The sequence below is a fragment of the Gymnodraco acuticeps genome, unplaced genomic scaffold, assembly GCF_902827175.1.
Source record: "Gymnodraco acuticeps unplaced genomic scaffold, fGymAcu1.1, whole genome shotgun sequence".
NCBI lineage: Eukaryota > Metazoa > Chordata > Actinopteri > Perciformes > Bathydraconidae > Gymnodraco > Gymnodraco acuticeps.
In genome coordinates, this window is record NW_022990792.1 from 133,896 (window position 1) to 192,811 (window position 58,916).

A 58,916-nucleotide genomic window follows, 5' to 3' on the forward strand; every position below is an offset into this window, starting at 1 on the left:
TTCACTCTTACACACATATATTCTCCTTTAACATACATACATTTTCACTCTCACACACATATATTCTCCTTTTACATACATACATTTTCACTCACACACACATATATTCTCCTTTTACATACATACATTTTCACTCTTACACACATATATTCTCCTTTTACATACATACATTTTCACTCTCACACACATATATTCTCCTTTTACATACATACATTTTCACTCTTACACACATATATTCTCCTTTAACATACATACATTTTCACTCTCACACACATATATTCTCCTTTTACATACATACATTTTCACTCTCACACACATATATTCTCCTTTTACATACATACATTTTCACTCACACACGTATATATACTCACCAGGGGCGGATCTACCGGGGTGGCATGGGGTGGCAACTGCCACCCTAAACAATAGCCTTGCCACCCCAGCTGCCACCCCAGTTGGCATCTTTGTTTTGAAAGAAAAGTTGTTGCTCATCGGACATTTATGAGAGAAAGTCTCTAATGTCCGAGTGCAAGTGAATGCAGCACAAGATGCACGTCATGTAACCCCTCCCCCGGTCCTGGCGCGAGAGTGGAAATATGATTGGTGGCGAATTCATTTGAACGGGACGACGCAAAACGAGAAGCCTTTCGGACCCAAGCACTGAAGGAATGAGGTAGTTGCGGTCTACAATGACAGAGAAGAGACTGTCAGTTTGGCTGTACTCAGCATTGAATCAAAACGCACTACAGCTGTTGATCTTAATCAGTTTGTGAGGCGTTTTGCTGAACAAAATAGTAATCGCCGCATTCAGCTGTAATAGACATGCCAACTTGATGCTCTGCTCACGGATGACTCGATGAGAATAACAAACTGTTAAGATGATGACCTTGTATGCGTGTATATATTTTTTTCTTTGAGGGGGTCTGCCCCCAAAAAACAATTGTAAGTTCTGAAAAAGTAAAATAAGACGGTGTGTAAAACTACACTGCCCAGCCAACAGAAAGTAACCACTTTGATTTAACTAGGCCAGTAGGTAAGGACCTTCCTGGATAATAACTGCAGCGATGTTTGAGCTGAATACACGTTTTTTAACCCTAACTGATGCAGTTAGTCACTTCTTTAATGTTTGTTCTTTCTGATGTAAAGTCAAGGTTGTAACTGTATATCAATAATGATATAATTACTTGTTTTTCAAATTTGAAGGAGGGTGAGCAAGCATCTTGATGAACATTCATCATTAACTCCTCCAAAAAATAAATATAGTTTATTCAATAATAAATGAATATGTGAATCATAACAGTTCTTCACTATATCTGTAAAGCGTCTTTGAGCACCTGTAAAAGCGCTAACAAATTAAATCTATTATTATTATTATTATTTATTAACAGTGATTGACAGCTGATAGGAATAATATGATTGTTAATAGTATCATATTCATTCAGACAAACATCGATGAGACAGTTAATTAATGTACTTATTGCAGCAGTCTGCATTCGTTTGGAACCCCTGCTGGTCTAAGAGTGAGACAAACTCATTCAGTTATTGTTCAGTTAAAATTCATTAAATTACGTCTGCCACCTTATATGTAAGGCTTTACTGATGTGCCACAATAGTATCACCTATGTGATTGAGTTAAAATATTAATATTGTGGCTTTCCAAGTTAACATTGATTGTAGGGGTGTAACGGTTCACAAACATTTCGGTTCGGTACGTACCTCGGTTTTTAGGTCACGGTTCGGTTCGGTACGTTTTCGGTACAGCAGAAAAAATTATCACAAAACATTAAAAACATTTTTTTAATTATTATTAAACTGTGACTAATGTATTCAAATAAATACAAAATATAGTCAAATAAACATTAAGGTGCAGCATTTCGATGAACTGAAATAATCTGTATTTGAACTGTACTGTACCTAAGCAGCCAGCTTGACATTAGGACTTGCTTGTCATTGTATTTTCATGTTGTTTAAAGAAAGATTAACTTGTCCACATTGCTTGCTGAAATGGCAGATCTGCTGGCACTAACAATGTCTCCTGCTGTGGAGAACACCCTCTCTAGGGACAGAGGTAGCACAGCCAGGTAGCGCTTTGCTAACATGGCAACATAAGGATACTTGGCGTTTGTAATAGCTTTGCCTCAGTCTGAACTTTCTGCGAGTGGTGGAGGCTTAAATGCTAGTGGGAGTTGGGTTTGCACTTCAGTCTTTTTTCTTTTGGTACCGGCGATATTCACATTCGGGTGATGCCTTTTCAAATGAGTGTGATGTATTGCCTTCCGTGTAACCAATGTTAGTTGAACAATACCGACAAACAGCTTTGGTTCGGTCCACCTGTCTTTGTCCGTCATCCTTGTACGTAACTACGAAACCAAAATGTTCCCAAACCGGAGACTTCAATGATGCTGGAGGATTTTCAGCTCAACTTTATCTGCGTTCGCCATTTCGACAGTTCCTCAAATTACTGACTACATTTGAACGCATCCCTGTGACCAGCTCTCATAGTATGCCTCTCGTCCAATGAAATTACTTGGTCGCTCTATGATATATACCTGAGATTACTTCCAGAAAGTTGTTCATGTTCTCAATTTGTTTACGTTTAACGCTATATTCGTTCGGTACACACGTGTACCGAACCGAAGGGCCCGTACTGAATAATTTCAGTACGGGTACGTGTACCGTTACACCCCTAATTGATTGATATGATTGCGATTTAAATCAGCATATACTTCTGTCAGGGGATGCCACCCCTCAAAATCTCTTGCCACCCCATGAATATTTGTCTAGATCCGCCCCTGATACTCACACATTCATACATTTTGCTCTCATATTATCATATTTCAATGCACACATTCATATATTGTTACTCACACATTCATGCATTTTGTTCTCATATTCATATAATGTAATGCTCATATTTATACATTTTGATCTCATGCGAAATGTACTAAAACAAAGTATGTCATGGTAGTGGTCAGCTGTTAAACACAAAAGTGTATCTTAAGGGCTGTAAATATAATAAGCCTGTTGTCAATTTTAGACACAGGCTTATTATATTTACAGCCCTGAATAACATTCATTTTCTGGACTCAATGTGTGTCTTGGCCGTTTTCTTTGTTCCAAGCAAACGAGTGCTTTTTGTTTTGAAATCACTTCCGCGAGTTTCGCGGGCCTCCCCCCTCGCTCCACTGACCATTAGACCATTTAGTAAGGTAACAAGCAAAAGGGCAGAAACGCCTCTCAGACGCTCTTCCGTTTACTTGTTTAATAAAGAAAAACAAATGGTCCGTAGATACACAGACTCATATAGCCTATGTATGTATACTGTAAGGAGAATGTATGTGCGTGAGAGGACCAGTATGAATTACGGGATAGAAATATGCAAGCACAAACCTACAGACTGGGGGATGGGAGATCACAGGAGTGGGGGGGGGGGGGGGGGGAGCTGTGGAATGTGACCCTTGGGAGAATTCCTCCACACATTCCGATGGCCAATTCGTTTTAAACAAAGAGTTCGCAACACAGGACAGCATAGGCAACATGGGGGGTGGGGGCTGGTGAACGGTCTGGTCAATGTTTGTAAACACAATCCCCAGGATGTGTCCTAATCAGGAGCCGGGTAAATGAGAGACTGAGGAGCCCCCGAAAAACAGATCCCGAAATAGCTCGTCCTGGTTTCCGCAGCAGATAGGCCTACAGTATGGTGTCTGTTATGTCAGTTATTTTAAATAAAACGTTGAAAACTGAACTTGAAAATGGTTTCCTCTTTTTATTTTATTTATCATTTTCGGGACGGGGAGACGTGTGTGATTAAAAATTAATTTGCAGAAATGTAAAGTGATCTAACTAAGTTCTATTCATATTCTTGACGGGAAGAGCAGTGTAAATGGGTGGCCATATGCATTTGAAAAGCAATATAAATCACACAGTTATTATACAATAGGCTATAAAAGCACCATCGATAATCATTACCTTTATCCAATTCAAACTTTGGACGGGAAAAAAGGAAGGTGTACATGGTTGGGCTATACTGTAGGCCCAGGGGCGGCAGGTGCTGCAGGCTAGGGAAGGGTAAGCCTTCCCAAATATTTGTGTAACTGCATCCTGGTAAAATAAATATATAATGTCTTTGACATTAGCGCTGCTATGCAGCCACCTGTGCCCTGTACCACGAAGCCAGTTCAACATACCCTGGATATGCTTGAGTTATCTTAACTAACCCTAACAAACGAGATCTCGCTTAGCGGTCCTACGGCGCTGGTTATCAACTCGGTAAATCAAGCCAGGGTTTCTCTCTCCAGCTGAGAGCGCGTTCACGTGAAAGGGGCGGGGTTAGCTACATTTGACCAATCACAAACAGGGACAAGTGTACTGACAGCGCAACATCATACTTCATTAATGAAAAGTAAACTAATATTAGACAAATATGAACTTTAAACATCCATGATGACTTAAACATATAATCCAGGATACAAGCCACATAGTTGCACCTGCAAGGAGAATACAGAACAACGCGTTAAAAAATAAACTACCGAGTGTTTGAAAGCGTACAACAGTTTTATGATATCACTGCCCCATCTAAAACACGAGGGGATCTGACTTTATTGCATTTGAGTTGAGTGTTTCGTCAACTTAATGTGTTGCTTAAAATAATACGTCTGCATACAGTATATGTGACAATGTAACTAAGTGTTGCACGGCCAGATACGGCTCGAGAAGCTGACTCAGATAAGGAAATATTGTGATATCGATGTGAGATCGATGATCTGATTGATGATGTGATGTCAGTGTGATATGAATGATAAGTGCGACACGTCGGCGTCTTCTCTGCATACGGCAGTTTAAACTGTATTTCCTTTATCCTGTAATATGACTTGAGAGATTTAAACTCCGCACACTGAGCTCTGATCGGTCAGCAGGCGGTGCTTTCACTGAGTTGATCTCTTTTCTATAGACGCCGGAGGCGGGCAGCGTAAGATGAAAAAAAAAGTTATTTAGCCTTCCCAAACCTGAGCCTCACGCGCCGCCTATGTGTAGGCCTACTGTATACATACAAAGGCCATTCAAGCTAGAGTTCTTCTGGAAATGTTCACATCAGGCACCTTCAAGTTAAACAATACTAAACAATTAACACAGTAGGCCTAAATTATGTGGATTAAACCACATTTATTTCGTTAAAAATAAACGAAATATGATTTAGTTTGAATGATTAAATGTCATCAGGCACCTTCAAGTTAAACAATCAGGTGCACACTTTAATGTGCCGCCACCTCCGGACTCGGCTTGACTCGGTTTACAGAATGCACAAATGTGTTTAATCGTTTATGTCAGATATGTACTAAGTAGCCTAAATACATTTGTTCCTGCTCAAGATTAGATTCAACTTTATTGTTATTGCACATATTGCAGGTACTGAGACAACGAAATGCAGTTTAGCTTCTAACCAGGGGTGCAACAAGCAGCGAAAAGTAATGTGCACAATACTACAGTAAACAATTAACACAGTAAATTATGTGGATTAAACCACATTTATTTCGTTAAAAAGAAACGAAATATGATTTTGTATGAATGATTAAATGTAGGGTGAATTGCCCTAATGTGGGACATTTTTTCATTTCAGACTTCGGGAATATATTGCGATATGAAGCCGATACAATAAATCAAAATCCAGTAGGCCACCATTCCGAAATCCCCAGTAATATTAGACACTAATAATACAGTAAACTATTAACACTGTACATATTATTGTTTGCCCGTGGGATTAGGATGATCGGTAGTGAGACCCGTGCTGCATTTTCCTCCGGTCGGATGTGATATAAAAACAAAGCGATTATTTTTGTTGTTGTAAACTCACGTGGATTAAATTTAGTGCATTAATTTCAACTCGCGAACATATGTACATTAAATGATCGTGAGGATGATGATTGAAAATCGTTTGTTTGAGCCTGGATGCATTTCCTGATCTAAAAACATAGGGATGGTTTTGTACTTACGCCAACGTGAATTAAACATTATTTTGTTAAATAAAAACATGGGGATGTTTAGTAAATGATTACATGTCTCTTATTTAGCACAGAATATGATCCTATCCGTGACATATGGATCTTAACAAATATCCGCTATATCAGATACCTGCGATCAGCTGTTTATTTCACATGAGTTCCAGTGTGGCAGCTTTTTAATCACGGCTCCCCCTGGTGGATCCATGATCCATTGCAGCTGGTTTCATTATAATTAAATGTATTTATCAAGGGGGCGTTTCAAGTCCTGCAGGGGGGTTTTCCTTTTCAGACGCCTACCCGTGCCGATCACGGACCCGCACGGGTAGGCGTCTGAAATGGAGCGCTTCATCTGTAGGTCTGAGCGATTAGCTTTTCTTTCAGCTTCAGGGGTTCCAGAACAGCCTTGATGCTGTTAGAGAGACCTACACCAGTTTTGTCCTTTACTTCCACAAACTCCAAAAAACGCTCTGTAACTGTGAGGTCAGGCATAATGTATCGCAGCACAATCACCATTTAGGATTTACAGGAGACATCGGTTGTCTCGTCGGCCTAAACGGCAACAAATTGTGTGTTGTCCACTTGCTTGGCTATTTCCTCCCTGTACACATCATACATGCAGTCCAAGAGTTCATTCTGTATGGTGCTTGATGTCCCTTTAAAAACGAGCTGAGCTTCGTAGTGCCGTCGAAGCCTGGAATCGCCCTCACACATTGTCTCGAAAATTGACCTGAATATCCCTGGATTCAGAGAGTCCACCGACTCGTTGTGGCCCCGCAGTGCTGTCTCACATTTCCCACACAGTTTAATACAGGTGATGATCCGACCAAGCACGTACCTGTTTTCTTCCACCTTCCTATTATGATCATCAATGCCGCGTCTGTAGGCGCTGTCAATCTGAGCTGCAACATTCACCCTTCCAAGTAATCCCAATTTTACGGCATTTTCCAAATGACTGTTGCTGCTCTCATGCTTCATTGTCCTCTCCGAAAGATGCTTTAAGTCCTTGTAACCTGTCCTCGACCAAGTACCTTGATCTTCACCAAAAAGCAGGCAAGGAAAGCAAAAGAGGGAATTCTTCTGGATGCTCGCCGTTAGCCATTTATTTTTAGCAAACCACTCAGCGTTAAACCCACGTTTAACTTTGCCCGCAGTCTGGACCATTTGGAAATCCGGTGGATGGTGGGCACCGAGGCGCTTTACCTCCAGTTTCTCTCCGAGACTAAGTGTCTCAAATGTGTGCTCCAGTAAATGGTCAACTTCATTCATTTTCTTTCAGTTTTTTACTTCTTTTAATCGCTGGTGATGTTAGCTATATGCTGCTCTCTCGTCTCCTCTTCAAACTACACGTGACGTTTCGCAGCACTGCACACGTGACGTACTTACAGCCAATCAATTCTGAATTATGTGAGATGACGTATGGTGGGGATGGCAGCTCAATGCCCCTATGGTCATTATTTGTTTGCCACACATATTAAATAGAAAAATACTCTTAGCATGCGCAGTGTAATTTTTACAGTCACCGTTCACTTAGACAGTGAGAGGGAGGGGCAGGATCGGGTTTTGTCCCACATGGCTCTAAACAGCTCAAAACGGCACTGTAGACACTAATTAGAAGAACACAGACTAAAACAGCAATTTCCAGACGAATCAGATGATTAAACATGATCTTAACATATATTTTATATATATATATATATATATATATATATATATAAATATTTTAATCATTATTTGTAATACTTTCTGCTGACACTAGGTGGGGCTGTGCCCCACCTGCCCCTAATGACCCGTCGCCACTGCCTGTGTGGTAGTCTGGTCAAAAGTGGTCTTCAATGGCATTAAAACTATAAAAACGATGCTGAAGTTAATCCATAGGTTAATCCAATGTGTCTGTGTCCCTTTGAAATGATTTCTGATAATCCATGAGCAATAAATCAGCTTTTCGGTTTTGAAATGTCAGACCTAGAGACAGCTTCACTTTGGAGCAAAACTGTGGGCACGAAGTGCCATCTTTTTTTTAACATGAGTGTGTGTGGGGAGATTTCCTTTCGATTCTATTGGCTCTAACGGTCAGAAAGAGATGTCACATGTCAAAATCGAAGAAGGAGGGCCAGAGATGAGGAAAATCCATCCAAATGAAGTGAAGTGTTTTTTTTGTGCTAAATCTGTCTAAAAAGGTCATATTTCACTTGTTTTGCATCAATCTTGATACAGGGTACTTATTATATGTTGTAGTTTGGATTCCAAATGCTTTTAGTCTACCATACCATCATCCAAGGGTGGTTTTCACTATAAGTAATTATTATTTTTTGGACGGACTGTGTTCAATCTGAATTTACTTTAAAATAAAAACATCTATATTGATTCTGACACTTCTACATCCAACTCACAGGTGTAACCTTGCTTTGAGAAAAAAGATTATTAATTTAACCCTTTTAGAAGAAAAGATGTGGTCATTTGTTCTGGGAATGTCATTTTCGAGTCTGAGAACTGAAAAACAGGCTTGGGGCTTAACAGGTTAAGAGGTTAATCACTGAAAAATGCAATTACGATAGAAATTGTCCCCTGTCAAAAGTTTCTATGGTGTACTACTTAAGCTCAAGGTCATGGCTTCTTCATTTGTTTTTTTCGAGAGGTTTTGACAATTCTTCATAATTTATTGGGTCTTTAAAAATAAAAAAATTGCCTGAACAATTTATCAGATCTTATGATAGTGATTAACTAACATAATGTTCGAAGCCTTTATGCGCTTGTAAAATCTTTCGAATGGATCCATGTTTCTTAGAGATTTACAATTTAAAAAATGTTACACATTGCTGAGTTGCATCTTAAATTAATATTAATATTTCCAATTCTTACATGATGTAAACCCCTTTTATGTGGCATATACTATTTACTCTTTTATATCCTCTATACCCTGCCCTTCTAAAAACAGAGAATAGTAAGGTGTAAAAGGTTTTGGGTTTTCAAAGTCTCTGTTAACTAACTCAAACTCTGTTTTCTGTCCCACAGACTGAAGAGCGCAGCAGACGATGCTCTAAAACACCAAAGAAGTGTCTTGTTTTCCTCTGCTAAGACCAGAGAAATCAAATATATCAGGAAGAGGCAAGACCGGAGCTCAGCTCCCATTGGCTCACACATAACTCGAGCCCTGCATGCGGCGTCTCGTCGCTACGGTTCTCTCTCTCTGTGTTCCTGAGAAAGTGTGTGTGAGCTCCAGCTCTACTGATCCATCATCTGTGTGTCTGGATAAACCTCTGAACGGACTCTGTGCTCTTTTTTCTGGAGCGTTTACCTCGGACTATAGGAGCTAGCTTAGCATGCTAGCTGGAAACACGTTAGCAACACTAGTCAGATTGAGAGTTTGACGGAGAGAGAAACGGTGTGTTTAACGGAGTCTGCAGGGAAAGGTGATCTAGGAAACATGAGTAAAGTCCAGATGCTGCTGTCGTTGAAGAAGCAGCGACTCACTGCTGCTGCTGAAGAGATATTTGCTCTGTTTGAACAAACGATAGCAGAGCTCGATGAGGAGCTGTTTCTTTCCAAAGAGGAGAACGAGAGACTCCAGAAACTACTGGACGCTGTTTTACAGCCTCAGCTTCGGATACACAGAGCAGATGTCCAGCAGCTGGTGGTGGTTAAAGAAGAGCCTCTCCCTGACCAGCAGGAGGGGAGCACCAGTCTGGACCAGGAGGACCCAGAGCCCCCCCCACACATTAAGCAGGAACAGGAGGGAGAGCAGCTTCAGGAGCTGGAGGAGGATGATATCACCAAGTCCACTTTCACTCCTGACCCTGTGAAGAGTGAAGATGATGAAGAGAAACCTCAGTCCTCTCAGCCTCATCAAAGACAAACTGATCACATGGAAACAGAAGCTGATGGAGAGGACTGTCGAGGACCAGAACCAGCCAGCAACTCAGATCCAGAGAGCAGTTTACAACCAAAGACTGAGGACCACACTGGAGACTCTTCTGAAGACACTGAAGACTCTTCTGAACCTGACACTGAAGACAGTGCTGATTGGAAGGAGACAAGAGAACCTGCCTCAGGCTCAAACTCACTGAAAAATAGACAAGAATCAGTCAGTGATCCCCGACGTAGTGCTGGAAAGAAACCATTCAGCTGCTCAGTCTGTAAGAAAGCTTTTAGATATAGACAACAACTAGATCAACACATGAGAGTCCACACAGGAGAGAAACCCTTTCGCTGCTCAGTCTGTGAGAAAACTTTTTCACGGAGTGGAAATTTAAAGAAACACATGAGAGTCCACACAGGAGAGAAACCTTTTCGCTGCTCAGTCTGTAAGAAAGCTTTTTCACAGAATATACATTTAAAGACACACATGAGAATCCACACAGGAGAGGGAGCACACAGCTGCTCAGTCTGTGAGAAAGCTTTTTCATGGAGTGGAAGTTTAAAGAAACACATGAGAGTCCACACAGGAGAGAAACCCTTTCGCTGCTCAGTCTGTAAGAAAGCTTTTTCACAGAATATACATTTAAAGAAACACATGAGAGTCCACACAGGAGAGAAAGCATTCAAATGCTCAGTTTGTGAGAAAGCTTTTTCACAGAAGGAAACTGTAAAGGAACACATGAGAATCCACACAGGAGAGAAAGCATTCAAATGCTCAGTTTGTGAGAAAGCTTTCTCACAGAGTGGAAGTTTAAAGAGACACATGAGAGTCCACACAGGAGAGGAAATATACAGCTGCAATGTTTGTGATAAAAGATTTAAATGGCATGGTCGTTTCAAAAGGCACAAGTGTGTTGGTCGCCAGTCCTCACAGCTTAATGAAATTCAAACAGGATAACGGAGAGGCAGATTCTCCAATCAGCAGCTCAGCTGAACACATGGAAACAGAAGCCGATGGAGAGGACAATGAATAATTATGACTGTTCACACGTGAGAGAAATCTGTCTGTGGACAATATGTTTCATGTTTTTGTCATTCTGATGTATACGTTAACCACTGACTGTTGATGAACCACTGCTCATTTAAGGTGGACTGACCTTTACAATGGACCAGCTAGTCTTAGTGTCTGTTGAGAGCTTCATAGTATGTTGAATACTTAAAACGAAAGTTACTTATAATCAATTATATTCTTGTATAACCCACAATGAAAATGCTTCATATTTTAGGTTTTTCTATATTTACAGCATAAACAAAACACCAGTGGTTTGTTAAGTTGAGTGTAAGAAGGTGATAGACAGATTGATCCAATCACCTGCCAAGTGCTTCTGAAAGTGCCTGCCCTTTCCAAATGGCTTCCAATGGAGCTTTAGATGCTTTGGTGAAACCAACCATCTGAGTCAGGTTAGTAATGCTCCATCACATGTTTCTATTACAGGGTGAATCTTAAACTGAAGCTTGACTTTAAAGCAACCCAACAGAAGTTTCATGTAAGTTTAGCTCTTTCACTCGTAGCTCGGGCTGCGGGGGTGCTAGAGCACGTTGATACGACCTTCCTAGCCGGAATTATGGCCGCATTTTACAATAAACTTCCGTTGGGTAGCTTAAAAACAAATATCGCAAATCGCAATCGCAATATTTGTCAGAAAAATCGAAATTAGATTTTTTTTTCCCAAAATCGTGCAGCCCCAGTTATGTCATAGCCATAGAATATGTCTGGTCATGTCCTTTTTTTTTTACACAAACATGGGAAGGTGTGTCTTATGCCATAGCCAATAGAAGATGTTGGTTGGGAATAGAGGAGGTGTTTTTTGGGGGTTTCGATCCGGTTTTTTGAGCATAAAGAGACTGGTTTTTTTGAGAGCGCGAGAGAGAGGGGGAAACCCCTGGTACACTCTCTCCCGGTAGGCTCTGGCCCTAAGAGCTGTGTAAATAGCTCTCGGTAAGGTTGCCTGGAAGACGTAATTATTACGTACAGGATCTTAGAGCTAATAATTTTAGTTAGCCCTGCCTGGAAGACATGAAAATGTATCAGGATTTTAGAACTAATTAGAAAACCTACGCCATCACGAGGAAATTCCTTTTGAATTTCGTCGGAAGACTTTAATGGGAGAAATATGAATTAAGGTTTTAGATAAAAATATAACCCCAGCATGATATGTTTCGTATGATTATAATGTGTTAAAGAGAGAAGGTAAAAACCCTGTATTAGTTTGGACCTATTTTTCTTCAAATAAACTGATCCCACCTTTTTGGACTGGGACAACTAAAAGGACATCTGTGCTCTCCTCTCCTGCTTCAAAGGTAAGACTGCACCCTGCCACACTCACATTTAGGTAGGACCACACCTCATTCACTGATACCAAAATCCTTCGGGATCCCTTAAACAGATTAAAAAGAATTGTCTGAATAGAAACAGCTGTTAATTGAACCTGGTTCTTCGGGGAGTTAATAGAGGTGAGATCTTGCTGACGTTGGTGGATCTGAGCCAAGCAGTAAACTTACATAGACTCAATAACTTCGCTCAGGTCAATTAGTAGGTCAGAATAATTTACCGGAATAAATTATCAGGACCTCACCAACTCTAAACATGGCGCCCAACGTGGGGCACGATGAAAAGTAATACTTTTACAGAGTCAAAATACAAGAACCAAAACGACCTAGTGAAAAAAGTCGATGAGTACAAATCAGCGAAATACAGGCTGAAAGTCTTGTTAAAATACCTACCCGAATCCTAGAATATATATTTTAACCTAAAAGTGTAGTAATTTAAGTTGATACTATTGCACCGGACTGAGGGTTATATTATATCGGATATTGCTGTCTGTTAAAGAAGCTAAAGTAGGTTCTTCTTCCCCTAGCCAAATTGAGAAGCCCCTGTGGTCCCTTTAACACAGGTTTGGTGGCTAGTAGTGAAGTCAGCCGTAGGAGCACTGCTCAGTACCTGTCCAATTACTTTGAAACGTATAGGTAGGACTTGACAAAGAGCTGCGGTTTGAACTTTTGCGTTAAAACATAACGTGGGGAAGAGTTAATGGGAGATTTAATAAAGAAAAACATAGGTCTAAAGGTACCTATGCTGTTGAAACAGCTCGAAGCTCGATACATAACTCTCTTAACTGAGGTATCCGCATGTACTAGCTGAATCCAGAAGAGTAACCAAGAACCAAGTGACGGTATAGTCGGACTGATCCTCCGGTGTGAGTAATAGCCTAGGAACTTGCATGTGTATAAAAGGGTGAACTTAAACCCTTACATAAAAGAAACAAATTTAAAATAAATAAATGGCGGATGAGGTTAGAACGCAGTTTTTAATGACTCGGAGCCAACCACACAGGGAGGGATACACAGAAGCGAAATCCGGACCTTCTGCCCCCCTGGTCAGCTTAGCCCAGACCCACGGGCAGGCCCGGACTGGCCATCGGGAGGACCGGGAGGTTTCCCGATGGCCTGGCCTGTTAAGTGGCCTGCTGGCCTGAGGATTTTTTTTTTAAATGTATGTATTGTGAACGCAACGCTGCGCAAATGTGGGTCTGACTCTGCCTCACTGTGACTGGCTGTATACTTGATGTGGCCTGCCGACATGGCCACTTTCATACAGATCATACTAATGCCCTCGATTGGTCTGTGTGTCATTCAAGCTCGGGAGGGTGTGTGTTAGTGTGGCGCGATAAAGCGTGCGCACCGGTTACGTGTATTGTTGTTAGCATCTGGTGCTAGCTAGCTGCGCTAATGGATATAATGAGCTGACTGTCAACAAGGTGGAGGAGAGTCCTCTCCTGTCAGACTGAGAGACTGATAACTACAGCTCAGGTGAGGTAAAGGACTCTCCGAGTGTTTAGATAGTTAACTTAGTCTAAGTTATCTCTGTGGGTCTCGAAGGGTTTGGTCACCATTTATGTAAACACATATTTCCATTTGAGGGGGGAGTGATTGGTAAAATATGCATGAATAATACAAAAAAAATGTTAACTAGGTGAAAAAAGGTAAGATAAACTTGTTGAGAGCTAAAACTAGTCTTTGCTGCTGCCTCAAAGAGGAGCAGGGGGAGACAGGTGAGGCTGGTTCAGGAGCACAGACACACTCACAACTATAAATGAACCAAAAACAAATAAATAAACAAGTTTCAATGTTTTTTCATATTGAATATGGTATGTTATTGGTTATGGCCATGTTTTTATGATTATTTAAATGTATACAGTTCTGTTTCATATGGGTGTAGTCTCTTTATTTCCCCCTCAAAATGCACCAGATTGATGCATTTAAGTCCAACATTTAAAACAAATCTATAGGATTTGAGGTCCACCTCCACTTAAAATATGTTCACATAGGTTCCTAAATAGATTTGCACATTTTTTTAAATAGTAACCCATGTCCATATGTTTATTTTTGGGTAGTAGATTTAGAGGGCTATCACTATGGGCAGCAACGCTGTAAAAATTGACAAATAAAACTGGTAGTGGCCTGGCTGAGTGTATAATTCCCGGCCTGACTTATTGTCCCAGTCCGGCCCTGCCCACGGGCGTACCGCGACCTAAATACTTTCCTGTCAGACTATCGTTTGGACAGAGAGCAACAAGCAGGTGGTATAATGTCTGAGACCCTACCTCCACCCTACAGGGATAAAAGCTCACAAATGCCATTTATGAGTATCTCATCTACTACTCCTAGAAGAAAACACATTGTTAGACATGATATTCAGGGAAAAAGGAATGTTGGAAATAATGTCTAATATTGAAAATCTTAAACTGGATCAACAAACCATGTTAGTGAACCCTGCTAATAGGAAGCTAAAACATACAGGAGGAATAGCAGTAGCTCTGGCAAAGAGAATAGGTCCTAGCATGCAAGCACAGAGTGATAATATGATAAGGACTATTAAACTGTCAGAAGGCAATGTGGTGATCAGATGACCCACAAATACCGGTTGTTTTGAATGTACTTTTAAGAAAAAACCTATGTGGGAACTATCAGCAGATATCAAACCCCAACAATATCTTCAAAACTAATATGAGGAGGTTTTCGCGAAGCTAAAGCTCAAATACTTTACCAAAATCAATTAAACTATTTGCTCTTGACCCCTTTTTGGAAATGGGATTTTCCGTTACACAACAGAAGACTCAATTCAGGCCTTAAAGAACGCTTTAAAGACAAGTCAATGAGAGTTAAATGTGGTGCTATTTTGCTCATGAATGGAGCTTACACTTTTGGAAAAAAATCTCCTCCTTTCTCTGCTCCTGAGGTGCTGCAGAAAAACGCAGCACACGGGGTCAAAGACAGGCGTGACCTCTGGAGGGGAAGAAAATCTGAGCAGACCACGGAGCGACCCATTAAAAGTTGTATGGCCTCAGCACAGAGGAAGATCTGGAGATTGTAAGGAACTCTCCCAAAGCAAGCTACCCACCCCCACCCAGCACAAGGGGAAGAGTTCCTCTCACCAAAGAACAAATCAACTCTTAACCAAGTCAGATCTAAAATAGACATAGCTCCAGTTGTTAAGAAAAGAGGGAGATTCAAAAAATTATCTTAACACCAGAACAAAAATATCAATATCAAAAACCAAAAGAGTATGTTGAGACCCATTCTCAGCAACTAACAATGCGAGATATGAAGAAAGCTTGAGAAGTTCATCTAGCCACGAATGATTTAGGAGGAGGTGTGGAGATAAGGAACCAGGGTGGTAGAAAATCGGTGTTATTCATGTCCATGACTTGATCAGGAACAGAGGAAAAATCCTCTCCTGAAGAGAAGAATCCTGCACTTGCATTCAGATTCTATCCAGCCCTGAGGGAAATGTCTCAAGGTGCCAGAATGTGCATATACACTCTTTATTTTTCAATATCTGAAGCTACTAAACAAACTGTTCAGGGAGCAAAAACAATGATGAGTAGATGGGGAAAATGGAAGATGATGATGTCTGATCCAGATGTGGAGTGTAAAGGACCTCAGGAAGTAAGCCACAAAGGAAAACAATGACACCTGTACAGGAAACCGCTACTCCACAGATAACACTGTTGACAGATGGGAGTTTGCGAAAAGGTGACCAAGCAGCCACTTGGGCCTTTATAATGAAAACTAATTCAGGTGAAGTACTTTGTAAGTAAAAGGGTGCAATACCAGGTACAGACTGCTGAGGAAAAGGCCATTTGTTGAGGGACTTCTTTTTGCTAAAAAAGGTAGAATAACACACATCCGTATTGTTACTGATAGTGATTATTGTTAAAAAGCGGGTAAAGAAGAGCTTAATAATTGGGAACAAAGGCAGTTCAAAAATGTGAAAGGTGAAACGCTGACACATGCCCATCTATTGAGGGTCTTATTGCAGAGTTAAAGGCAGGCATGTAGAATGGAATCATGTCCGTAGCCATACAGATAAGATATAAATTAACTATCAGGGTAATAGAGAAGTTTTACCTTGCTTAAAGCACGGGACAAGTTAACCACCTGACTGCCATATTCCCTAGAATATGGAAAAAGGGTGGAAGCATTCACGTACCACCTGAAGAAGCTCCTTAGGTTGTGCGTGAATTACACAGCAGTTTAGGCCATGTGGGCCTATTTCAGATGAGGAAATATTGTCTCCACAATAAAATCCTCTTACCAAAACTGCGATTGCACCTACAACACACATGGTCAACATGTCTTCAATGTGTAGAGGTGGATGGGTTTAAGAAAGTTCATCCTGAGCATCTTAAAATAATAGAGGAAGAACCACTAATCAGTTTTAGTGCTGACATAGCAGGTCCTTTTCTGACCTGCACTCCCAGTGGGAATAAGTATTTCCTTGTGACCTTTGATAAATGGAGGGAGTCATAAACATGTTTATCCTCTGACCAGAGCAACTGGAACACAGTGTCTGCTAAAATGGCAGAGCATATCAGTATTTGTCCTAAAACTGAGAGAATAAGAATGGATAATGTCACTCACTTTAAAAATGAGAAAGTTTTTGTCACCCTTGCAGGATAAAGAAATCACACCTATCTGGTCTTTACCATAGAAGTATCAGGCGTTAGAGCAGCCAAAGAGTGGAGTATAAAAAACTGTAAAACAAATTGGGACATTCCAATCAATTTGACAAAGCTGAATATATTCCTATAAGTATGGAAAAGCTACCTAGGGCAAAGGTCAGGTCATATCTAACTATCACACCTTTTCCCTTTAAATTCAGAAATCGTGTATGGGTGACCAGAAAGGGGCAAAGTCCAGAGAAGGGTTAGCTTAAAACTAAATCAGAAGGTTTGGATACAGTGAAGTCAATCTCTGGGAACGTAGTTTCACTCCAGAAGAGAGGACCGGTTCACCCGAGCCAACTGAGTTTAGAATCCAGATAGGAATATGACTGCGGCCTACCCATCCACTGTTGATGCTATCAGTCTCACATCACATGACATGTTTTGCACACACACGTGGCAGTTAATGTGCTTTCTTCCACAGGAGAGGATGGCTTTTTGTGGGATCCTCCCGCAATAAGTTAGAATTTGTCTTGGTAAATTCTGTACCAAGGGATATTCGATAGAGCAAAAGAGGGAATTTAAATCTGAGTAACAAGCAATAGCTCCAATGCAAATGATTTAGCAGTAGAACTGTTAGAATCTATAGTGAATTATGCAAAGAAAGATGGCAAGAGGAAACTCTGTCTATTAGCATATGGATCATTAGAGCTTGAATGGAGAATACCTCAGTATCAAAGAGGAAATGGGAAATAACCTTTATATTATTTTTCTCATTGGTTTTTAACTTTACACTATTAGTTTTCTTTTCAGTTATTTTTAATTATTATACGCCTACACCCTAAAAGAGTATTCATTTAAATTAGATTTTTTTTTGAGCACATCTTCCTCCTTCTTTTTTGCTGGTTCTCACACAGCATGAAGGTGTAGGGCTGTCAGGTCGTTAAACTGATAAGAGTAAATGATGGTCCAGTGCTTTCTGCCGTTAGAGGCCAACTGAGTAAGAGGAGAAACAATCACCTTGCTGTCTATAGAAATTCCAGAGCAATATGGAATACACGACCCCCTTGAGAAAACCCTTGGGGAAATTTTTTAACTGAAACAACTTTTTATGAATCAGAGAAATGATTTATACTTGATTTTAGCACACACAGGTTATCATGAGCGAGTGCCAGCTAAGCTGTTCCACATGCCTCTGGTTCCTCGTTTGTGCTATCATTGTGGGGCCTCATTGACCTTGTCAAAAAGTTATGAGCGATTATTGACGAGGTCTAAAAAATCCATAACAACTGTCGACCGAGTTATCTGGCTTTCGTTTGGAGGTGTCATCCAGGGAGGAACCTCAACCCCTCCATGGTCAGGGTCAAGGATTTACATCAGATAGCAACATGGATTTAGGAGTCTACACCGGAACCACAGATGGGCCCCACTCCTGCAAGTGCCAGGCAGAGTGGGGGTGCGCACAAATCTAGGATCATCATGACTCAGAGGATCAATCATATTCTTGTATAAACCCATAATGAGAATGATTCTTGATGGTTTTTGAATATGTATGTATGCTTACAATTTTAGTTGATGCTGTTTGATTACTTTGCGTTTTAAAAAGAGGGTGTTGAGAGCTTCATAGTATGAAGTGAATACTTAAAACGAAAGTTAGTTATAATCAAATATAATCAATTATATTCTTGTATAACCCACAATGAAAATCCTTCATATTTTAGGTTTTTCTATATTTACAGCATAAACAAAACACCAGTGGTTTGTTAAGTTGAGTGTAAGACCTATAAAATATGTATGCCTTACTCTCTGATAAGAGAGTAGGCAGTTTTTTCCCTCTCCTCTGACAGCAGTTCACAGGGAGAAACACATTGAGGCCTCAAAAAGGATGTTATGTCATAGCCATAGAATATGTCTGGTCATGTCCTTTTTTTTGTACACAAACATGGGAAGGTGTGTCTTATGCCATAGCCAATAGAAGATGTTGGTTGGGAATAGAGGAGGTGTTTTTTGGGGGTTTCGATCCGGTTTTTTGAGCATAAAGAGATTGGTTTTTTGAGAGAGCGCGAGAGAGAGGGGGAAACCCCTGGTATACTCTCTCCCGGTAGGCTCTGGCCCTAAGAGCTGGGTAAATAGCTCTCGGTAAGGTTGCATGGAAGACGTAATTATTACGTACAGGATCTTAGAGATAATCATTTTAGTTAGCCCTGCCTGGAAGACATGAAAATGTATCAGGATTTTAGAACTAATTAGAAAACCTACGCCATCACGAGGAAATTCCTTTTGAATTTCGTCGGAAGACTTTAATGGGAGAAATATGAATTAAGGTTTTAGATAAAAAATATAACCCCAGCATGATATGTTTCGTATGATTATAATGTGTTAAAGAGAGAAGGTAAAAACCCTGTATTAGTTTGGACCTATTTTTCTTCAAATAAACTGATCCCACCTTTTTGGACTGGGACAACTAAAAGGACATCTGTGCTCTCCTCTCCTGCTTCAAAGGTAAGACTGCACCCTGCCACACTCACATTTAGGTAGGACCACACCTCATTCACTGATACCAAAATCCTTCGGGATCCCTTAAACAGATTAAAAAGAGTTGTCTGAATAGAAACAGCAGCTAATTGAACCTGGTTCTTCGGGGAGTTAATAGAGGTGAGATCTTGCTGACCTTGGTGGATCTGAGCCAAGCAGTAAACTTACATAGACTCAATAACTTCGGTCAGGTCAATTAGTAGGTCAGAATAATTTACCGGAATAAATTATCAGGACCTCACCAACTCTAAACATGTCTTAATGCAAACGTTTTGTAAAATGACGCTAGACCAACAACGTGCTGTTGGGCTGTGTGCTCTCTGCAGGACGGTGTCTGTACTCAAAGGTTGTTTATGGTATGAGAGCTTCACTCTGCTTTTGTTGTCCAAACGACGCCAACAGAGCGATACCTCTTCTTTCCAGCAGATGGCATACATGTTACATCATCCAGTTCAACTGTCATCCACATAGTAATGATTCAAAACAGCAATGTGTGAGACATGGCTATTGACTCACAATCTCAACAGAATGTGAAGAGGTTACAGTCTTGCGGTTATGTCCAAGATGTTGTTTTTTGTTGTTGTAAGAGATAATAGGGATTGATGCAGACAATAACCAGAAGATAGTCTGGATAGAGCCTTCAAAGAACCAGAAAGCGTTTTGAAGATTATTAGGGATATAGAAAGGATACACATATTACAAATTATTATATTTTTTGCAGTGTCAACATCTACAAATGTAAAAGTATTCATTTATTAATAAATCATATTTGTTATAATTATGTATTTTTCAATTTGTTCATCACCTTAGTTTTGAAGCTGATAAAGTTGGAGCTATTTTTAATAGCAGTATTGGCTATGCTGCTTGGTAGTTTATTTTTTGTTGAAATACGAAATAATTCACGAGTTGATTTTATTTTTTATAAAAATCAGAATCTGTAAAATAAAATTGTGCCAGAAAAAGACCGGAGGAAAGGCCCGTGCCAAGGCTAAGACCCGCTCCTCCAAGGCCGGGCTCCAGTTCCCCGTTGGCCGTGTCCACAGGCATCTGAGGAAGGGTAACTACGCCCACCGTGTCGGTGCCGGAGCCCCGGTGTACCTGCCCGCTGTGCTGGAGTACCTGACCGCTGAGATCCTGGAGCTGGCTGGAAACGCCGCCCGGGACAACAAGAAGACCCGGATCATCCCCCGCCACCTGCAGCTCGCCGTCCGCAATGACGAGGAGCTGAACAAGCTGCTGGGAGGAGTGACCATCGCTCAGGGAGGCGTGCTGCCCAACATCCAGGCTGTGCTGCTGCCCAAGAAGACCGAGAAGGCTGCCAAGAAGTGAACACCCTGAACCCGCTTCAACAAACACCAAAGGCTCTTTTAAGAGCCACACACTTCTGTCCAGAGAGCTTTCCTTCATCGAACCTGTGCCTCTATTATATAGTGTTGGACAAACACTACTGTTTCATTCAACTATTGCCGTTTCTAAACTTTCTATAGAACTTCCGAACAATCACTAGGGCCTACTTAATGTCCGCCATTATGAGAATACTTTTAATCTACTAAAACAAACACAAATTGACGTTGCTTTTGCTTTTTAGGGTTAATAACCATTTCAAAGCCCTAGACAAGTTGACTTGGTGTGTGTTTGATCAGTGTAACAATATATGAAAATAACACATGTAGCGCAGTATTTATAGAATTTAAAGGGTTGGCGCCAAGAGGAAGACGGTGACCGCCATGGATGTGGTGTACGCTCTGAAGAGGCCGGGACCGAGAACATCAGCTCCAAGTAGACAGACCCACAAGAGCCACTCACTCTACTAAGAGATAACCTTCCTCTACTGTATTGGTCAATATTGTTGTCGAAAGTTAATATATTGAACCGAAAAATATGGTTTTGTTTGTAAATGTTTAGTCCCAATAGTACATATTATTTCAACATAAACTTGCTCAAGCTTAATTTTGTAAACAATTATAAAAAAAGCGCTTAAAATGGTCAAAACTCAAGAAATTGTGTTTATCAAGGATAGTAGTGGTGGTATGAATATGGCTTTCTGTCAACAAAAAACAAGCGCATTTTTGGTCGACAAATACAAAATGGATTCACAAATGCCTGATCAAAAGTTGTAAATGTTAAAGAGATATTCAAAGATCTTTTTTTTATTTGTAAAAATATTTTGCATATTTGCAGATCCGTTTTATATTTGCAAATGTATTCGTGAGTTTGCAAATCTTTTAAATGCATTTGTGGATGCCCCCCCACGCAGTGGCGGTTCTAGACCAATTTGACTGGGGGGGCCAGTTATTTTCTGAGGGGGCCCAATAAATCAATCAATCAATCAATCAATGTTTATTTATATAGCCCAATATCACAAATGTTACATTTGTCTCAGTGGACTTTACAGTTTCGTAAATGCAGGACGAAAAAGACAAAGACAGTATGAAGTAATTGTGCATAAGAAAACAATGCAATACAGTTATTGGTATTTGTTTCAGTACATATTTATTTCAGATACTTATAGTTACAGTTGTTACGCTCTAATGCAGGGCTCTCCTGAGAGAGCTACTTAAAAAAATAAAACAAGTCGGGCGCTACTTTTACTCTTTTTTTATTTTTTTGCAGTGTATATATTTAGCACATTTTAACATTATTATATGCTGACCTTTAACCTTTGTGTGCTGTTTGGGTCTGTGGGACCCGTTTCAGTGTTTACTAAAAGAACATGTATGCAATCTAATTATTTTAACCTGCTTTATTTGGGGGTGGACCTCACCTCCTCTAGGGGGGTCCTCACCTCCTCTAGGGGGATCCTCACATCCTCTAGGGGGGTCCTCACCTCCTCTAGGGGGGTCCGGGGGCATACAACCCCGGAAATTATTATTTTTTAAATGTTGAAGTTAAAAGCATCAATCTGCTGCACTTTGAGCACAACATGAATGTATGGATACAGCTCTCAACTCTCAGATGAAAGGGAGCTGTATGATTTTTAATAATCCAAACATCTTTAGAATATGATCACAACCAATAACAAATCATTTAAACTTGTTTATTCTTATTTTATGTTACCTAGTTAGAATTCTTTCTTTTTATGTATGCATATTTTAGCAATCACTCCCCTTTTAAACTATTGCAAGAACGTGATTGGTCGATATTCATTGTGGGGGGTGGGGGAGGAGGGGTGTTAGATAGATATAGTTTGATATGATTGAGGTTTCGTTTATGCATAGGGTAGATTCTTTTAATTACATTTCCTTTTTTTTGTGTGTATTTTTTACATTTTGGATTTGCTTGGCGAGCTACTTATTGAGGGCTTGTGAGCTACCGGTAGCTCACGATCGACCTTTTGGAGACCCCTGCTCTAATGGGTCTGACTAGAATGACAAATAGCGTTAGTTTAATCAAACCTTGTTTTTTCATTTTCAGGGGGGCCACAGGGGGTTCCAAAGTCAGTGTTAGTAGTCACTGCCCCCCCCCCCCCCTCCCTCCCCCCTAGAACAGCCCCTGCCCCCACGGCCTGTGTCCAGCCGTCCATATCATCCATATGAGTAGCACGGGCCTCTGCCGGCCCGGCCTCGTGCCGGTGCTCTGGCCAGGCCCGGCTCTAGGATGAAATGACTGTTAAATCCGAGGGGGCAATTTTTTTTTTCACAACAACCAAAAACACTGGCAATGTAATGAATTGACACACCAAGCTTTTTTCCTTCTCACTGCTCTACAATCTCTTTGCTTCTTTATTTGTATTCCGGATTGACCCCTCTCGTTCTGTTCTGTTCCTCTGATCTTTAATAACAGATAGTTCATTATTAGATGGCTGAACTTTGGTTAACAGACTAACATTGATTTCCCCAATTTATAAATTGACAGGCTCTGTAATTATACCATAACCTTTTCTCCTCTATCCCTTAACCCGTCTTCCTGTACAGATGTATTTACTTACTTACTATCTACTCTATATCAGGATTACAAATTAATCTGGTTGATTTTTTATTTCCAGGATTGAATGTTCAGACCAAGGCCTAAAACCTGGCATTTCATAACAAAGTGACTAATATATAAACCAAATGTAATATTGGATGAAATACTACACCAAATGGACGGACACAGATTAAACATAAACTCCCCTGGTTTGTCTCTAACTGCCATGAGAAAAATCCAATCAATGTTCCAAAATCCGTCACTAGATGTCGCTCATTGTACCAATACGGTCAGAGCCGACCCGACCTAAGACATAAGCGGCCGCTTAGGGCCCTGCAGCCACTAAGGGCCCCCTAGCAAAACAATTAAAATGATAATAATCTCAGTACACCGTCGCCGTGATAAGTATGTTTAATTAATTTAGTTAATATGCCTAGATCGCCTACTCTCAAAGTCATGTATTATATTATTGAGTCAATAATATAATACATTAACCGTGCTTTACCTGAACCTCATTATGACACTAGAGAGGACGGCAGGATTGTAATTTCCCACGTTCAGTGAATGCAACAGAGGCAAGGCACCAGACCAACCAGAGAGTTGAATGGAAATAAACATCCGTCTTATTGGCTGACAGGTACCTATCCTGTGAGCTGTGACAATATTTAAAATAAACTGTCAGTCGGACTCAGAGTGTTTGAAGATGGACATTTTTTCTTAAAAAATACAACAATTCTCAAGTGGTGGCTCACACAACAACCCCAGAGCCACCACCTGAGCCAGGTGAACAAGGTATGTAAATGTAAGTAAACCAAGTTATGCGAACATGTAAGCAAAGCATAAATTACAGCTACGTTAACGTTACTTTGAATCGCGGGGGTAAGCTAAACCGTTAGCAAGTAGCTATAGCTAGCCAGATATATTAAATAAACACTTTGTCATACAATCTAAATGTAATGTTTTTTAGCGTTACCTGGTGATTTCAAAGAAAGCTCTGGGAAATGTTGACTTACTGTTCGACATGAAGCTAGAAGCTACCTTACAGTACACAGTTGATCCGGAGTCCTGTCAGTTAAAGTGTTTCATAGTTAGCTTAGCTAAGCATCAACCTAGCACTGAAATATATGGATGTTATGTGACAGTATTTCTGAGAAAAAGTCAGCTGAAATGGTGGCATAGTTGCCACTGCTTTACGTGTCGACAGCATGTTTGAACGTATTTGCAGCAGTAAATGTGGCTGTCTGGCCACTGACGTTGCCATAACAACACCTGCATTTAAATGTGCAACCTCTTTTTGTGACAGATTTTTACATGAAAATATAATTCTTCTGATTGATATTCCTATTGACAGCTAGTTTCTATGTGAACATTATGAGATGGACAGCCAGAGAGAATAAATGAAAAACAGTTATGAAATACTATAAGACAAAACAAGAATACAGTTTGAAAGGGGAGTGATTTGAAAAATATCCATAAAGAAAAATCTGCTTAGAGGGAGCATGTCCCCGGATCCCCTTAGAGGAGGTTAGGTCCACGGTGTTTACATGCTTATTTATACAATATGACACACATGCTCATGCTAACATCATAAGACAAAAGTTGGTTCCGTGTTGTGTGTAGTGAGAACGTGCTAGAGTGAGGGGGCCCCAACCCAAAGCTCGCTTAGGGCCCCCAAAAGTCTAGGGCCGGCCCTGAATACGGTTTATATAATACACAACATATTATTATTCTAGTAAAAGGGCTCGCTTTGGCAAAATCCTGATCCATACAGGCCTAACTAATAACAAGTAACCATCATGTGTGGTGCTATCTGTAGATGTCTGTCTTATTTTTTGTCGATTTCATATTGTTTTCACAGAGCTGTGAAAATGAATTTCCCCCTGGGGACAATAAATCTAATCCAAACTAATTTAATATTCAATCCCGTACTTGGCGATTGAGAACATGCATTCGTAATGTACCTCGTTTAAACCACGTTTGTTGTAATACTATGGATTTAGTTGACACTACTAGCCGACTTTCTTTTGTCCAATATTTTGCGGAAGGTACATTGAATTAGAAGAAGAACAAGAAGAAGAAGGAGGAGAAGTAGAGGTAGAAGAAGAAGAAGTAGAGGTAGAAGAAGAAGAAGTAGAGGTAGAAGAAGAAGAAGTAGAGGTAGAAGAAGAAGAAGTAGAGGTAGAAGAAGAAGAAGTAGAGGTACATACTGTATGTGCATCCAGCAACACATGCGTCAGCGACACATCATTGCTCCTGAGCAGCGTCTGTACTCTCAGTTCCCTAGAGAAGTCGAGCTTTACTTTGAATAGACCAACATTGTCGTCCTTTTCATGAGAAACAAGAATGTGTTTCCTGGTGACCAATCATTTGTCCCTGACCCCCTAACCCAGTGATACAGTAATGAAGATGACAACATTCCTATGCTCTTCTCACAGAGGGGAAATATACATCGTTAAAGCAAAGTGGGACAAAGTGGTGGCGCAGTGGATGGAGCCTTGGTCTGGGGGTCACAGGTTCAAACCCCACTTCAGTCAGCATGTCGTTGTGATTGTGTTGTGTGAAAGCGTCTAACATGTAATAATAATAATAATAATATATAGAGACAAAAATAAAATACTCTTAAATAAAAAGGCATGTATTTATCGCATTGATACACATTTTAATCAAATAAGTACATATTAAAACTAAGTAGAAAAAGATAAGTGGCAGTATAGATGAAACGGAGTGTAATATTGTAGTTATATGTATTCATTTATATTGTATAGCGGTAATACATATACAATATACTAAATATGCCTTTTAGTGCTGTCAAAATCTACAGTATATTTATCATATCCTCCTCGGAGAACTTATACTTCAATGCAAATAGTGTTATTTCTTTATTACCTTCCATATTAATCTGTACTTTTCTGTTTGTGTGCTGCTGAAGCAACTGAGTTTGACCCCTCAGGATCAGAAGATATTTATCTATTTTTATTTTATGCCCATAAATGAAAAGATTTATTAAAGGTGGGGTAAGTAATTTTGGAGAAAGCAGCTCGAGTGCGCTAGAATTTGAAAATACACAACCGGAAGAAAATCTGCCACTTCCTCACAGAGCCCCTCCTCCAACACACACGAACGCGCACATGACCAATGAGGGCGCGAGATCAGTCTGTGCCCAGATGGAAGGCTGACAGGCAGGTAGGCCATCCAGTGGATGGCCTGGTTTTGATAAACTATCGGTGAGCTGGATGCAATCCTACCTGGAGGGGAGAGAACAGATGGTGGAGGTAAACGGTACTCTGCCCCCCCCCCCCCCCCCCCCCCTCCCAGTGAGCTGTGGTGTTCCACAAGGAAGCATATTAGGTCCGTTACTGTTCCTAATTTATGTAAATGACATGTCATCAGCATGTGACTGCAACTTGTTCCTGTTCGCGGACGACTCAGCCCTGCTGGTCTCTGACAGGAACAGGTTGCAGGTTGAAAAAACCCTCAGCTCCGAGCTCGGCAGAATCTGCACCTGGCTCGCCGATAATAAATTATCATTACACCTGGGTAAAACAGAGTCCATTCTCTTCGGTTCGAAACATAATCTCAGCAAATCCGACGACTTCTCAGTTGCAGTGGGCGACATTATTGTCACAAGTAAGAAGGAAATTACATACCTAGGATCTATTCTTGAGGCAAACCTCTCCTGTGACAAAATGGCATCCAATGTAATAAAAAAAGTCAATCAAAGAACTAGATTCCGATACCGGATCTCCTCTCTGGTAAACAAGAACACCCTGAAAACTCTGGCAGGAGCACTCATTCAAGGGTACTATGACTATGCTTGCACGTCATGGTACCATAGCACCTCCAAGGCGCTAAAAATAAAACTTCAAACATCGCAAAATAAACTGGTCAGACTACTGCTTGACCTTTCATCTAGAACCCACCTCACCTCTGCCCACTTTGACAACCTAGGATGGCTTAGAGTAGACGACAGAGTACAGCTACTTGCAATGGGCCTGGTCTACAAGATCCACTACACCTCTATGGTACCCATGTACATGTCAAAATGCTTCCCAAAGGTCAAGGAATACCATGATCATAACACCAGAGGGAGCTCCACAAATCATGTGAAACCCAGATTTGGCACAAAAAAGGGGGAATACACGTTTCGCAATGATGCCACATCAAGGTGGAACGCTCTTCCCACAACTGTAAAGGAAAGTAAAACTATACTTCCCTTCAAAACCTCTCTTAAAGAGCACCTTCGGGGGAGAGCATTGCAAAACTGGCCCCGGTAATGGTACAGATCTCAACCTGTCGTTCAATGGACAGCTTCCCCCCCCCCATCTATGTATATACTCGCATCTTAGACTCTGTTACTAACTGTATATCTGTAGACTTGGTATGTCTTAAATGTCCGGTTAGGATGTATTAGAACGAAATCTAAAATGTAAATTGTAAATAAGCAATCTGTATGTCAAATATGTCTTATATGTCTTAAATGATATGATGAATTGGAAATGGGGGACCCTGATGTAAACAAGACGAAAGTCTTTCTCTGGTCTGCATCCCCTTAACAATTGTATGTTTTGAGCTGTACTGTACTGTACCCAATATACAAGCTGTTAATAAACTTTTCAATCAATCAATCAATCAATCAACCAGTTACTTTAGCCGGCTCAGATGATTGGTCGAGCTTTTTACAGCGCCACAGCTTCCACAGAGGATATTTCTTTATGGATTTGTTGTCAAAGCACTTCAGATATTCATTGCTATCGGGATGTTAAGAGCATTCCATGGAATATAACGACAAGTGTTTCTCGAGCCGGTTTCTCAAACTTACCTACCCCACCTTTAATGTGTTTCCTGGTTTTCATAACTTCTGTTTCTTTGAAAGAGGAACCATTGGCCATGTATTTCTTGATAATGACTCATGCATTCATTTCCTTCCTGGTAAAAATACCTTTCTGTTGAATTCTTCTTGAGTATTATTCTATAAATAACATGTTTTACTGAAAGCTGAGGCGTCAGATCTGACTCCATCCTCTGACACGCAGCTTTCTATAAGATCTGAGAACCTGCTGCATCGAGCATCGCAGTCAGCTCCAGCAGGTAAGCTCCACTGACCCTCTTCTCACTATTTGTGTTCTCACAGAAATCATTTAGGACGTATGTATACCAAACCTTTTCCTTAACCACCGAACACTTTCAGATTTGAGGTTTGACTTCAGAGGACCGCCGTCATGACTCCAGTTTTGCTTTTCGTCCTCTTCATGTCTTTGTCGGCCATTCCTCCGGTGAGTCTGACTCTTTACAAAATGTTCATTTTTTATTTAAAGAAAAAGGGAATACATTATTTTATTTGTATGAATAACATTGAAGAGAAATAACATGTTTTTTATATTTATAATGGTGTCCATTCGCTTTGCAGGGTGCTACTGATAACGGGGAAAGACGTGAGTTGGAAATGAAGAATTGACTGTATATTGACATTTAGTTTATCTTTTAAATGTTCTGGTATCATTTGTTTTCTCTGTTGTTTCAGAAGAGTCTTTGGACGCCTCTGACATCATCGAGAGAGCTAATGCTCACATAAGTACGACACAAGTTTTATATTTTCTATCCAAAAACATGATGGCAAAATGACAATAAGACTTGGTATAGATCTCATCTCTGTTTGTCAAAGTCGAACAACAGAATATGAGTTTTCAAAAGTTACCATTGAAGACATTTATTAAGGATTCTTTTCCAAACACCTGTTGGGTTCAGCTTGTGTTATTTGAGGACATGTTAAGGCAGGGCTCGACATTATAAATGGCCCGCTGGCCCGGAAGCACTATTTAGACACCCCGGGCCAGCATAAAGTACTTTCAACTTGCCCGCTCGGGCCACTAAAAATATTGTTTAAAAAAAATGTTTCCTGTGGTATTGGTATTTTGACTAGCAATTTAGTTAAATTGTTTCGTTTATTAACGCTACAATATAGCGTTCCGTGAGTCGGTTGTCGTTGTTGTTGGGTGAAAAGCAAACAGCTGTTTGCTGCGGAGCGCAGCGCGAGCAGGCTCCCGTGAGCGGGAGCGCGCTCCTTCACTACAGACTATCGCGCCACCTAACCATTCGCCAACATTTTTTTAATACCAGCGGTAACCGGCCAAGCGCCGGGCAAAAAACTATCTTCAAATAAAAGAAAGTCACCGGAGGAGTTAAAGGAGAGTGACAGGGAGCATGAGAAGAAGAGGGAGAGAACGTTTCAGCTTGATCGATGGAGTTAGCTTCTAGTGGTGCAGTGACGCGTCCTAAAACCCTTTTATAATCTATCATTAGATTTATGATTCGAACATTATAAAAGTAGGGTAGACATGTGGAGATTATCCGGCTAAACAAAACGTGCATTTATCAAACAGGTTTGTTTTCCACAGACCTTATTTCCCGCTATTTTCCAAAACCCTGTGGAGAAATCCCATTGCTTTCTGTGGAGGGAACCAGCAGCTTACTTCCTGGTTATAGGATGCGTCACTGGCTGCACCTCTCAATATGATGCCAGTATAAACAAGGTCTTCTGTCGGCTCTGTGCCGACCTATGCTGACAAGTGAGTGAAGAGTAGACAATAGAAAGGTATTGGCGAAATGTCCCAGCAGTTTAGGATAATGAAGGATCTAATCTAATCTATAGCCATTACATTTCTAACTCCTGTTGACAGGAAGGCAGAAAGCGCATTATACAAATAATAATATTCATAATAATAGCAGACATTTTTTAACAATGACCACAATATCATTATTTTAATAAACCAAATATGAACAATTGAGGAAAATGAGGAAGAACTGATGATTCAAATGTTGTAGTACAAGTAGTAATGTAGTTAGTGCGTACATTACTATTGCAACAAATGTGTTAATTTTCTTCATTATTAGTCGATTGTTTTTGGACAAATGCTCCGGGCCAGTGGTTACAATGGTGGGGCCAGTGATAATACAATTCCACCGGCCCGGAGGGCCAGTGGCTTTTTACCCTTAATGTCTACCCCTGTGTTAAGGTGTCTCATTGTTGCTCAGACATGCTTGTGTGATTTGTAACTTGTTAAAATGTATTTTTCACGAAGGGAAAAACCCTTAGCCTCAGCAAATGTGTAAATGTAAATGATATTTGTGAAACTCCAGACTCCTGGTACAGATATTCATGAACAAATGTGTTTAACTTATTGTTCTGCAGCTACGCCCCTGGTCGACGGCGACATTGTGCCAAATCTAAGAAGGAATGCAGATAGCTGCACGGCGAAAGGCTGCAAATGGCCCAAATCGCCCAAATCTAGACTCGTAAACGTACCGGTCTACATCTCCCCCGACTACAGTAAATACACATTGACCCTAAAATTCAACCTAAAGTGAGATCTTATGCTGCAAGGCAGACCAGGTTTGGTGAGAACAGTGCTCAGCACCCTGTTCTTTGTCTCTGCAGCCAGAACAGAGCGCAGCACCATCAGAAGAGCCCTGGTGACCTTCCACGCATCCACCTGCATTCGCTTTGTCCTGAAGACCACCCAGCGAGATTACCTCGACTTCTTCTCTGGATCTGGGTAAGAACACACATTGTAACACAAAGAAATCTCACTATTCTGTGATTACATTTGAACTTAAGTCTGAATCTGTTTCTGTTGTGGTTGGTCGTGATGTTGCTTCATGTCAGTGTTGAAGAAAATCATACTTTAGGGGAGGGGCTTAATTTCACTACTTTTTGTACAGGGTCACCAAATATGAATTAAAGGGGCTTATTCTTGATGGGGGATGTAGTTGTAGCCCCCTTGCCAGCGATTCTCTCTCTAGTTTAGCATACTCAGCCCGACTCAGCCCGGTTGTTGGCCCGGAAAGAACCTCGATTTTGGAGAGCCAGAAAACTGCGAAACAGTAGCCGAAACTACGCCAAGTGGAAACGCAATCAAAAACGGGCACGTTGTGGAAATGCGCCATGAATTAGTTACTTTGGAATGTAAAAAAACAACAGATCCCTCTTTCACACAAGAGGCCAGGAATGTATCAACAATACCTATTCTTATTTTCATATTGTGTGTGTGTGTGTGTGTGTGTGTGTGTGTGTGTGTGTGTGTGTGTGTGTGTGTGTGTGTGTGTGTGTGTGTGTGTGTGTGTGTGTGTGTGTGTGTGTGTGTGTGTGTGTGTGTGTGTGTGTGTGTGTGTGTGTGTGTGTGTGTGTCAGGTGTTGGTCCTCCCTGGGCCGACAGGGTGGAGGACAGCGCGTCTCCCTGAAGAAAAATAGTTGTGTGAGCACATCCACAGTGCAGCACGAGGTTCTCCACGCTCTGGGCTTCAACCACGAGCAAGTCCGCTCCGACAGAGACCGATACGTCTCCATCCTCTCCCAGAACATTAAGACAGGTCCGCTCACACACAAACGCTCTTCTTCACAGTCCTGATTGTACAGTATGTGTTGTATGAAAGATGATGCGATCTACAGAGAGGTGAGTTTATGCCTTATGTCTGAAAAGCCACCAAAGTCATTGCCATGATAGCAGCTCTGGAGGGTCTTTCCCATTTCCCAGTTTGTACACCCTCCATCCCACTTGGAAAAGCCCTGTCTTGTGTTTAGTCTTTTAGAATGATAACATCTGATCATTACAAGTCGACACAAAGGACATCTGAGGCTGGGGAAGGTGTTAGCTTTGCAGAGATAAGTATTGGACACATTTAGATTTGTATCTGATGGCATTAGATTTAAATGATTACAATATATTATCTTTGAGTTTTGTGCCATCTTTAGATGTTGAGATATTTGACTGGATCGGTGAAAGCTTTAGCCAAGTTGCTGCTCTAGAAGAAAAGTCAGGGAAACATCCTGTGAGCTTCACGAATGTCTGGCTTAAATCCATCCAATAGTTACTAATAAAGGAGTTGGCTGTGAAGTCTTCCAGCATGCTTTTAAGCAAGTTTTGTTCCCACATTTTCAATCCAGCGTTTATAAAAAACTGTTCTCAAATATAAATATTCTCTTGTTCTCTCTTCCTGTGCAGGAAAAGAACATAACTTTAAGAAGAAGAAAACTAACAACTTGGGTACTCCCTACGACTTCGACTCTGTCATGCACTACGGAAAGTGAGTGTTTGTGTGACTGTATGTGCGTATATGATACTCAGATCTTTTACTGTAGTGAAAATAGCTATTCTAGGTTGTAAAAGTATTATTTGACATGTAAAAGTCCTGCATTCAAAATCAAACGTTTCATTATTATTCATCGGTTTTCTTTCTTCAATGTTGGGTATTGTGAAGTCAAATTTCATCCAATATTGAATTAAATCAGTTGTAGGTCTTACGTCTAACTTGCCTAGTGAAGAAGCAAGTGTCTGTGTGCTTGTGATGTGTGTTTGCCAAACATGTTGTCTTATTTTGATCCTCAAGATACGGCTTCAGCAAAAACGGCAAACCAACCATCCTCGCCAAGAGCAATCCGAGTCGTGACTTTGGGACTGCTCGTACCATGAGCAAGAATGACATTGCCCGTGTCAACAAGCTTTACCAGTGTACATGTGAGTGGGAAATAATGCTCTATTCTCCAAAAGTGGAAACCTAAACGCAGCGGACACATTCAACTACCAATATAGCTGCAACAGGAGAACAGGAAAACAGGGTTGAAATATTGTTTATCTGAGAAATGAATTAAAATCTCATTGTTTGTTTTCCTCACCAGAAACGGAAGTGAAGGGTCGGCCTCCAGATAATTCAACTCCCGGCTTTCTATGATTCCACCAAAGGTCCAGATCTGTTGTTTAACAGTGGCTGGCTTTCAAATCATTTGTGAATGGATTTAAATCATTTCCTCTCTTTATTGGTTTTAAAATATACTCTTTACGATATGCTTATGGTTTTACTTAGTGGGTTAAAGACACATTATATTGTTAATGATGTGTCCAGGGGAAGAACATTTAAAACATTTTCAACAATGAATTGATTAAAGAGACAATGATGAAAAACATGTTGATGGAATTGCTGATTGGTACTGATGATTTTAATGACTTTGTTTTTATCTTTGCAATGAAGTTAACAATTTGTTCAATAAATATTTAGATATATATTTATTTTAATTAGAAATGAAGCTGTAATTACTCTCACTTTGAATCCCTAACTATGGATAAGAAATACTCAGAACAAGTACCAACAGAACAATGTGTAAGACATATTACTGTGCGAGTAAATATTCTCTATTCAGTTAAAACTACGTTACTATCGAACATCTTAGACCTCTGACTGATATGTCATATATAATGATATATAGTTATATAAATCACATACAAATGCTCGATTAGTCCAGTGGTTTCAAAGCAAGTACATCTGGAGGGTCTTCCCTCCTCATATTCTCATTCAGGACTTTTTATTTGATCCATTCTAACCGCGGAAAACAAAGTTAAGTAAACCCGGAAGTGACGTAATGTAAACATCCGGGTTTTCCTTCAAAATAAAGCGGTGCATTCATTTAATATTCACGTATTGATTTTAATTTCTTACAGATGCAAGAAGCAAAGTTTGGCTTCTCCACCTCAACACATAATAAAACAGAGAGAAAAAAGAGATTAGCTGGCTTATTCGATTAGCTGGCTTATTCTGCCATCTATTGGCAACTCCCCACTCCTGTCTGCTCCTCCGCGAGAGCCTCCGAGGAAGCAGAGCCGAACATTACTTTTTGGGGGGTATTATGTGGGAAGAAACATGTTTGCTGCCCAAGAAGACCGAGAAGAACACCCTGAACCCGCTTCAATAAACAACAGTTTCAGTCAAACGCTTCCACGTTTTTTTAAATCTATGATTATAATATTTACAAAATGGGGATCCCCCTTATTACCCTTTTAAATGTCCACTACCCTAATGTGTATGGATGTGTATTGTAGTATAACTTTCATATGACCAAAATATATATTTACTCTAATGAAGGTCCATCTTGGTTTTTTTGAGGGGGCTTGATATCCAAATATCAATGAATCAGAAGACCTTTATTAGTCCCACAGAGGGGACATGTGCATCGTTACAGCAGGAAAGAGCCACAGACAGCTTAATGTTACATATGTTAAAAAAAGAACTAAGTTATGATATAATAAAAAATATAATACAAAAAAAAAGTCAAACAAAATACTTCTCAAAATACAAATCCTGTAACAGTTCTTAGGATTTAGCAGCCAGGTATATATTACACAGTTATTAATGGTATATGTATATAATAATGTTTATAAAACACGGGTAGAATTGTAAGTTACTTTTCACAACAAGTCAGTATCCCTCCGCGTCTGAGAAAAACAGTATACCGTTGGGCAAACTGGAACAAGAAAGCAGCGGAGAAGCAACGGGGCAGAAACCCTCCTTGTTACGCAGCGGTCCAGACATAGACATCAAACTGCAACACATATTCAGTGTGCAGTTCCTTTGGCATTAGGGCAGGGATATCTAGATACTTCCCAAGGCTTGACATCATGAATTGTGCTACTTTTAAAGCAAGCAACGATGTTTTCAAATCTGTAATCAAAGAAGTCCGCAAAAAACGCTATCGACCAATCAGATTGCTTGATTTGACTTGTCAGTTTTATAAATATATTTACATTTCTTCCGTTGCGAAACAAACTTACAAAGCTTAAGATGGAAACATTTAAGATGAACTCCATCTTACTATGGAGGAGTGGATTGAGCAGTGCCCAGGGGCGTCGCCTGGACCTGGAAACATTCGGGGCTTAGCCCACAGTGGCGGCACTACAGTCAAATGTTCTACTGCAAGACTCCCCACACGCACATACACAATTGCGCCATCTAGTGTCACAAACGTATGCCTGCATTAGCTTTGTTATGGCGATAGATTGTGGGAGATTCTCAAAGCACGTGAGGATCTCTTGAGGGTAAGGTGCCTGTATTATATCGGTGGACAAAATGTATGTTTTTATTTTATAAGGACAATAACGTACTGTTGTGTTAGTTTAATTTTAATTGTTTAATGCTCACAGTCACAGCAACATGTTTTTTGTGTGATTGGCTATTTGCAGTGGCGAGCCGTGCACTTATACCTAGGCCCTCTGACCCCCACCCCCTTCCCTCGAGTTATGTCATAAAGTTCGCGATAATAACACCCACCCATTTAGAAGGAAGATATGATTGGTCAATTGTACTGTCATTTGACATTACTCTCTCGTTTTAGTTACTATAGCGGGCCCTCTGTGAATTCTAGCTGGACGTCCAACAGCTCCTGTCTTCACACTCACAGAGAGGAGCTTCTTTCATTTAACCCTTCACATTCCAACAGAAACTGAACAGGCAGATTCGAAGGATTTATTTATTTGGAAATGTTATTTTAAATACAATTAAATCAAGTTATTTTGGTAAAACTAATGAAAAATATAACTAAAATGTTTTTAAATATTATTTTGTAGAATATCTTAGGCCCTCACAGAGTTGTTTTAAGTTTAATGTGAAAGATTATCACAGTAAGCAAAATAAAGTCTGCCAACTCGCGGAGTAAATTGCACAGACAGCAGTTAGTAAGATTGATTTCAGTAGCCACGGTTTTGAAAACTTTTGTCACGTAGTGATCGTCTTCTCAATAGAACATCTTTGATAACGGCGTGGTGTTGTTGCAGGAAGTCCCGACGGAGAATACTTTTGCTGTAGTACAGGGGTGCACATAACTGGTACGCAGGTTATGTGCGTAATCTGAAATGCGTACCGTCACTTGTGTCACAAAGCGCATTTGCGTACCGACGTACTTGTGAAGCTTTTCCAGAAGGCGGTTAGATCACCGGACGACAGAGTCGGTCTCCGTGTGCACAGACAGGGCTGCTGTTAACGTCGGTCTGGACAACGGAATTGTGCCAAAACTAAGCCAACCGGCTGCGGAGGGAGACTCCCCCCCTTCACTGGAGAACTGCGCTAAAACAGCTGATCACAACGTTCACACTCTGTGGTCACGAAGTAGTCCACTAGCCGCCGCCCCCCCCCCCTCTGTCGACTTTCCTGAAGTACTCCCCCGTTGATAGAAATCAACACGTAATGAATTAAAACCCCACGGTTTGATGATTGATAGGTGTGTGGGTTGTCTTTCATTTTGACACGCAGAAATGTTTTATAAACATAGATACTGTATGTTAAATGGATATATCCGCCTTCTTTCATTTATCTTTCCATTCACAACAATATACATAAATAAATGGCATATTTTGGACATAGTTCGAATGGTGATTAATCATGATTAATTAATTTTTAAGCTGTGATTAATCTGATTACAATTTGTAATCGTTTGACAGCCCTAATATTTACTTAAAACTTTAATATAGTCATTTTCACTTAATACTCTAATATAGTCATCTTTCTGCATTCAACACTAAGGAAAGCTGTACAATTTGACATGATAATGAGGAAAAAAGGCCTCCGACAATGCAGATCATTTTTTGATCATATCAATTTTAAGATGCGGGTCAAGGCTTAATATTTGGGAGCATAGTGTCCCTTGCCGCCTTTCAGGAGCCCCACTGGATTGGCTTTGATCTGAAATATTTGTATAAAAAGCTGGCTGTCCATCTCATAATGTTCACATAGAAACTAGCTGTCAATAGGAAATATCAATCAGAAGAATTATAATTTCATGTAAAATCTGTCACAAAAAGAGGTTGCACATTTAAATGCAGGTGTTGTTATGGCAACGTCAGTGACCCGACAGCCACATTTACTGCTGCAAATACGTTCAAACATGCTGTCGACACGTAAAGCAGTGGCAACTATGCCACCATTTCAGCTGACTTTTTCTCAGAAATACTATCACATAACATCCATATATTTCAGTGCTAGGTTGATGCTTAGCTAAGCTAACTATGAAACACCTTAACTGACAGGACTCCGGATCAACTGTGTACTGTACAGTGGCGTTTTCTCCCGGAGGCCAAGGGAAGCCAGGCTTCCCCTGTTTTTTCGGATTGTAGATATAATTTAAATAAATAAATAAATACACTCGATAATTCTCCTTTGCTGTGTTTTGCTGCCGGCCCGACTCTCCCCCATTCTCATTGAGTATTTTACAAAGAGTGAAACAGCGCCCCTCTAGATGTTATGGTGAAACAGTAGATTGCACTCTATGTTGCGAGAGGAGGCCAGCCGAATCTAGCTTCCCTTGGTGAAAAAAAAGGAGGGATTGACCAATCAGATGAGGCCCACGTGATGCCCCTGCCAACCTGTGATTGGTCAGGGCCATGCCAAGGGAAGCCAGCCGCCTCTTGCTTCCCTTCAGAGGCGGCTGGCGGCTGGCGATTTGATTGGACACTGCCATCCAATCAAATCACATCAACATCAGTTTTAATACTGTAACTGTCATCACCGCCATTAGAAATTATCAAGCAAATGAAGCATTATGGAGGGAGGAGATTTGGCGTACTTAATCAAACATAACTTTACTAAACTTCCGCTACAGCAGCAACTAAAAATTAAATCAGATGACAGGCCAATGCCCGCACTCGAGCTGTGTGTACACAGAGGAAAAAGGGAGAGAATCGGACGTTCAATGAGGACAATTATGTCCGCACGGAGTGGCTAACTGGAAGCGCTAAACTTCAGCGTCTATTTTGCTGGCCATGTCTTCTTTTTGACAAGGATTCGTGCTCCCTGAACAATCCTTGGGCAACTTCAGGATTCATCGACCTTGCCAACCTGCCACGGGCAATTGAGAGGCACGGTAAATCCAAACATCACATAGATTGTGTGATTGTCTGCATACATTAATAATTAAATGCTTAAATTAATAAGGAGAGAGTTTCAGCTGGAGAGTGCGTGCGGACCTGTCGGTTAGATAACAGGCGTGTGCAAGTCCTGCATCTGTGTGATACAAATGTGTGTAAAACGATACCGGGCGCTATAATCACTCATCTAGTTACGTTATTGACCCCCCCCCCCGACCCAAAAAATGGGCTTCCCCTACATTTTTCCCCACGCCACGCTACTGGTACTGTAAGGTAGCTTCTAGCTTCATGTCGAACACTGACAGTAAGTCAACATTTCCCAGAGAGCTTTCTTTGAAATCACCAGGTAACGCTAAAAAACACAATATTTAGATTGTATGACAAAGTGTTTATTTAATCTGGCTAGCTATAGCTACTTGTTAACGGTTTAGCTTACCCGCGCGATTCAAAGTAACGTCAACGTAGCTGTAATTTATGCTTTGCTTACATGTTCGCATAACTTTTAAGTTTACTGACAGGTACATACCTTGTTCACCTGGCTCAGGTGGTGGCTCTGGGGTTGTTGTGTGAGCCACCACTTGAGAATTGCCGTCTTTTTTATTAAAAAAACTTCTAATGTCCATCTTCAGAATCTCCGCGTCCGGGGCTGACAGTTTAAAGTGTAAACATTGTCACAGAGGAGAGGTACGTACCTGTCAGCCAATAAAACACATTTATTTCCATGCAACTCTCTGATTGGTCTGGTGGCGTCGTCTTGCCTCTGTGTTGCATTCACTGAACATGGGAAATTACAATTCTGCCGTCCATCCTATAGGTAAAGTAGGTTAATGTATTATATTATTGAGGGAGAATTTGTCCGGGGCTAAAGAAAAAACATCCTACCCCAGGCGACGCCCATGGCAGTGCCTATCTCCAGAAAGCACCTAAAGGACGACATGCAGAGCTACGTGAAGAGCAGGTAGACCAACTGGAAAAGTAGCACCATTCAAAAGCTTTCTGATGCGGGTCTTGAAACAAAGCAGGGACATGATGACCGTTAGTGGCCACAGGTGCGAAAGCTCTCTCCAGAGCTGCTGGAAGCCCAATCTCAGGGACCGGAGAAAGTGGAGCAATATTCTGACCACGCCAAGCAGCAGCCTAGAACAACCTCAACCTATACAAGTAACCTCGTAAGCATGCTACTGATGCTGGACAGTTTTTCAGTGGCTGCACAATAAACGGCAACAAACACATGAATGTAAATAAATAGCCAAATAATGGATCAACGTTCTCCGTCTAATCTGATCGCTAGCTGTTAGTGTTGTTGCCTACGGAGGGACTATTTTATTTTGAACGTCATTATTTACTAATAAAAACTATTTAAATTAGAGTGTGTACTTTTCTTTCATATTGCCACACTAACCGTTTTATAAAGATTACCAAGTGTGCTGTGCGTCGGGCCGAACCACGCCCATTAGCTGTGATATAATGAGCATATACCACGGCCTGTCGTGAGCTATTGCTTAAATATATTGCACATAGTTTGATGGTATTTAACAGCAGCAAGTTACACAATTTACAAAATGCAAAAAACACACCTTGTAACGATTCTAAGGATTTAGCCGAGCATACAACCGTAAATAACTTGTTGTCTCAGACTCAAAATTAGATGGTGTTGCTGATGTTTTTTCAGACAAGTCAACACTGTACGAGTTAACCCAGTTTACCAACAAATAATTTAAAGGTCCCATGTCACGGCCATTTCTCCTGATCATAGTTCCATTGTTGAGGTCTACTAGAATATATGTATATTGTTCAATGTTCCAAACTCACATTGGTTTCTCACAGCATCTCTGTATAGTCTGTGTATTCACTCTCTGTCCTAAACGGCTTGTTGGAGCTCCTGCCCCCCCTCCCTGTGAGCCCAGTGTGCTCTGATTGGTCGGGACGTTGAGGCTCGTTGCTGCGAGGAGCGGACAGGTTTCCGTGTTGGACAGCGAGAACAAGCGAAACTCATCCTGAACACACAAACACTCACAGCCAAAGTAAGAACAATAAGTGTGGCTTGATACTGAATAAGAACAAGGTTTATAACCAGTGTTCAAATTACCCATTGGCTTTCGGGGAGCCCTATATATTTATTTTTGTTGGAAATCATATAGCAGACCTGAAAGATATATGTTTCCTGCATTAGATCAACATTGATTGCCAATAGGCCTACCTTGTTTGGTAGGACATCTTTTTTCTCATCTCCGAAATCTCGATCTCTTTTTCGTGTGCCTGGCTCTTAGTGTTTATAAATATTTTCCCGCAGGTTATTCTGTTGATCACTGCTGACTTTTCCCTGAATCCATTCTTGTGAAAGGTGCACTCAGGTGGATCTTTCTGCGAGCGGCAGGGAGATCAATATACTTTTTGCCTCTTTGCAAATCTCACATCCACATTTTTTAGTTTTTTTGAAAAGCCATGGATTCCTTTCATTCCACTCACTGCATCTTTTCTGTGTCAGTTAAGGAACACAGAAAAGACACTGCCGGTCAGACTGCTTCCACTCATTCGCTTTGAACGACCCGATCTACCAAAACTCCAAAATGAGTGGACGAGGAAAAGGAGGCAAGGGACTCGGCAAAGGAGGCGCTAAGGGGCACCGCAAAGTGCTCCGTGATAACATCCAGGGCATCACCAAGCCCGCCATCCGCCGTCTGGCTCGCCGCGGCGGAGTGAAGCGTATCTCCGGTCTGATCTACGAGGAGACCCGCGGTGTGCTGAAGGTGTTCCTGGAGAACGTGATCCGTGATGCCGTCACCTACACCGAGCACGCCAAGAGGAAGACGGTGACCGCCATGGATGTGGTGTACGCTCTGAAGAGGCAGGGCCGCACCCTGTACGGCTTCGGGGGATAAGCAGCTGCTGACCCACCGACCAAAGGCTCTTTTAAGAGCCACCCACATTACATGGAGACTTTCCTTTGCTAGGAAAGGAAAGGAAGATGGAAGCAGATTTCCAAACCCCCCTTTCTACAGTGTAGCCCTCACCCTGCCCTCCTATGATGAGAGGAGCAGGGTGGTGGGTCCTCCCTCCCCTTCAAAGCCTGATAGGGATGTGTGTGTACAAAACGCTGCAAACTGATATGTGCTGGGTCCAGGCTCAAGGGCGTATGGCACTCTCAACTCTTTCCAGGACATGTCGGGGCCCTGCCTGCCTATAGCTTTGCCGATATCTGTGTTGATAGGTAATAGATTAAGAGCGGTGAATCATCTTAGATACAGGAAGCGCTCAAACGTTTGTGTGAGTTTATCAAATGTAGCAGTGATTCCATGTCAGCCACAGCTTGTTACAAAAAACATGCCTGATAGTGTGTTTAACAAACTTAAACTAGCTTTATTAAATGTCAGGTCTTTGGCAGGAAAAACATTTTTAATCAATGATTTTATTAAGCTGGTTCAACCTAACCTGGATATGTTTGAGTTAGCCGGTTGGCCTAATCCAAAACATACGCGCTCTCGCTAAGCGGTCCTACGACGCTGGTTATCAAGTGGATCGCTCAAGCCAGCCGTGTCCTATCTAGCTAGGTGCGCGTTCACATGAGAGGGGTGGTATCTGGAGCATTCGACCAATCACAAACATGGAGAAGCGTACTGACAGCGCAGCGTCATACTTCCTGAATGAAAAGTCAACTTTAATACTAGTAAAAAATGAAGAAGTTGAACTTTAAACATCCATGACTTAAACACTTGATCCAGGATCAAAGCCACAGAGCTGCACCTGCAAGGTGAATACAGCTGGGAACAGAACAAGTGTTTGAATGCGTACATTAATAGGTTTATGATATCACTGCCCGTCACCACCCGACACCATCTGACTTTCATTACATTTGTCTCGAGTGTTTCCTCAACTTAATGTGTTGCTTAAAATAATACTTCTGCATACAGTCTGTGACGCTGTGAGTGTTGCACGGCCAGATACGGCTCAGCTGACTCAGATCAGGAGATATGTGATACATTATGAAGTGGTATGCCGCGGACTGTACTTAATGTTACTCTGATCCGGTTACTGATGTTGTGGCAGATATTTCAGTAAGCTTTCTTAACGCTAATGTTATAATAGTCAGATTGCTCTGAAGATGGAGGTGATATTCTATTCATGTTCACGTTCACACAGTCGCTGATTTTTGCCGGCCGTCTTTCCTGCAACGGCAGCTTTTCTGTATTTCCTTTCTCCTGTAATATGACTTGATCGCTTTAAACTCTGCACACTGAGCTCTGATTGGTCAGCAGGCGGTGCTTTCACTGAGTTGAGCTCTTAGCCTGCAACCTAACCTGCTCCGGAGCAGGTTAGCCGCTAAGCATCAGTTACCATGGAGATCTAGCCCGCTAAAAAGAGAACCAGCTTCGTATGACCGGAAAGCCGGAGTTACCCCTGAAGTTAGCCGCTAAGTGAACATCCTGCTTCGTAGTATACCCCCCTGGAAGGGGTGGTCTCTCCCTAACTCCCACCAATTGCCTAAATAACTTTACAAATATACTAAACTGTGCACATCTGATAACTGACATAACTATTAACTTGGACACGCTACAATATTATCCTTAATATTTACATTAAAAACATTCCTTTGACACTTATAACATTACTTTGCAAGGTAAGCACAACCAACATAAGTTGGTAAAAGCAGAATTTGAACAGTGTTTCTGTGCTCCTACAATATGTTTGTATAATAGGCGTGTGGTGCAGTGGGTTGAGTGTTGGTGTTTGGATCAAGGGGTCACAGGTTCAAACCCCACTGCAGTCAGCATGTCGTTGTGTCCCTGAGACTCTTCACCCCAAATTGCTCCTGTGGGGATTTCCCACAGTATTGAGTATGTAAGTTGATTTGGATAAAAGCGTTGAACAAGTGACATGTAATGTAATACCATTACACCCTAAGCATACAAGTAGGCAATAGCGATCGTACACTCTTTCAACTGGCATGCTGTGGCATTTAACCACACCGCAAACAGACAGACACACGGATGTCCGGCTCCGTTGGAGATTGCGGTCGTTTACGCTGACTTGAAATCTTTCCATTTTTGAGCTGTGTTCACACACAGAGAATTATAACAACATTAGCCAAGTAACAGTTTGCGCTTTAACTTACAACGACCCCTGATAGATCTTGCGAGAATGTGTATAACATTTATATAGATACATTTTCATAACAAAACAATGGGGTTGCTAAGCCGCGTTTTTTCTCGTTTTAATGCCATTGAACAAGTCTTTTGATCAGATTGACAGCTACGGTGAGACGATCTCCCTAGAGCAGAGGTGGCCACCCAGATAGCAAAAGATATTAATTCAACATTGGATTTTGGTTAGATTGGTTATTTTTGGTTGAGGTTGAAAAATCAATGTTGATTCGATGTGTTTTTACTAGGGCCGGGACTCGATTAAAAAAATTAATCTAATTAATTAGAGGCTTTGTAATTAATTAATCGAAATTAATCGCATTTTTAATCACATATAAATATTTGACCTAAGAACAGTGAGAAGCAATTTTTTTCACATGGATTTTAGTATACCATTAGGCGCATTCACACCGCAGTACTTTTCCCACAAAGGTTCATGAGAACTCTTTGAACCTGGGGGTGGATTAGTCAAATTAAGCCGCTGACGTCACTTCTTCTTCTTCTGCTTTGGGTTTACTGGCAGGCCGCAAACCACTTCACGGCGTATACTGCCGCCCAAAGTCCCCGGCCGGAAGTCCCCGGAGTTGGGGACTGGCTTCAGTAGAAGCTGCTGGGAGTCCCAGCAGCCTTCCGAGTAAATCGCCAGAACGCCGACACCTCCTCATCTCCACCGCTCCCATGTTTTATTTTGTGTTGCCATAAGTTAGTCTCTCTGCGTTTCTGCGCTGGGCTAATGCTAATAATGCTAATGCGAGGATAATAAAATGGCGGCTTCACAAAACTTTTTGGGAGTTTTACGGGGCGTGGTTTGCAATCCGCCCAGCCAATCAGAAATATAGCTCTTTTCTCACAAGAGAGCCGTACGAAAGTCCCTGCTCTCTAGCAGCTCTCTGCTCTCTAGCAGGGACTTTCGTGGGGGTAAAAAGGTTCTCATGAACTAATTTTAGTACCGGCTCTTTTTGGTGTGAACGCGATAAAAGAGGCTAACGTCCACGCTAGCTGCTATATGTTTTGCATTGAGGTGATACTTGAGGCTTGATGTGCTGCGGTGATATGCGAATTCCTTTTTGCATAATTTGCACACAACCGTGCTCTTATCGACGCTTCCATCCGTCCGTTTTTTAAAACAACATTTCCCACTGTTGTTCACTGTGGTTTGTTGTTGTCTGAAGTCATGAACGTTAGTTGGTGCTCCAGTATAATCGGTACGCCTGAAACTCATCCAGTGAGAAACGTTCCGCGGTGCAAAAATAAGTGCGATTAAAATGCGTTAATTTTTTTAACGCGTTAATTGTTGTGTAATTAATTAATCTTAATTAACGCGTTAAAGTCCCGGCCCTAGTTTTTACAGATACCATTTCAACGTTTGAAAAAATGTTGTTGAATCAATGTAATATAGATGCCGGTTTTTCAACGTTGAAATTCCCTACATTGAATTGACATTGTTTCAACGTGTGGCGCGATCCCCTCTCGGGAGAGATCATGATTCTATGGAAAGCCTCAAGTGCCACTATTCGCCCGTTTTTCGCGCGTTCTTGACATTAAAAAAACCGCCTGTTTTTGACACATATAAAACGCGCGTTTTTTTAATATGATAATGAGCCCCACCTTCTGTTTTGCATAGCCAGTACATTTAAAGTGTGTGCAACCAATCAGTGAAGAGTTAAGCCAGACTAAAGCAATCTGTTGATGAAAAGTTGCTGTAACCTACCCCATTGTGAGATTTAGATAGAAAGAATAATCACAATAATTAAATCTAAATTAAACATTTACAGTAAATAATATAAAGTATAAACATATCTACAGTCACAATTTCATTATTGTTATGTAGTTTATTAATGTTCCCGTGCTTTCAGTTTCCACCCAGTAATATAATCACAATGCTATTTTGAAGGTGGGTTCAAAACAATCTATGTAATGCAACTTGCTGTACGTACTGCTACACCTACTATTGGGGAATCTGATGTATGTTGTAATGTTGTGCCGGAGCCGCTTCATCCAAAACAGTACTCCGGTTAGAGAGATGACACCTGACGGGAAATACAGTCTCAATTGGTACACACTGTGATTATGAGTGGGAAAAATGTGTAATAAATGCTTTTTAGACAATAAGAAATATAAAGTTAACTCAACTAGTTGCTCAGTATTTTTGTATTGTCAATACTATTACTGCATGACTAATATCTCACATCTGAAGGTTTAAAGAAAAGGCACCTTAAAATAAAGATTGGTCTTTCAATACATTAGCTGGTTGATTTAGTCTTTTCAATTGTTTATCTAAAATCAAGTCGCTATAACTGGTACTTATCGTTTGAAGATACAGTCTGGTTATAATGCTGTTTGAAGGAGGCACACAGGTAAGAGCACTAGCTAACGTATCTTAGCTTGAATTAAATGTATTTAACGTATAATGAAGTGACTGCAAATAAATGTATCACAAACTTTATAAAAACTTTTATTTCAGTCCACAAATACACAGAATAAAGAATACATTCAGGTCAATGTAGAAAAATAAGAAATACTTTAGTCCCCTCTGTCTTCCTCTCATCAGTAGAGGAAAAGTGTGTGTGTGTACAAGATAGATATTAACTTTACTCCACAATTTCCTACCGTATTATTAAATAAGTCTGCTGAGGGGACACCTGTAACTCAATTCATGTGATTTGTGGGTGATTTATTCAATAAAAACCTCTGTATTTTCAGAGTTAATCAAATGACAGCCACATTGTTATCTAAAGTGTCTCAAACACGTTTAAGGAGTGCAATGCAACTGAAAGGTACACTAATAAAAGTAAAACGTTGTACCAACAAAAAAATATTAGAGTAATCAATCACACGAAATATTTTACATTGACTCAATTTCTTCAGATCAATCTGTATATTTTAACACCAGAGCACATTTATTTGAATGAAAAACAAGTTGTTCACACAACCAGCTTTGGCCTCTGAGGCAGCCATTACCTGATCTTAGACATGTTAATAAGTACCACAGTTAAAATGCGGTAATATGTGGGCCGCTTCCAAACATCAAACTCTTAGAAAAAAGACATGTCCTTATTATCCACTGCACACTTTTTTAAAGCAACACTGACAACGTGCGCCTGTGAGACATGTAATCTCTGAGAATGATTAGACATGCATAACTTCTACAGTGAAAATCGGTCATACTGTAAGTGCAACTTCTGAACACAACACTTTTTCGCAAATGTTTTACAATGCATAATTATTATAAAACCTTGGTTTTAGAAACCTTACCATGTAACAATGGTAACTGTGAGTGAGTGCAACAAAGTGTCTACCAGCTGGGTTCTCAGTCTATTCACTTTTGGGCTCATCTTTTTCCCCTCCATCAGGACTTTTTGCACAACTTCAAAAGTGGATTGCAGTTATTTCTGATATCTTAAGTTCAGTCAGACAACTCACGTGTTCCTTTAACATGTTTATTAGAAGCAGCATATAGTTGAGTTTGGCGACTAGGCTCGGGCATCATCACTCCATAGATATACATAGCACGATGAGTGATGATCAAATAACTAACCCCCGAGCCTACAGGTGGAAGCTGGGGTGGTGGTGGGGCAGCAAGCAGCAGCGACGTAGAGGTATCTGCAGCAATAGCAGCAGCAAGCAATGCATGGAGAGAGATCTGCAGGTTAAATAGAGCGGCATATTAAGGAGACTCTGGTTGGTTGTAGAGTGGCAAGGGGGCGTTATGTATGAATGCAGCATAAGTGCTCGAGTTGACTGCCTGAACTAGCTCGCAGGCTTCGCCCCATTTCAGTGCGTATATGAGCCCGAAGAGCAAAAGCTGTCGCAACTGAGGGCAAGCCGCTGAGGACCTCTGTTCCTTCGATGAGAACCTTGACGTCTTTGGGTCGATGAAACTGATCCTCTTTCCCAGTGACAAAGGTTTCCATTGTTGCCTGCTCCAGTTCTCCAGCCTCAGCGTCCTGCATGATGAGGACCACAGAGCGTAGTTCAACAGGCCTGAGGCGTCAGTTCAGTCGGCCCAAGAGGAAAGCTCAGGAGGTCATCACAAATGACTCTTTCTAACCAAGCAGTTATTTGCATGCAGTACAAATATGTTTCTTTTATGAACACACTTCTTGTGAGTGAGTGGGAGGTCTTACCTGGAATTCTTTGATGAGATGGTCAACAGGTTCACCCAGGTAGATCATTAGAGATGTGAGGATGCATTCTCTTCTGATGGCGATGTCCACAGTCTGAGTAAGAACAGAGATATATATATAATAAATCAAATGCAAATAAAGGAGGATTCAGCCACTGATCCCACAGATAAACTCATTCATAGATACCTCATCCAAAACCTGCAAGATCCCGGTGGTCTTCTGTTTCACAACTCCTCCCCTGCTCCTGATGACCTGCAGTAGTTTGGTGGAGTGTTTGTCCAACTGCGCCAAGAACTTTGTCTCCAATGGAAATGTTGTTATGAACTCAGCATTTACCTAGAAAATATAAGCAGCATAGAAAACAAAAAATACTGAGAATCTATAATACACATGTTTTTTATAAAGAGCCAACGGTTTGATTAAAAGTACTCAAAGTCAGCTTGTATAAATGTAACATTTAAATTAATTAATCCACATATTTATTGAAAACCACCACCAAATAAAGACACTAAGAGTAATAGATGTAAAGCTTATATTGTGATAAATATAAAAAAATAAACGTCAATATATTTGCCTCGGCTGTCTATAGTTGTTAGTAAGTTGGGCCCTCAATTCTTCTCCACTACAGGTTTACAATCAAGGGTTTCATCAAAATAATGACCTCTTCCATGTGAAAAAGTGCCACCGCTCCAAGAGGCCTTCAATGCTTGGCCTCCGATGCACTATTTCTTGTGTTCGGTATCCAAACGCCTTCACCATCTTTTCTTTTATTGATTGCCGGTTGTTTCTTTTCTGTTGTTCTGCCAAAAGGGAAATTGTCTCTTGCTCCATGCTTTCTGGAGTCTCACCAATCGGCCTCAGCTCACCTGGCTCTCTTTAAATTCTTCGCAGGGTAGGACTCTTCTTGAGACTTGGTCTTCAACGAGTTCACAGCAAGCTCTGCAGATGATTTGAGCTTGGTGTCAGTCTAGATTGGTTCTTTGTGTACTCTGCATTTCCTCTCTGTAATTGACATTCTGTGTCATAGGAGAAGACCGGGATTGGAAACACTTTAGGCCACTGCTGTGTTCTTAATGATTCTGAGGAAGAGCCGCTAAGTATTACTGTGTCATCTGTATTCACAGATCCAGAGGAGTCTTCACTGTACAGTCCACTTGTAGGGGTATTATTTAATGGTATCTCAACTGGGTACAAGACCACAGTTGTAGAATCGGGGTCTAATTCGACAACTTTGATCACTGTTAAATCTTTAATCGCATGTGTAGATGTAAGATTAACAAATGTGTTCCAAAAATCAGTGTCTTTATACTGTAGCCTTATGTAACCTTCCAATCCACATGAATTCTTGACCTCCTCAATGAGCTCTTCCATTGAGTTGGGAATCCCATTTCGAAGCTCCAGTCTGACGCTGTTGTGGTCGTTCAAGATGATCAGCAATCGAACAGGTGGTTCAATATCAGCCATGGCGCTCTAAGAGAAATAGAGATGTGAAGAGGGAATTAATGATATGCAGGTGTACACTCAATACATTCTTTCTTTTCAAATTGCATTGTGTTGTACTTTACAAAGTATTACTTACAAAGTTCATATATATATATATATATATATATATATATTATGGCTGTCAAACGATTACATCACAGCTTAAAAATTAATTAATCATGATTAATCACCATTCGAACTATGTCCAAAATATGCCATTTCTTTATGTATATTGTTGTGGGAATGGAAAGATAAATGAAAGAAGGCGGATATATCCATTTAACATACAGTATCTATGTTTATTATAACATTGTTCTGTGTGTCAAAATGAAAGACAGCCAAGGCTCGAGCTTAAGGACGTCCCGTCGTCGAAAAAAATGGTGTCGGGAGGATACAAAATAATTTTGGGACGAGAGTTAAAATAAAAATACCCTGCTAACTCTACTACAAACGGCGATGAAAATGAAACCGACTGCACGTTTTGTGTAGCACACAGTTATTAAACCTCCTTGTCAACATAAACACACACGCACAAAACATTTAGCAACCGGCGAAATACACACACGTAGCTACAGCTGTGCCGCTGGCTGTCAGCCAGCCGCCCAGCTAGCTGTGCCCGTGAATTCCTGGCCCGCAAATTCGCGGGTCTAGCTATGTACTGAGTGTGTGTATTTCGCGGGTTGAGTGATGTACAATGGCATCCCGTGGAGGAATTCTGAAATGTTTTACCGTTACATCACAAAAACGCACAGCAGAACCAGACCCTGGAGCGCCGGCCTCTTTATTTACTTACTCCTCTTCATCCCCTATGGGTAATAAGGCTGAGAAGAGAACCCTCCATCGTATTTAGTCCTTAGCAATATGCTGCGCCTCTCCCCATGTAGGGATGGGTACCGAGCAGTCTATGGTACCGAGTCCCGGTATTAAACGGGCCACGGGCCGGAATTATTAAAGACAGTGGTAACGTTAAGCTCCGACGTTATCGGACTTTTTGTCGGTACTGGAGACATTAAAAAAATATATGTCATATGTATTATTGCTACATACACATTATATCGCAGTTTTAGTTTCACCAACTCCGTTTCTAATATGCAATAAGTCTACAACATGTGTCTATGATGTATTTTCGAGCTTTCCAATCCAGACGAGATCTCTCTCTCCCGTCTGTGTGCGAGGGGGCGGGCCCGTTTGTAAAGGCCTCCTGACTGTGTTACAGACTGTCATCCTGGTTAGCGGTTACTCTGGGTTCTGTCTTCAGGACACAGTGTTGGATTGTTTTGTTAATTGGATGGGACTTGATTGGATTCAATATTACAGTAATTTTCTCGTTTGTGTGTTTGTTTAAATATATTTGGCCTTTGTTTATGTGATTGAATGATTTACTCAAATAAAAAGGTTGATGAATTATCATCTAATGATTTGTATGATGTGCTATTCATGTTAAAGGTCACTTTGAATGATTTTAACTAATGATAATGTAGAAAAAGTAACATTTTATATTCGGGACGGCTTAGATTGTATTTCGGGACGGTTCCGGGAGGATGGTGAAAAAAGTTAGTCGAGAGCCCTGCAGACAGCCCACTAAAATTCGTTACTCAAAGCCTATACTTTATTTTAGGACAGTGGTCAACATTTTGGTGATGTAAAAATATATAACACGATGTTGTAAACTAAAGTTACAACAATATATTTATCAATTGAACTTGAAAATTAAAATATAAGTCGCTCGTCAATATGAAATTAACACACTTACTTACTCGTCCTTAAATTGACGTTTAACACCAGAATTTCTACTCTGGTAATAAATACAAATTCATAGTCTTATCTATTTATTTACAATAGAAAACACGCAGCCCGCCTGTTCATACTGTTTACAGGCCACCAAGCCTCAGTTAAGAAAAGGTCAAGTTAATATACTTAATGTTTGTCTGAGTATATTTACCTTTGAATCTGGCCATGACTCATGCTGGTAGACCGCTAACGCTAGCATGCTTTATTCAGACATTGACTTTAGCCTGTAGTGGAATTGGAGTCATGGGTGGGTAGTGTTTTTACAGTCCACTAGTTCGGTTAAGAACATTTAACGTTACAGTTAATGTTGTGTTGAGAAATATATGCTCTGCTGAGTGTTCTTCACTGGATAATGCGTGGTCTGAATAAAGCATGCTAAACGTTAGCGCATGCTAAACATTAGCACAAGCTAAACGTTAGCGCATGCTAAACATTAGCTCAAGCTTTTACGGCCTACTCAGTCAGTCACGGCCAGACACACGTAGGCTAACGTTTCCCATAAATAACGTTACATTTTCTTAAATGAGCTACCGGACTAGTAACGTTAGCGACCCATAAATCCAAGCGGGCTAAAGGCTAATGTCTGAATAAAGCATGCTAGCGTTAGCTTATAAAGGCTATCAACAGCCGGTAAGACCCCCAGCCAGAGTCAACGGAAGATATACTCAGACAAGCGTTAACGTTTCGGTATGTGAAATTATATTAATATATATATATATATTAACATTAGTTTATCCTTACCAGTATCACATGTGCTCGTTTTCCAAGTGTCAAAGACTGGATAGAGGCGGATGAAGACTGCTGGTTACGACGATTACCTCTGTCACTACCGATCTGCACCCCCTGCCCGATCTGTACTGCGCATGTGCGAGATGGTCTGCTACATACGGCAACCCAAATGGGACACTTGACACAGTGGTCTTTGGCAAAGCAGAAAAAGAACACCCGACAATATTAATCTGACGAGAGAGATTAGTTAGTTAGTTAGATTAGTTATTGTTATTACAACGTGACTTCATATTATAACGTGACTTCTCTATTATTTAACAACTCTTTTTATTGGGTTCTTTTATTTTGGGTTAAGTAGATTGTCAGAATAAGTGAGAAATGGATTTAACTTATGTTAGACAGCTATCATACTGAATAAATATGTACTGTGAATGTATGCAAACATATATGGCATTAATAATGTATAATCTAATTACATTAACTGTGAATGTTTCATTTTATTTAAAATGAAATAAAATTACATGAAAAAGTTGATTCAAGAACAAATCTGTTATTAGATCAGTACTTTTCTTATATGACTATTATTGCTACATTTGAAAGGTCTTTACCAGCTTTGGAATTATATATATATAGCACCTTCTTCCATCCCATCTCTACTGACAATCATTAACACTTAGATTTTATATTTATATTCACTGTTGGATGCTGGACCTAAGATTTTCAACGACATAATTACTCTGTTGCTATGTTAGTTTGACAATAAAGAACCTTGAACCTTATGATATCGTCACCCTTTTCAGTGATTGACTTGAACACTGAGAATGTTTTTATGAACTTCAGACATTTTCAAATACAAATGTGATCATACACCAACACTTTTTAGGGATATACATTTTTCACACACAACCATTTACTAAATTACACCAAATCCCATCATAATACGAGCAAATAAAAAGGCACAATAAATATATTATGTGTGTGTGTGTGTGTGTGTGTGTGTGTGTGTGTGTGTGTGTGTGTGTGTGTGTGTGTGTGTAGGGCGGCACTAGCCAGCATCCAGCCACAACAGTTTGTGTGTGTGTGTGTGTGTGTGTGTGTGTGTGTGTGTGTGTGTGTGTGTGTGTGTGTGTGTGTGTGTGTGTGTGTGTGTGTGTGTGTGTGTGTGTGCTTAGGGCGGCACTAGCCAGCATCCAGCAGCAAGAGAGTGTGTGTGTGTGTGTGCGCGCGTGTGTGTGTGTAGGGCGGCACTAGCCAGCATCCAGCCATGATAGCGTGTATGTGTGAGGTGTGACCTGTCACTTTCTATGCATACTAATGAGATTGAAGTGGTATGTGTATAACTACTCACAACCATTTACTAAATTACACCAAATCCCATCATAATACGAGCAAATAAAAAGGCACAATAAATATATTATGTCTGTGTGTGTGTGTGTGTGTGTGTGTGTGTGTGTGTGTGTGTGTGTGTGTGTGTGTGCGCGCGTGTGTGTGTGTAGGGCGGCACTAGCCAGCGTCCAGCCATGATAGCGTGTATGTGTGTGTGTGTGTGTAGGGCGGCACTAGCCAGCATCCAGCCACAAGAGAGTGTGTGTGTGTGTGTGTGTGTGTGTGTGTGTGTGTGTGTGTGTGTGTGTGCGCGTGTGTGTGTGTGTAGGGCGGCACTAGCCACCGTCCAGCCATGATAGCGTGTATGTGTGTGTGTGCGTGTAGGGCGGCACTAGCCAGCGTCCAGCCACAAGAGAGTGTATGTATGTGTGTGTGTGTGTGTGTGTGTGTGTGTGTGTGTGTGTGTGTGTGTGTGTGTGTGTGTGTGTGTGTGTGTGTGTGTGTGTGTGTGTGTGTGTAGGGCGGCACTAGCCAGCGTCCAGCCACAAATGTGTAAATGGATGGAGAAGATGACATACTGTATAGACATGTCTTAGAACAAAGAGAGTTGCTGAGTAATTTCCAGACTGGTTTTCGCAAAGGAAGATCCACAATGCTTTGGTTAGAGTGATCAATGAGGTGGGAATACCGTGTGAAGACACTGAAAATGAAAGAGGTTATGGCAATAGTATATTTTGACATTGATAAGGCTTATGACTCTATGTGGAGGGATGGGTTACTCATCAAATTAAGTGACAGGTGACAGTAACAGTGACAGTAACAGGATCATAGCTCAGACAGGAAATTCAGAGTTCAAGTAGGGGCAGAGGTTTCGAAAGACTTCAATATAGAAAATGGTATTCCCCAAGGGAGTTCAATCAGCCTGATATTATTTAACATTATGATAAATGACATATTGACTAAGTTGGACGGATGCATCAAATCTGCGTTGTATGCAGATGACGGGGACATATGGATAAGGGGAAGAAATGTTCCAGAAGTGGTCATACAACTGGGGTTTCAAACTGTCAGCAAGCACATCTTGCTTCATGACATTTACAAATAAACGCAAGATGGAGACTGAGAAGCTTACATCATATGGAAAGCCGATGAATGAGGTCAATGCATTTAAATATCTGGGGCTATGGTTAGATAGTAAATGTACATGGAAAACCCATATTAAACATTTGGAAACAAAATCCCAAAAAGTTTTGAACCTGTTAAGAGCAGTGGCTGGATGAGACTGGGGGCAGACAAACAGGCACTAATTGACATCTATAGAGCAATTATGAGGACAACTCTGGATTACGGGTGTATAATATATATGCAGCAGCAGCGAAAACGTCATTACTAAAAATGGATAGATTACAATATAAAGCATTACGGTTGAGTATAGGTGCAATCAACAATTAATCAATCATTATCACAAATACCTCAAAATATACACAGATAGATAGATTCAACTTATTGTCTTTACACAGTACAGGTACCGTGTAACGAAACGGTTTCTCTGCATTTGACCCATCTTAGTGTTAGGAGCAGTGGGCTGCCATTATGTACGGCGCCCGGGGAGCAGTGTAGGGAACGGTGCTTTGCTCAGGGACACCTCGGTAGCACTTGGTCTTTCCGGGACTTGAACTGGTGACCTTCCAGTTGCCAAGCCAAGTCCCTATGGACTTCACCACCACCGCCCGATGGTTCTAAGAACAAGGAAGAGTGTGTTGGAGTTGGTCCCAGACTTTAAAATATCAATTTCAAAAAGAGCGTCAGATCAATTATCAGTGTGCAGAAATGCTGGCTGTAATAAAAGGATTACAGTGGGTTGAAGAGGTCAGACCAGATAGGGTGGTGATATGCACAGATTCATTATCCATTTAAAAAAGTATACAGTCAACAACAACTGTCAGAGAAGAATTACTCATAGAACTTCATCTAGGAAATCCTGATAGCTAGACTCAGACTGGATCACACAGCATTGAATGTTACTCTATGTGTTAGGAACTGTGGAGTTAAAGAAAATGTGGAACATATCATATTACACTGCAACATGTACAAAACAGAGAGGGAAAAACTAAGAGACAGGGAGAGTGGAGCCTGATGGGGATACTGGGAACAGAAGGTGAGGGGGTAAGAGCTACCAGGAAGGCCATTCTTAAGTATTTGAGTGAAAAAGGATTGATTGGAAGAATTGAAAACAACGTAAACACAGTGGTATAATTCCACAAGTGCTGACAGGATGATATTTTGATACACGCTCTTGTACAGTAGGGGGCGGTATGCACCTTAAAGTTGTTTGCAATCCGCCAAAAAACCGAGAGAAGAAGAACGATTATACATCCATGGAACGACCAGACACATGGCAGCAACGTTCCCATCTGCTTCATTCATTTCTCCTGTTCAACAGGTTAGTAGTGTGTACACAGATTATGTCATATTTCGATCAAAGAAGTGTCTTTGAAACTGTTTTATGTGTAGTTTAATGTCATTCTGTGAGCTACGCCACTAGCGTGTGGCTAATGGCGTCCGCTAGCTTCTTTAGCGCAGGCTGTTGCTCCCTGAATAATGTAGGGCTCTACCATGTTACCATGTGTATGACTCCCTTGCACTAGTTTGGCTTACATTTCAAGTTTATTCTGTTTGTATAAATATGTGAAATGCTGGTCTGAGGTCATAATTGTTCATATTATTTAAATGCTAAAGCGCTAATGCTATGCTAATAGTGTGCCTGTACAACATAGCAGTGTTAAAGTGAGTACAGTCGACCGGGTTGTGTGTGTTATCTGTAATCACTGTATGATATACTGTAAATGAAAAAGGCTTTAATCCTTCATCAAAGTCATAATATGGCATCTGGATGTATGTCCATTTTTGATTAGAGATACATATGTCATACGGTTATTTTGATTTGCTAAAAGTATGTTTACATTCTCAGTTAGCTTCAGGCCTCACTGAGGCGAAGTATTGAGGTAGAAAGCTGGTGAAGCCATTTCCTGCTGTCATTATATTCTGTTTGCACAGATAATAAACCTGGTTGACAAGAAGGAAGTCGTTTTCATTCGACACAACGCAGAGATACATGTGGCGTCAATCCAGACCGGTTACACAAAGAATGATAAATAGAGAAAACAGATATAATTTGTAAGTGAATTTATTAATTTATTTAATACATTCTGGCTAGAACGACCACACAAACTGCAGCAACTTTCCCTCTGCTTCATTATTTTCTCCTGATCAACAGGCTTATTATCTGATTACCAGCTCTGCACAGCAGACTTGTAACAGTAGCAGCAGTGGAGATGGAGCATCAGAACCTGGAGGCTTCTACTCTCCTGAAGAAGAAGAATACAGCAACAAGGATCCATTTGAAGATAGGTAAATGTAAATATTACAGTAATAGTGCACTTGCATTGTAAGGGTGTAACTTTGGTTTGAGAAGTGGGGGGGACACAAAACAGGGGGCAATGAAACATTTTCTCAATTTAATTCCATTTCCTGCCTTTCTACAAATATATTAGGGACTATAGTGTTAACAAATCCAAGAAAAATGTGTAGTGTATATATGAGTGTGCACACTTATCTAGTATCCTATCCATGTGAACCTGTTTTATTTGTGATGACCTCACATCCTCTAGGGTGGGTACTAATATATATTTCAATCATCAAAAATCCTGCTTGCTCACAAGCAATAACACATATTTGATCAACTCCTCTCTCCTATCTTTATCTTACCTAGTCTGCATTCTTTCTTTTTATTTATGCATATTTTACTAATCACTCCCCTTTCAAATTGTGTTTTTTATTTTGTACTGACCTATTGCACACAGTGGAATGATTTATTAACTCATTTTATATACAACTAATATTACATAGATGGAAATGATGACCAAACCTCCCTGAGCTGACGTTATCTCTCTCAGTCCCACAGGAGAGAGCTCTCCCTCTCCTTATTGTTGAAACGGCTTCTAATCTCCGTTAGCTCCGAGCTAGCACCAAATACTAACAACGTCTCTCTTTCTATCTCTCACACGCTCCTCCTCCTCCTCCTCCTCCTCCTCCTCCTCCTCCTCCTCCTCCTCCTCCAGAGAGAGAGAGCATTTTATTTTGAGTTGTGCATTGTTATTTGTGCTTGAGAAACATTCCACTTGAACTTTATTTTAACAAACTTAGTAGTAATTATTGTCCTATATATTTTTTCAGATTTCACAGCTGCCTGGGCCTAGCAGCAAGAACCTCCATCTGTCCCTGCCCCCAGGTCAAGATCTACCGTGGCTCAAGAGCCTTCACCGCAAAGGACCAGAGGACCATCATCACTACAGTGGCCTCCATCTCCATCTGCCACAAGATTAAGATACACCTCGGGACAAAGACCTCCACCACAGCCATCACGATCAACCCAGCCAGCAAAGAAGTCTCGCCTAGCAGACGTACCTCCCACACGGCCACCAGCATCAACCTGGGACAATCACACCTACCTCCCTCCGACACAGCCACCAGCAGCCCATGCACACATCAGCCAGACCCCCTGTCCTGGAAGACAGACAAAGACCATGACACTGCTCCCCCTGTCTTTACATTTATAATGAATAGTTGGTTGAAAAAGTTCTGATATTGTAAATATTGAGATTTTACAGTTTCTTATGTTAACATAAATTGTTGGTTGAAAAAAAAAAAGTTCTAATGCTCAATTTGTATTTGTACACATCACATGAACCAGATAAAACTCTTTCTTCATTGTTTGTTGTGTATTCAGTCAAGCGGGTCGAAGTTACAAAGCACTTCACATCTTATTAATCGGCCTAATTTTACCTTACCAGTGCAGTAATAAAGTAATCTGTAGAAAAGCACCGTATTTAGGTCAGGGTTATGGTGATGAAGAATACATCCAACGTTCCGCTGTTCATTATAATACAAAAACAGAGTATTAAACAAACCATCATGCTCTTACTTTGAAATCATGCGGAAATGTCGCCATCAGCAGGCCATCACGTGGTTTCCGAAAATAACCGAGTGACACGAGTAGATTTTAGCCGAGACCGGCGGAAAATATGTCTCAAATTCCGTGTGTGTAAAAAGACGATCCGCGAACTGAGATTTGAGATCCGCAAGCGCATTTTTGGTCCACAAATACAAAATAGATTCACAAATACCTGATCGAAAGGTGTAAATGTTAAAGAGATATTCACAGATCTTTTTTTATTTGTGAAAATATTTAGCGTATTTGCAGATCCGTTTTACATTTGCAAATGTATTTGTGAGTTTGCAAATCTTTTAAATGCATTTGTGGATGTTTTAAATTTACAAATCACATATTTACACACAAATTATTTTTATGTTCACACAAATAATTATGAGACATATCTATGCCCATAGAGAAATTATATCATGAAAGTGACGGTGCTTATTACGCATTTTAAAACGTATGTGGTAAGTTGCCAAAGTGCTTTGTTCTGAACGTTCATCAGTATTATAATCAAAGAGAGAAATATGAACGTTAGTTTTTACTGAAATGATCAAATAAAGTCAACATCTCACAGTCTTTACTGAGCTGTGGGGTTTGTTCAACTTTTAAAAGATGTTTGAATGGTGATATACACAGTGATAGATGTTAAGGACTAACGTTTATAATAAATACATTTGTATTGATTTTTAAGATATTTTAATAGTTCATACAATCATACGTATTGGGATCATTTGTATTAATGTGGACCGGAGGGAGAGGGGGACGAGCAGAAGTTTCACTTTCCTTTTTATTTCAATTCCAGCTTTGGTCCTGAAGAATATGTTTCTCTGTTGTCCACGTTCATAAAGCATAAAGCAACAGCGTCAGAGCACAGAGTCTCTAGATGAGTTCACAGGAGTCCCTCGTTCTTATTGAACATCCATGTTGTAGTCCGCTGTATAGAGAACTGTAGTCTCCATAGTTTCCCCACAGCAGCAGACGCTCATTCAGGACGTCCGCTGGCGCATCAGAAACACGTGGGATAGTGAAAGTGCATTCGGATTCTCTAAAGTACCGCGGTCTCTTCTCCTAAATCCTTTTGAATTCTCCTATCCACTATCCCTTAACCCCGTGACGTTTCACTCAGAGGTCAAGGAATAGGAGATAGGGTTAGAATTTAGGAGCTAATTTTTGGATTATCGGAACGCAACCCTGCTGTGCATGAAGACAAAATGGCCCAATTTTTTGAGAGAGCGAAACGTCACAGATTACCCGTCATGCCTGTTGCACATTGCACTTAATCTTGAAAGCACGTTGGTCACGTGAAAGAGCGTACACCTCAGGGTGTGGAGGAAGGCAGGC

The 58,916-nt window shown here is 40.8% G+C and overlaps 3 protein-coding genes and 1 long non-coding RNA gene across 5 annotated transcripts; all 4 read left to right on the plus strand.

Annotated features, from left to right (window-relative positions):
* Positions 1-15,815: 15,815 nt before the first annotated feature.
* On the plus strand, positions 15,816-20,774 carry LOC117557080 (histone H2A-like). The gene is made up of 2 exons (XM_034232761.1): positions 15,816-15,860; positions 20,351-20,774. The coding sequence occupies exons 1-2, from the start codon at positions 15,816-15,818 to the stop codon at positions 20,720-20,722; spliced, it is 417 nt and encodes a 138-aa protein (XP_034088652.1). The 3' UTR covers positions 20,723-20,774.
* A 7,459-nt stretch (positions 20,775-28,233) lies between these two features.
* Positions 28,234-33,257, plus strand: LOC117557087 (low choriolytic enzyme-like). Of its 2 annotated transcripts, none has more exons than XM_034232769.1 (10): positions 28,234-28,387; positions 28,488-28,572; positions 28,707-28,731; positions 28,821-28,871; positions 30,489-30,626; positions 30,735-30,852; positions 31,488-31,666; positions 32,299-32,380; positions 32,684-32,811; positions 32,973-33,257. In XM_034232769.1, coding segments are annotated over exons 2-10 (777 nt in total). In that variant the 5' UTR covers positions 28,234-28,387; positions 28,488-28,518; the 3' UTR covers positions 32,975-33,257. The 2 variants fall into 2 exon arrangements, with proteins under 2 accessions (XP_034088660.1, XP_034088661.1); XM_034232770.1 differs by having other exon boundaries at positions 28,824-28,871.
* Positions 33,258-40,536: 7,279 nt separating this feature from the next.
* LOC117557088 (histone H4-like) lies at positions 40,537-40,965 on the plus strand. The gene has a single exon (XM_034232773.1). The coding sequence runs from the start codon at positions 40,551-40,553 to the stop codon at positions 40,860-40,862; it is 312 nt and encodes a 103-aa protein (XP_034088664.1). The 5' UTR covers positions 40,537-40,550; the 3' UTR covers positions 40,863-40,965.
* A 14,597-nt stretch (positions 40,966-55,562) lies between these two features.
* On the plus strand, positions 55,563-57,170 carry LOC117557071. Its single transcript, XR_004570654.1, has 3 exons — positions 55,563-55,753; positions 55,854-55,987; positions 56,813-57,170. It is a non-coding gene; the product is annotated as an uncharacterized LOC117557071 (long non-coding RNA).
* Positions 57,171-58,916: the final 1,746 nt, after the last annotated feature.

What these genes read in the sequence shown, in the direction of transcription:
- LOC117557080 (XM_034232761.1), top strand. Translation starts at nt 15,816, where the DNA reads ATGATGATGTCTGATCCAGATGTGGAGTGTAAAGGACCTCAGGAA. An exon ending in AGTGTAAAGGACCTCAGGAA is followed by an intron (nt 15,861 to 20,350) that starts GTAAGCCACAAA and finishes AAATTGTGCCAG; the next exon opens with AAAAAGACCGGAGGAAAGGC.
- LOC117557087 (XM_034232769.1), top strand. Translation starts at nt 28,519, where the DNA reads ATGACTCCAGTTTTGCTTTTCGTCCTCTTCATGTCTTTGTCGGCCATT. An exon ending in CTACATCTCCCCCGACTACA is followed by an intron (nt 30,627 to 30,734) that starts GTAAATACACAT and finishes TTGTCTCTGCAG; the next exon opens with CCAGAACAGAGCGCAGCACC. An exon ending in TCTGTCATGCACTACGGAAA is followed by an intron (nt 32,381 to 32,683) that starts GTGAGTGTTTGT and finishes TTGATCCTCAAG; the next exon opens with ATACGGCTTCAGCAAAAACG.
- LOC117557088 (XM_034232773.1), top strand. Translation starts at nt 40,551, where the DNA reads ATGAGTGGACGAGGAAAAGGAGGCAAGGGACTCGGCAAAGGAGGCGCT.